The sequence below is a fragment of the Vitis vinifera genome, chromosome 9 (genome assembly GCF_030704535.1).
Source record: "Vitis vinifera cultivar Pinot Noir 40024 chromosome 9, ASM3070453v1".
In the NCBI taxonomy this organism is placed as follows: Eukaryota; Viridiplantae; Streptophyta; class Magnoliopsida; order Vitales; family Vitaceae; genus Vitis; species Vitis vinifera.
The window spans coordinates 10832174-10904262 of record NC_081813.1 but is presented as its reverse complement, the minus strand read 5'-3'; the positions used below and the strand labels follow the sequence as shown (position 1 = coordinate 10904262).

Below are 72089 nucleotides of genomic sequence, written 5' to 3'. Positions count from 1 at the left end.
GCCATGCACCATTTGCCAATCATGTGATCATGTGGTAGATGAGTGCCCAACCATCCCAGCTGTGAGGGAGATGTTAGGTGATCAAGCCAATGTTGTGGGGCAATTTAGGCTCAACAACAATGCACCTTATGGAAACACCTATAATTCAAGCTGGAGAAACCATCCAAATTTTTCTTGGAAACCAAGACCACCTCCATACCAACCACAAGCCCAAACCCAAGCACCTCAACAAACCTCTATAGTGGAGCAAGCCATTTGTGAACCTAAGTAAAGTCATGGGTGACTTTGTGGGTGAACAAAAGGCAATCAACTCCCAATTGCACCAAAAGATTGAAAATGTTGAGAGTTCTCAAATTAAGAGAATGGATGGGATGCAAAATGATCTATCTCAGAAGATAGATAATATTCAATACTCCATCTCTAGACTTACCAACCTCAACACAGTGAATGAGAAAGGAAAGTTTCCCTCTCAACCAAGCCAAAATCCAAAGGGTGTTCATGAAGTTGAAACCCAAGATGGGAAGTCTTCAAAGTTGAGGGAGGTCAAAGTTGTGATCACCTTGAGGAATGGGAAGGAGGTTGATCAACCCTTGCCTAAGGTGAGGCAAGATGAAGAACTCATGTCAAGAAGAACCTTGGTTAAAGAGAGCAATAACCAAGAAGAGAAGAGTGGGAAGAAAAATGCATCTAATTCAAGCATTGAAGAGGAGCCAAGGATAGTGATTAAAGAGGATATGATGAAGAAACATATGTCTCCCCCTTTTCCTCAAGCTTTACATGGAAAGAAGGGAATCAAGAATTCATCAGAAATTCTTGAAGTTTTGAGACAAGTGAAGGTGAATATACCCTTACTTGATATGATCAAGCAAGTCTCCACATATGCAAAATTTTTAAAGGACTTGTGCATGGTCAAAAGAGGGTTAATTGTGACAAAGAAGGCATTCCTCACTAAGCAAGTAAGTGTCATCATTCAGTGTAAGTCTCCAGTTAAGTACAAAGATCCGAGATGTCCCACCATTTCAGTCAACATTGGAGAGACATATGTGGAGAAGGCTTTATTAGACTTGGGGGCAAGTGTGAATTTGCTCCCATACTCTGTGTATAAGCAACTGAGACTTAGAGAATTGAAGCCCACAGCCATCACTCTCTCCTTAGCTGATACGTCAGTCAAAATCCCAAGGGGGGTGATAGAGGATGTTCTAGTTCAAGTGGAAAAATTCTACTATCCCGTGGATTTTGTGATGCTTGATACTGATCCCACTGTTAAGGAAGCAAATTATGTGCCAATCATCCTTGGGAGACCTTTCCTAGCTACCTCCAATGCCATCATCAATTGTAGGAATGGGGTGATGCAGCTCACATTTGGAAACATGACCTTGGAACTAAACATATTCCACCTATGCAAGAGGCATCTTCACCCCGAAGAGGAGGAAGGATTGGAGGAGGTGTGCTTGATCAACACTTTGGTTGAAGAGCATTGTGACAAGAATTTAGAAAAGAGCTTGAATGAAAACCTTGGAGTGCTTGAAGAAGGGTTACCTGAACCCTCTGATGTGTTAGCCATCATGTCTCCTTGGAGGAGAAGGGAAGAGATCTTACCCTTGTTCAATAAGGAGGACTCACAAGGAGCAGTTGGGGAGGACCCTCCAAAGCTATTTTTGAAGCCACTTCCTGTTGATTTGAAGTATGAATATTTGGAGGAAGATGAGAAATGTCCAGTGGTGGTTTGATTACTACCAAAAAGTGTTATTTTGTAGACCTAATAATAATGGTTTTAAGCACCTTTGGTAGTAATCATATTCATTTAACCCAATTAATTCATTAAGGTCCTTAGTAATTGGTTTTAACCATTTTGTGGCAAGTTTACATGTTTTTATCAGCTTATGAACCAATTCAAGCATGCCAATTGATGGAGGAGCTATTTGGGCGAGTTAAGCAAGGATTTTGGATGATTACAGGCTTGAATTTCAAGTGGAAACACGAGCACAAGCAATGGAGAAGAGGAAAACAGAGTGAAGAAAACAGATGCAGTCTTCTTTCGCACTTTTGAAGCACTTTCTGAAGTCCATTTTTTGCATACTATATACCATTTGAAAGCTTAGGAAGTCAAGAATCCAACACTTCAAACCGTGTATGATTTGGAGCTGAAATGAGGAAGATATGGCCTTCGGAAGACAACTGCATCATGTCAAATGACCAATTTCGCAAGGTGAATTTCTCCTTGCGAAAATTTCGCAAGGAGATTTTCTTCATGGTGCGAAATTTGGCCACTTCGCACCATGAAGAACCCCCTTGCGAAAATTTCGCAAGGTGGATTTAGGCACATTGCGAAATTCCTTTGAATCCTCTGTTTCTCCACGCACGCACCACCGACTTCCCAAATATTTTTAGCTTGATATTTTCTCGTGTAAATTCCTTTTGTAACCTTGTATTCAGCCGACATAAAGCTTTATCTTGTAATTTTGCTATATATAGAGGTGCACAACACCTCCAAAACATGATGGGATGATTGGGGGATCGATCCTCTGTACATTAACTTAGGAATATATAAAGCTCTGTTTTTCTCTCTTCTCCTGTTCTTCCCCATTTCTATTTTCTTAGTAGCCAAACAGCCTCTGAGGGCTTTTCCTCAGAGGACGACATTTGATGCGACTCATGGTAGCTTAGCTTTAAAGGCGTATCAACAAAATTTATACCTTAAATACTATTACTAAAGTAGCCAAGCTACTATAGCATAGTGGTTCTAGGATCGTTCACTGGGAAGGGTTTTCGCAAATACAAGTGATATTCAAATTAGGAAAATATGTGATTTTCTTATGGATGTTAGCTTTAAAAGAATATGTAAATGTTTTAGAAAGATTTAAACTAATCTAAGCTAACATTAATGACTAAAATGAAAGGGTGTAAAAACAAGTTTCTCAAAGATAGGATAGCTATGCTCTGGCTCTTATGCAAATTGGAAATCTCAGGATAGGCTCCTCGCGTTGGGGTTGCAACTATGGTGATGCTTGCTTCCCGAACCGGTATGGATTTAGCAAATCAAGTTTTAATCCTTTAAAATGGCAAAACAGATGGTAGTGAATTTCATCAATGGTTATTCACCTTAGACTTCCTTTGAATGGCTCGTAAGAGATAACTAATGGTCTTAAGCCAAAAGCTTACCAAATATTGGCAACTCAAAGTCATTCCAGGTGATAAACTCACCTTTCAATGGCCATTGAAATTGGTTCTTAACGGATTAATGCAAAACTTGGAATTGAAAACCTCACCTTCCAATAGCTCGTAGGAGATAACTAATGGATAGAAATCCAAAAGCTTATCAAGTATTGGCCGTTGGAAGTTATCCAAAGGAAATAAAAACCGAACTTTGCATTAATGAACCATTAATGAAAAACGACTACCTTACCTTCCAGGTGCGAGAAATTTCCATGGGATTGCATCCAAGCCATCACATAACATCCATACTTTGAGAAACTAAAAGTTTTAGCCAATCATCCTCTGAGGAAAAGCCCTCAGAGGCTGTTTGGCTACTGAGAAAATAGAAATGGGGAAGAACAGGAGAAGAGAGAAAAACAGAGCTTTATATATTCCCAAGTTAATGTACAGAGGATCGATCCCCCAATCATCCCATCATGTTTTGGAGGTGTTGTGCACCTCTATATATAGCAAAATTACAAGATAAAGCTTTATGTCGGCTGAATACAAGGTTACAAAAGGAATTTACACGAGAAAATATCAAGCTAAAAATATTTGGGAAGTCGGTGGTGCGTGCGTGGAGAAACAGAGGATTCAAAGGAATTTCGCAATGTGCCTAAATCCACCTTGCGAAATTTTCGCAAGGGGGTTCTTCATGGTGCGAAGTGGCCAAATTTCGCACCATGAAGAAAATCTCCTTGCGAAATTTTCGCAAGGAGAAATTCACCTTGCGAAATTGGTCATTTGACATGATGCAGTTGTCTTCCGAAGGCCATATCTTCCTCATTTCAGCTCCAAATCATACACGGTTTGAAGCGTTGGATTTTTGACTTCCTAAGCTTTCAAATGGTATATAGTATGTAAAAAATGGACTTCAGGAAGTGCTTCAAAAGTGCGAAAGAAGACTGTAGCTGTTTTCTTCACTCTGTTTTCCTCTTCTCCATTGCTTGTGCTCGTGTTTCCACTTGAAATTCAAGCCTGTAATCATCCAAAATCCTTGCTTAACTCGCCCAAATAGCTCCTCCATCAATTGGCATGCTTGAATTGGTTCATAAGCTGATAAAAACATGTAAACTTGCCACAAAATGGTTAAAACCAATTACTAAGGACCTTAATGAATTAATTGGGTTAAATGAATATGATTACTACCAAAGGTGCTTAAAACCATTATTATTAGGTCTACAAAATAGCACTTTTTGGTAGTAATCACACCCCCCAACCGACTCATTGCTAGTCCCTTAGCAATGGAGGAGATAAAAACTAAGTAAACTATAATAATATACATAAAAGGGATCATGCAAATCACTCCAAAAAAATGATATGAGTGGCATGATGGACATCCATGGATCAATAAAGATGTGAAACTCAACCTATAATAAGAGTTGTCAAAGCATTCACTTGATCATAGAGTACAAAGAATGGATATTATGCAAGTTTAAGCATCAAAAGAATTTCCACTCTCAAAAGATCCAAATCAAATTATTCCACTAAAAGCTAAGTGTTAATGTGATTAGCTTCCGAGTATAGTATGGATAACTATCATCTCCCCCCAACCTAAGTCTTTCTTTAAGCTTAGCAAAATTAACCATCTCTTGATAGGCTAGGAACGCACCTCTTATTCACAATTCTTTTCACTTACTAAACTTAACCAATTCACCCATGTAACAAGCAGAGGATCGGTGACTCCCAACCAATAAAGGCTTAGGGCACCAGGCTTTAAAGGTTTTCGCCACCCCTTCGGACCATGCTCAGGTTTCAAGGCAAGCAAAGAAGTTTATTATATATATTTTTTTTTTCTTTTTCTTTTTCTTTTTTCTATTTTTTCAAAGACTCATTGGTCCTTATGAGGTGTCCCAACACTATTAAAGAGAGGTTAAAGGTGTCAAATTATGATTTCTCAAGCTTAGAGGGTGAGATAGTTTCACATCTTATAACCGGAATCTAATGTATGTGTGTGCGAATAGCTTAAGGTGGAAGAGATAAGTTTGCATGCAATGGGAGTTTCAACCATTCATCAACTTTTAGAAGAGCATAATACAAACTCTAAGACTCATGTAATCAAGTTGAAACTCGACTTCTCTCATTTAATTTTGAGAGTTAATCCTTAATATCCATGGAGTTTAAAGCAAAAATTTTAAAAATTTTAAAAAGTAGCTAATTTAACTAAGTATGATAAAAATTTAAGCTAATACTTACTTCCTCATCTCTCCCCCCAACCGAGATGAACATTGTCCTCAATGTTTGAATCGAAAATAAGGAGGAAGGAAGTGGTACCTCATGTGATGTGGACTTGGAGTTGAGAAGGTTGAACCACCTGTTTCAAAATTCAAAAATTGAATGAGAGAGGAATTTATACTAAATATTTACAAAAATGATGAGTGGGCCCCACTTTGAGCAGCTGAGGACAAGGCTCAAAGGGTCCATGCCATGATGGTATACTCATATAAGTTGCAATGACATTTGAATGTAGCTTGCAGGGGTGTTAAAATTGGAGATTTTTGGTTACAACAGGGGAAAACAAAGGAGGAGTGAACAGTGAGTGCCAAAATTGGCACAGTCACTATTCACCTCCTTTGAAGCCCGACTGTGTGTTTTCCAAGTTTTGGGAAAAAATTCAAAAATGGTTTTTTAAAAGGTATGGTTAGGCTCTAAACAAGATTCCTAAGGTGTTTGGGTAGTTTTTAAATGATGAAAAACAAAATTAAATGATGGAAAACGAAAATCAAAGTGGACGGCCATGCATGGAATGGTTTTGAAATTCGATTTTTAAAAAGTTTTGGATGGATGGGATTTCTAAAATTGGGTTCCTAAGGCTTAGAATGGTGTTTGTTTTTGGAAGAAATTGGGTTTGGATTTGAAAACAAAAGGTTTGGAAATGCATTCATGAATTTTTAAACTTGGAAAAACATGGAATTCAAGAAAAAGGCCTTCCCGAGAGCTTTGTTTTTAGAAATTAGCTTGAAAATCATTTCGCACCAAGATAAACAAGGTGCAAAAGTTTTCGCACTGGTAATTGAGGTGCGAAGATAGCATCCCGGGAGGCTTGGCTTTCCAAAATGTATAGAAATTCATTTTCGCACCATGCACTGTCACTGTGCTAAAAATTCGCACTGAGTGTGTTCATGGTGCGAAATTCCATTGAGAGCTTTGCTTATGCATTTTGGCTCCCCTGTTTCCTCTGTTTCACCTCCATTTCGATTTTTGCAAGCATCGTACCTGCATGAACACTTCAAAACTCATCTTAAAAACATATTAAAACTAAATTAAAGCTAAGAATTCAAACTAAAACATGCATAAATTTAAAGAAAGCATAGAATTTAAATGAAGCTGATAGCATGTACCTCAAAAAGAAGATGAACTATTTAGCTCATCCTCACTTACACACCCACTTCATGCTGAATTCCCCCTGGATCCCAAACAAAATTGGCATCCTTCCCATTTGGTCCAAGGGAATTCGTTTCTCTTCTCTTCCCTGGAGAAGTGGATGCTTTAAAGGGTTCAAGTAACCCTTTATCATCTTGAACCTTATGATTTTCAATGGAAGGTTGGTCCATAAAGTTGTCATAGCAATCCCCCACCAAAGTGTCGATCATCAACACTTTCCTTGATCTTTTTGCATTGGTTCCTTGAAGGTTATGGTGGGGTTGAGGAGGAAGCTTCCTTTTCCCCCTTGCTATGTCGAGATTGGTGAGCTTCTCAATGGAGTCTTGAACTTTTTCTATCCTTAGTGATAGATCATTGTAAACCCCCTCCATTTTTACATTTATTGAACTCTCCAAATTATCAATCTTTTCATTAAGATGAGAGTTGATCTTTTGTTACTCGCCTACAAAGTCCTCCATGACTTTGCTTATCTTCAAAATGGCTTGCTCCAATGAAGATGTACTCATTGATGGTTGAGGTTGAGGTTGGGTTGCAAGGTTGGGATGGTTTATATACTCAAATGAAGTTGGCATGGCTTGTGGTTGTGCTTCAGTATGCACATTCCTCAATTCAAACTCCTCTATCCTTCTAGCCATAGATGCTAGCTTTGCCTTCATGCTTATGTCTTCATTCAAGACATACTTACTACCTCATTGGCTTTGTTGAACTTGCCTTTTCCCTAACTCAATCCGATCCCTCATGGATAGGTATGCAAATTTGTCCTTATCATGATCATAATGAGAGTTTTGATCTTCATGTGGAATTTCCATTTCTAAAAAAAATGATATTCAACTAAGCCTCTTTTCTTCAACTTGTACCAGGGTTCCCTCTTGGTCTCGAATCCAACAAGGAATGCACAAATTGAAATTAAAACAAAAATAAAAGAAAAGAGAATAAAAAATTTAACTCAATAAAAACTAAACTAAAAAAAAAATTATAAGAAAACTCACCAAACTTGTGATGAAGATCACAAGTTACCCTTAATGGTTGCTTCACTGTGCTTGTGGCACCTTCCCCGGCAACGGCGCCATTTGATGCGACTCATGGTAGCTTAGCTTTAAAGGCGTATCAACAAAATTTATACCTTAAATACTATTACTAAAGTAGCCAAGCTACTATAGCATAGTGGTTCTAGGATCGTTCACTGGGAAGGGTTTTCGCAAATACAAGTGATATTGAAATTAGGAAAATAGGTGATTTTCTTATGGATGTTAGCTTTAAAAGAAGATGTAAATGTTTTAGAAAGATTTAAACTAATCTAAGCTAACATTAATGACTAAAATGAAAGGGTGTAAAAACAAGTTTCTCAAAGATAGGATAGCTATGCTCTGGCTCTTATGCAAATTGGAAATCTCAGGATAGGCTCCTCGCGTTGGGGTTGCAACTATGGTGATGCTTGCTTCCCGAACCGGTATGGATTTAGCAAATCAAGTTTTAATCCTTTAAAATGGCAAAACAGATGGTAGTGAATTTCATCAATGGTTATTCACCTTAGACTTCCTTTGAATGGCTCGTAAGAGATAACTAATGGTCTTAAGCCAAAAGCTTACCAAATATTGGCAACTCAAAGTCATTCCAGGTGATAAACTCACCTTTCAATGGCCATTGAAATTGGTTCTTAACGGATTAATGCAAAACTTGGAATTGAAAACCTCACCTTCCAATAGCTCGTAGGAGATAACTAATGGATAGAAATCCAAAAGCTTATCAAGTATTGGCCGTTGGAAGTTATCCAAAGGAAATAAAAACCGAACTTTGCATTAATGAACCATTAATGAAAAACGACTACCTTACCTTCCAGGTGCGAGAAATTTCCATGGGATTGCATCCAAGCCATCACATAACATCCATACTTTGAGAAACTAAAAGTTTTAGCCAATCATGGTTTCTTCAACTCTCACAAGTGATCAAGAGGATAGTCTTTTGGGAGTCCTCAGAAAATGTAAAAAGGTCATTGGATGGCACATTTCTGATCTGAAAGGGATTAGCCCTTTGGTATGCACCCACCATATCTACATGGAGGAAGATGCAAAACCAGTGAGGCAGCCCCAGAGGAGGTTGAATCCTCACATGCAAGAGGTGGTAAGGGGTGAAGTTCTGAAGCTACTTCAAGCAGGGATCATATATCCCATTTCAGATAGCTTGTGGGTGAGCCCAACCCAAGTAGTCCTAAAGAAATCTGGAATTACTGTGATCCAGATTGAGTAAGGGGGGGAAGTCTCTACACGTCTTACCTCAGGATGGAGGGTGTGTATAGACTACAGGAGGTTGAATTCAGTGACTAGGAAGGACCATTTCCCATTGCCTTTCATGGACCAAGTCCTTGAGAGAGTCTCCAGGCATCCTTTCTACTATTTTTTGGATGGTTACTCGGGGTACTTCCAAATAGAGATTGATTTGGAAGATAAAAAAAAGACAACCTTCACTTGCCCCTTTGGTACTTTTTCCTATAGGAGGATGTCATTTGGTCTATGTAATGCACCTACAACTTTCCAAATATGTATGTTAAGCATCTTCAGTGATATGGTGGAGCGCATCATGGAAGTCTTCATGGATGACATCATTGTTTATGGAGGTTCTTATAAGGAGTGTTTGTTGCATTTAGAAGCTGTTCTCCAAAGATGTATTGAGAAAGACCTAGTGCTAAATTGGGAGAAGTGTCATTTTATGGTACAACAAGGAATTGTCTTAGGACATATAATCTCCAAGAATGGCATTGAGGTAGATAAGGCAAAGATGGAGCTAATTGTTAAGTTGCCACCTCCCACAAATGTTAAAGGAATTAGGCAATTCCTAGGACATGCCGGGTTCTATAGGAGGTTCATTAAGGATTTCTCAAAAATCTCAAAACCTCTTTGTGAACTCTTGGTAAAGGATGCCAAGTTTGTGTGGGATGAGAAATGTTAGAAGAGTTTTGAGGAACTGAAGCAATTCCTCACAACTGCACCAATAGTGAGAGTCCCAAATTGGAAATTACCTATTGAGGTAATGTGTGATGCAAGTGATCTTGCTATGGGGGTTGTTTTGGGGCAAAGAGAAGATGGAAAGCCCTATGTGATTTATTATGCAAGCAAAACTTTGAATGAGGCTCAAAGGAACTACACAACTACTGAGAAGGAGTTGTTGGCAGTAGTTTTTGCCTTGGATAAGTTTCGTACCTATTTGGTAGGGTCCTTTATAATGGTGTTCACTGACCATTCTGCTTTGAAGTACTTGCTAACCAAGCAAGATGCCAAGGCAAGATTGATAAGATGGATCCTTTTGCTTCAAGAATTCAATCTCCAAATCCGGGATAAAAAGGGAGTAGAAAATGTGGTAGCTGACCACTTGTCAAGACTTGTGATAGCACATGACTCACAAGGCCTACCTATCAATGATGACTTCCCTGAGGAGTCTCTCATGTCAATAGAGGTAGCTCCATGGTATTCTCACATTGCAAATTACTTGGTTACTGGAGAAGTTCCAAGTGAGTGGAGTGCCCAAGACAAGAAGCATTTCTTTGCTAAGATCCATGCCTATTATTGGGAGAAGCCTTTTTTCTTCAAATATTGTGCGGATCAAATCATAAGGAAATGTGTTCCTGAACAAGAGCAATAAGGAATTATATCCCATTGTCATGATAGTGCATGTGGAGGTCATTTTGCTTCCCAGAAAACAGCCATGAGAGTGGTCCAATTAGGTTTTTGGTGGCCTCTCTTTTCAAGGATGCCCACTCTATGTGCAAGGGATGTGATCGGTGTCAAAGGCTTGGAAAGCTAACACGCCGGAATATGATGCCCTTGAACCCCATCTTGATAGTGGATGTCTTTGATGTTTGGGGGATAGACTTCATGGGACCATTTCCAATGTCATTTGGACACTCCTACATTTTGGTAGGAGTGGATTATGTCTCTAAGTGGGTAGAAACAATCCCATGTAGGAGCAATGATCATAAGGTGGTTCTCAAATTTCTCAAGGAGAACATCTTTTCAAGGTTTGGAGTGCCTAAGGCCATTATCAGTGATGGAGGAACCTACTTTTGCAACAAGCCTTTTGAGACTCTTCTAGCCAAATATGGGGTCAAGCACAAGGTAGCTACACCTTATCACCCTCAAACAAGTGGCCAAGTTGAGTTAGCCAACCGGGAAATCAAGAATATACTAATGAAGGTGGTGAATGTGAATAGGAAGGATTGGTCTATTAAGCTCCTGGATTCATTATGGGCTTATAGGACCGCTTATAAGACCATCCTTGGAATGTCTCCTTATCGCCTTGTTTATGGCAAAGCGTGCCATCTCCCAGTGGAGGTTGAATATAAAGCATGGTGGGCAATCAAGAAGCTCAACATGGATTTGACAAGAACCGGGTTAAAGAGATGTTTGGATTTGAACGAATTGGAGGAAATGAGGAATGATGCTTACCTCAATTCAAAAATTGTAAAAGAAAGGTTGAAGAAATGGCATGATCAGTTGGTAAATCAGAAAAATTTTACCAAGGGACAAAGAGTCTTGCTTTATGACTCTAAACTTCATATTTTTTCGGGAAAATTGAAATCAAGGTGGACGAGTCCTTTCATAATTCATGACGTTCAATCAAATGGGGTAGTGGAACTACTCAACTTTAAGAGCACTCGAACTTTCAAAGTGAATGGGCATCATCTCAAGCCTTATATGGAATCATTTTCCCGAGACAAGGAGGAATTCATCCTCCTTGATCCACCTCTGACATGAAAACATTCAGTTCATGGTTGAATTTAGTCTCTTCAAAGACTAAAAAGTTCATCTTCTTTTTGTTTCCTTTTGCGTTGATTTTATTTTAATCTAGTGTTTTTTTTTCTTGTGTATACGCATGTTTTGATTTTTATTTTCGACCTTAATTTCATTCTAATGTGGTTTGAAAGGTAGGAGAGCTTGAAGAATGAAGTCAAGAGGAAAACAGGGGAAAACAAGGGAGAAAAGCCAAGACACAAGGAATTTCGCACTACTCAATTCTCTAGTGCGAAATTCGCACCACCCTACCCCCTTGTGCGAGCTTCGGCAGGACCAACAAACTCTCATTCTCCGTGAGATTCAGCAGCACCTCGGTCTTTTGCCACTAGCTCCACCTATTTCTCTTGTGCCCTCAGAGCCTTTTGCTCCAGCTGATGATCTTGCTCCAGCTGATGATCTTGCTCCAACTGACGATCTTGATCTAGCTGATGATGCTACACCTGTAGCAGTACCTTCCACAGTTGCAGCTGAGGACCCCTCCTATCCACCAGAGGAGCCTACTACTTGATCATACGATCACTCCTTATCTATATTCTATGTTTTTGGATGTGATATATATTTTGGACCACTTTTATAATGGGATTGGATGTATTCCATGTTTATCTTGTATATTGTACTCTCTCAGTTTTTATAGACATCTTCCTTTTTGTGTATTTTAGCTATTCCTTTTTATTTCCTCTACTCATCACTCTTATGTTTTTTTCTTTTGCAACATGTGGTTTCTCCTGTCCATTCAGAATCCCTTACTATCAGGAGGTATCACTTCCTCCCTTTTATTATCACTTGCTTTTGGAACATTGGGGACAATGTTCATCCTGGTTGGGGGGGAGAGTTGAGGAAGTAATTTGTTGGATTTTCGGTTAGGTTATTTTGCTAACAAATTTTTGCAGACTCTCTTTGTTTCTCAAAGATAAATTCTCAAAAGTAAATGGGAGAAATTAAATTCTTATCTTATTGCCATAGTCTCAAAGTTTGTATTATGCTTATTAAAGTTGAAATTGGTGAAGCTCCTTTTGATTCCAATCTTAAGTCTTCCACTCTAATCTTTTCACACATGATTGGAGCCAAAATATGTGCTCTAATGGCACATATTTGATATGATTTGTGCACCAAAGGACATTCAAATCACCCAACTTGACCTAAATCAATGCTAAGGCCCTAGCCATGAGTTTAATCTATACTTTGGAGATTTATCTCAGGTTCAAGGGAAGAAAATTGTGCAAATTGAATGACTTTCGATTTTGAAAGATCAAGAAAGGACTAAATGAGGAAATAAGTGAGTCAAGACTCATTGAACGTAAGGAAAGGCAAAACAAGGATATCATGAGGTTGGAGGATGATTAATGACCATTATGGAGTAAGAAAGAAGGTAAGAAAGCATGGGAAATGAGGCATGAAGCAAGATTTAGCTGCATGGAAATTTAGAACTCAAAAATCTGATGGCATTATATACTCTGACTTTGAGGACAAATTTGGAGCACTTTCTGGAGTCCATTATATACATACTATATATCGTTTTGAAGCTTGGGAAGTCAGGAGTCCAACGCTTCAAACGGTTTGCAAATCGGAGCTGAAATGAAGAAGTTATGGCCATTTGAAGACAACCGCACCAAGCTGGAGGGTCATTTCGAAATGATTTCGAAATTCAACTTATGATTTCGAAATTCAACTTATGAATTCGAAATCCACTTCGAAAAGACACCAATTTCGAATTCACCCACTTCCACTTTGATGTTCCGCCTCCTCTACCCCGGGAATTGCATCTATTCAACTTATGAATTCGAAATCCACTTCGAAATGACACCAATTTCGAATTCACCCACTGCCACTTTGATGTTCCGCCTCCTTTACCTCGGGAATTGCATCTAAAGCACTCCATCCGCCCTAGGTGGACCCCACACGACTAGAAATCACCATTTTATTATTTTTAACCATTTTTAGGAAATTATTTTGTAATAAGTGGCCAATGAGAGTGTGCCACATGTTAGGTAATTAAGGATATTATATAAACTCTCTCAATTCTAGGTTTTAGGGATCTTGGATTTTTTTCTGGAGTTTTTGACATTGAAGGAGGAAGAAGACGAGAACTTTGGTTTGTTTTCTTTTTCTTCTTTATTGAATATATTGTTTTTAGTTTCTTTTGATTCAAATTATGGATTTTTACCCTACTATGGATTGTGAATGTGAAATCACCCCCATAAGAGGCTAAGATCCAACTTGGGGCTTCAAGCATGAAAACCTAAGGGTTAAGAAACCTATAGGGACAATGGGTGAATTATTATAACAATGAGATTAATTATTGGTTGAGTGACAATTTATCAATTTTTTTTTATCCTATCCTTGTGAGTTCGTTTAGGGAATGATATGGTAGGTTATTACTTGATACTAGTGATTCTTGGTAATTCTTGATCATTAGTTATCCTCATCTTACCTACCGTTATTTGCCCCTAAACAAAGCTATAAGGAGTAGGAATAGTTAAAAAGCCAAATCTTAAATTGATAATCAATCTCATTCATTTGATGATTTTAGGAATCTGTTTTAAAAAGGAAAAATTAGGTTTCGGATGCAATTGTGAGTTATAGAACTCAACTTGATCACGAGTAGCCAAGGATCCGAAAACCCTAAGATCATATTACTTAAAATATCCTTGTTTTCTATAATTTCTATACCCTAGGTTGGATTGTGGAAAACCCCAAACTTGAATCAATTGAATTTAAAATCAATATTCATTTTCTCTTATTAATTTAATTTCTTTTACTTAGTTTCACATTATTCACATATTGTTTTTCACTTAAGGATTTAAACAAAAACAATTCATTTATTCTAGTATTGACAATTTTTCATAAGCCAGTCCTTGAGAACGATACCCGGAATACTACAAAAACCGTAGTGACTCTTTCTCTAGTTTTTCTTGACCAGAGTTACTACATAAAAAGGTTGAGTATTTTGGTATAATAGAGAAATTCCGGTCAAGAAAATGGCGCCGCTGTCGGGGATTGGCAATCGTCATAACTAGGATATAGTGCATTGCTTTGTTTTAGTTCTTTTATTTTTTTATCTTTATACATATTTTTCTTCTATTTTATGCTTGGTTGGGAAAGAGATATTTCAGGTAGACTTCAAAGAACAACTGAGGAATCTCAACCAAATAAGGAGGACACTGAAGAATTCAACAGTAATAACAACAGGCCACGACCACCTATGCAGGGCCAAAGAACTATGAGAGAGCTTCTAAATCCTCCTAGGTTGAGCACACTATCGTGTTTTATGCTACCTCCAAATCATGATCATGTTACCATTCGGCCTCAAGTGGTGTCTCAACTACCCATTTTTAGGGGGACAAAAAATGAAAATCCATACTCTCACATCAAGGAATTTGAGGACATCGTTTCAATTTTTCGAGAAGCCAACACTCCTTTGGAGATCTTTCGCATGAAACTATTCCCCTTGTCATTGAAGGATAAAGCTAAGACTTGGTTAAATAGTCTTAGACCTTATAGTATCAGAAATTGGGGTGATCTACAATCAATGTTTTTGCAGAAATTCTTCCCAACACATAGAACCAGTGCATTGAAAAAGGAGATCTCAAATTTCAAGGCTATGGAGGATGAGAAGTTTTTTGCATGTTGGGAAAGATTCAGGGAGATTGTTGCAGCTTGCCCCCATCACGGATTTGACAACTGGATGCTAGTTTCGTATTTCTATGAAGGTATGGCACCACCAATGAAACAACTTCTCGAGACTATGTGTGGAGGAGATTTCATGAATAAAAACCCCGATGAAGCATTTCAATTCCTTGATTATGTTGCTGAGGTATCTAGAAGTTGGGATGAACCAATCGTCAAGGAACCATCTAGAGATAGAACAATGAATAGGGCAAGAGCTAGTGGAGTGTATACCTTACCAGAGGGTTTAAATGTCCAAGCAAAGTTAGCAACCGTTATGAGAAGGTTGGATGATTTGGAAGCCAAGGGAGTTCAAGAGGTACAAATAGTCAATGATGGGGTAACTCAATTGTGCTTGATATGTAAGTCTACGGAACATGGTGTGCAATCTTGTCCCACTCTACCTGCAGTGCAAGATATGTTTACGGAGCAAGCCAATGCCTTAGGGACATACAAGCAATATTCTAGCAATTCTCCATATTCCAACACTTATAATCCGGGTTGGAGGAATCATCCAAATCTATCATGGAGGGGAGGTAACAATGGCCAATTTCAATAGCAAGGAAACCGATTTCAGGGTAATCAGACTAATGTGCAGCAAGGTTTTCAACCACAAGGTATGCCATCTTAGAATTTTCAACAGCAACATCAAACCTCATCATCTAACTCAAGCTTGGAAGACATGATGAGAGAGTTTATACAGAAGCAAGACAAGTGTAATAAAGATCAAAATAGGATAAATGCTCAAACATCTCAAGAACTAGTAGATATTCGAACCACTTTGAGCCAACTTGATGTAAGTTTATCTCAAGAGAAAGGAAAATTCCCAGCTCAACCACAGAAAAATCCGAGATGAGTAAATGAAGTTTCTGAAGTGCAAAAAGAAGATTGCAATGTCGTTATCACACTCAGAAATGGGAAAGAATACGAAGGGCCCAAGTTACCTGTAAGTGAAGAAGATATTCCTGCTAGAGATGAACCAACTGTGGAGAAAAATGTTAGAAATGAGAAAGCGTCTGAAAAATATGAGGAAGTCATTGTGAGCAAAAATAAAATGAGTGTTTCCAATCATTTGCCTTTCCCTTCAGCTATGCAGAGACACAAAGTGGGGGATAAGACTTTAGAGATTTTGGAAGTTTTGAAGCAAGTGAAGATCAACATTCCACTCCTTGATATGATCAAGCAAGTTCCTGCTTATGCAAAGTTCCTCAAATATTTATGCACTGTGAAGAGAAGGATTAAATTAATCAAGAAAGCATTCCTCACCGAGCAAGTCAGTGCCATCATTGAGAATAAAGCAATGGTGAAGTACAAAGATCCAGGTTGTCCTACCATCTCAGTCCAGATGGAGATTCATTCGTGGAAAGGGCTTTGTTAGATTTGGGAGCTAGTGTGAATTTGTTTCCATATTCAATCTATAAGCAATTGGGATTGTTTCCATATTCAATCTATAAGCAATTGGGATTGGGAGAGCTTAAGGCTACTACCATTACACTCTCTTTAGCAGATCGTTCGATTAAAGTACCTAGAGGAGTAGTCGAAGATGTTTCGGTGCAAGTTGAAAAGTTCTACTACCCAATGGACTTTGTGGTGTTAGATACAGAACCATTGAAAAAGGGTATGAATTTTGTTCCAATTATTCTTGGGAGACCCTTCCTTGCTACAGCCAATGCTCTCATTAATTGTCGAAATGGATTGATGCAATTATCTTTTGGGAACATGACAGTGGAAATGAATGTCTTCAATTTATGCAAGCAACCAATGGACCATGATGATGTGGAAAATGAGGAAGCATGCCTTATAAAGGCCTTGGTGCAAGAACACACAGAAAAGTTAATGGAAGAAAATATAGATGAATTTTTCTCTACAATCGTTAAGGAAGAATGTGTTCAAGTTGCTGTAAAATGGAAAGAAAGATATACGATTCAATCTTTGAACAGTGTTGAGAATGATGAAGAAAGCAAAAAGGAAGAGGTTGAGATCAGCAAACCAGAGTTAAAGCCCCTACCACATGGTTTAAAGTATGTTTATTTAGAGGCAAATGAAGAAAAACCTGTGGTAATTTCTGCTACATTAACAGAAGAGCAAGAAATGAAACTTTTGAAGGTGCTTAAAGAGAATAAAAGAGCGATTGGTTGGTCCATTTCAGATTTGAAAAGGATAAATCCCTTGATTTGTACGCATCATATTTATTTGGAAGAGAATGCAAAACCAGTAAGGCAGCCACAAAGAAGGCTAAATCCCCTTATGCAAGATGTAGTCAGAAATAAGGTATTGAAGCTTTTAGATGCAGGTATTATTTATCCTATCTCTGACAGTAGTTGGGTGAGCCTCACTCAAGTAGTACCTAAGAAAAGTGGGATAACTGTGATGAAGAATGATGAAGGAGAGCTCATTCCTACAAGGTTGACTACAGGTTGGCGAGTATGCATTGATTTTAGAAAGTTGAATGCAGTCACTAAGAAAGATCATTTTCCATTACCTTTCTTAGATCAGGTTTTGGAGAGGGTAGCTGGTCATGACTATTATTGCTTCTTGGATGGCTATTTAGGCTATTTTCAAATTGCCATTGCATTGGAGGATCAGGAGAAAACCACATTCACATGCCCATTTGGCACTTATGCTTATAGGCGCATGCCTTTTGGTCTTTGTAATGCACCGGCCACATTTCAAAGGTGTATGCTTAGTATTTTCAGTGACATGGTAGAGAGAATCATGGAAGTTTTCATGGATGATCTAACTGTTTATGGGAAGACCTTTGATGAGTGTCTCTTAAATTTGAAAAAAGTTTTGAAAAGGTGCATTGCAAATGATTTGGTCCTAAATTGGGAGAAATGTCACTTCATGGCAACCTCAGGGGTAGTACTTGGTCATATCATCTCTAAAGAGGGCATTCAGGTAGATCCAACAAAAATTGAGCTCATCTCAAAGCTACCTTCGCCTACTACTGTTAAAGAGGTAAGACAATTTTTGGGACATGCAGGTTTTTATAGAAGGTTCATACAAGACTTCTCAAAAATCGCTCAACCTCTTTGTGCTTTACTACTTAAGGATGCAGAATTCATATGGACTAAAGCATGCCAAGAAGCTTTCAAGAGGCTAAAGTCACTCCTCACTACTGCACCAATTGTGAGATCTCCAAATTGGTCTCTCCCATTTGAGTTGATGTGCGATGCTAGTGACTATGCAGTGGGAGTTGTACTAGGTCAAAGGGAGGATGGAAAACCATATGTGGTGTACTATGCTAGTAAAACCCTCAATGATGCTCAGAAGAACTACACAACTACTAAAAAGGAGCTCCTTGCAGTGGTATTTGCACTTGATAAATTCAGGAACTACCTTTTGGGAACTTCAATAGTAATTTTTACTGATCATTCGGCCTTGAAATATCTACTCAACAAAAAGGATGCCAAAGCAAGAGTTATCAGATGGATCCTTCTCCTTCAAGAATTTAACATTTAAATCAAGGATAAGCAAGGGGTAGAGAATGTGGTTGCTGATCATCTTTCCCGAGTTAAAGTAGAGTCACATTTCGAGGAAACACAAATTAATGAGGAGTTTCCTAATGATGCACTTTGTGTAGTGGAGAAGTTGCCTTGGTTCGCAAATATAGTCAATTACTTAGCAATCGGAGAGCTTCCATCAGAATGGAACATGGAAACAAAGAAGTATTTTCTTTCACGGGCAAAACACTATGCTTGAGATGATCCATATTTGTATAAGTTTTGCCCAGATCAAATTATGCGGAGATGTGTTCCAGAGGATGAACAACAAGACATATTGCGAATGTGCCATGAAGGAGCTTGTGAAGGTCATTTTGCTTCAAGGAAGACTTCAGCAAAAATTCTACAGAGTGGATTCTATTGGCAAACTATGTTCAAGGATTGTAACACTCATTGCAAAAGTTGTCCACAATGTCAACAACTGGGGAAAATCAATACAAGGTATCAAATGCCACAAAATCATATTTGTGTTGTTGAGGTCTTTGATTGTTGGGGCCTGGACTTTATGGGACCATTCCCTCCTTCTTTTGGTAATCTCTATATTTTGGTGGGAGTGGATTATGTCTCTAAATGGGTAGAAGCAGTGGCATGCAAGAGCAATGATCACAAAGTGGTGCTCAAATTTTTAAAGGAGAATATTTTCTCTAGGTTTGGCATTCCGAGAGCAATCATTAGTGATGGAGGTTCACACTTTTGTAATAAGCCCTTTTCCACTCTTTTACAGAAATATGGAGTGAGGCATAAAGTGTCCACCCCATATCACCCTCAAACGAATGGGCAAGATGAGCTAGCAAATCAGGAAATTAAGAGAATCCTCACCAAAGTAGTCAATACCACAAGAAAAGATTGGTCTACCAAGTTGAGTGATGCACTTTGGGCATATAGGACAGCCTATAAGACTGTCCTTGGCATGTCACCGTATCGAATTGTTTATGGTAAAGCATGTCATTTGCCTGTAGAACTCGAACATCGTGCATATTGGGCTATAAAGAAGATGAACTTTGATTCGGATCAAGTTGGAGCTAAAAGGAAATATGATTTGAATGAACTTAAGGCATATCGAAATGAGAGTTATGAATGCCTACGTAATGCAAGGGAAAAACACAAATTCTACCATGACAAGCTTATTTTACAAAGGGAGTTCAAGCAAGGTGAAAAGGTGTTGTTGTACGACTCCAAGCTTCACATTTTTCCAGGAAAGCTTAGGTCAAGGTGGAATGACCCTTATGTGGTAAAGGAAGTCTTTCCTTATGGCACCGTGACCATTCAAAATCCGAGAACAGGTAATGAATTCAAAGTTAATGGTCAGCGCCTAAAGCATTTCATTGAAAGATTTGAGACACAAGAGGAGAATCTCCATTTTCTTGATGGGGATGTTCAAAAGGGTTGAAGCATTTTCTGAAAATCCAGTAGGTAAAACTTTTATTTTGTTTTATTTTATTTATTTATTTTTCTTTATTTAGTTTTGCATTTTCAATTAGTCATTAGCAATATGGTTAGCATTTTTTATTTTTTATTTTTATTTTTTTTTTAGTTGTTTTTAACTTACTAATGAGTTTATGAATTGTAGCAACTTAGCTTGCAAACATCCGAGTGATATAGGTAAATGCGAAGTTCAAGGGAGTGAAAAGGTAAGCCTCACATGTGTTCAAGGTGACAAAGCTCCTACAGTTTATATGAAGTCCTCATAACAAACTTCTGACTTGATGATCTTGATGTAACATATTCATTTTTCCTTTCTTTTGACCCATTATCCTACACATTGGGGACAATGTGTAATTTAGGTTGAGGGGGGAAGGCCTATTAGCCTATTAGCCCTAATTTTTTTCAAAAGTTTGCATGTCATCTTTGGTTAGCTAATGAGATTCTTGATTTGCCTTGGTAACTCATGGTTTATTTGGCATGAGAATGCTTTAAGTAGTATTATTTCTTTAGAATTTGAGAAAAAATGCAGTTAGAGCAAGAGTATTAGTTCACTTACCTTATCTTTATATACCTTTAAGTGCAAAAATAGTTAGGTTGAATCTTTGGAATACCTTCAATTTTTCTTTGATGGTTATTTTCTATTTAAGACTCAAAGCACACACAAAGCATGTGTACCCTTATGGTATCTTGATTAAGATAATTTCTTTAACTTAAAAAGAGTTGTTCTTAAGCAATAAAATGAGGAAATGAAAAAAAAAATTGAAAATGACTTATTTAAGCTTGAGCAATTATCTAAGGGGGTAATGGCCTTCTGTCTTCAAGCCCTGGTGCCCGAAACCAACTGGTTAGGATTCATCGGTATCTTGCTCGTTACATAAGCTAAACTCAGTTTTGAAAAAAAAAAAAAAAAAAAAGATAAATGAAAAAAGAAAAAAAAGAAAAAAAATGTTTGGGAAATTCGACCTTGTTCTACCTTGAGCTAGGGTGATACCTGAGGGGTAAGTGGCCTATAAAGGTCCTCAATACCTGGTACCTTGGGTGAAAACTCAGGAGTTGCCGGTGGATCCCTATTAAGCCATATAGAAGGAGATTTCCTAAACTAAGAAAGAAAAATCAAAATAAATTTTCCTCCTCTTTAACTTAAAGAATGATGAAATTTGAGTTTAAGAAAAATACTATGAGGGGACACCAAAATTAAGCACATGAGGTTTAGGTGGAAAGAACCAATCAAGGGAAAATCAAGAGACACTAAGGGGAATGCTAAACATGGATGCACATTTATGTATACGAAGATAAGGTGAGAAAACTAAGAAATTGAATATTTTGTGTCATCTTGCTCAATTCTAGGAAATTTGTCTACTTGGGTATCTTGTGTGGGAAACATGTTATGTTGAGTTAATATGGTTTCATGAATCTCATTACATATTTTTCATTCTTTTTTACTCTTTTCATTTGCTAGGGACTAGCAAAGTTTAGGTTGAGGGGGATGATTGGAGCCAAAATATGTGCTCTAATGGCACATATTCGATATGATTTGTGCACCAAAGGACATTCAAATCACCAAACTTGACCTAAATCAATGCTAAGGCCCTAGCCATGAGTTTAATCTATACTTTGGAGATTTATCTCAGGTTCAAGGGAAGAAAATTGTGCAAATTGAATGACTTTCGATTTTGAAAGATCAAGAAAGGGCTAAATGAGGAAATAAGTGAGTCAAGACTCATTGAACGTAAGGAAAGGCAAAACAAGGATATCATGAGGTTGGAGGATGATTAATGACCATTATGGAGTAAGAAAGAAGGCAAGAAAGCATGGGAAATAAGGCATGAAGCAAGATTTAGCTGCATGGAAATTTAGAACTCAAAAATCTGATGGCATTATATACTCTGACTTTGAGGATAAATTTGGAGCACTTTCTGGAGTTCATTATATACATACTATATATCGTTTTGAATCTTGGGAAGTCAGGAGTCCAACGCTTCAAACGGTTTGCAAATCAGAGCTAAAATGAAGAAGTTATGTCCATTTGAAGACAACTGCACCAAGCTGGAGGGTCATTTCGAAATGATTTCGAAATTCAACTTATGATTTCGAAATTCAACTTATGAATTCGAAATCCACTTCGAAATGACACCAATTTCGAATTCAACCATTGCCACTTTGATGTTCCGCCTCCTCTACCCCGGGAATTGCATCTATTCAACTTATGAATTCGAAATCCACTTCAAAATGACACCAATTTCGAATTCACCCACTGCCACTTTGATGTTCCGCCTCCTCTACCCCGGGAATTGCATCTATTCAACTTATGAATTCGAAATCCACTTCGAAATGACACCAATTTTGAATTCACCCACTTCCACTTTGATGTTCCGCCTCCTCTACCTCGGGAATTGCATCTAAAGCACTCCATCCGCCCTAGGTGGACCCCACATGACTAGAAATCACCATTTTATTATTTTTAATCATTTTTAGGAAATTATTTTGTAATAAGTGGCCAATGAGAGTGTGCCACATGTTAGGTAATTGAGGATATTATATAAACTCTCTCAATTCTAGGTTTCAGGGATCTTGGATTTTTTTCTGGAGTTTTTGACATTGAAGGAGGAAGAAGACGAGAACTTTGGTTTGTTTTCTTTTTCTTCTTTATTTAATATATTGTTTTTAGTTTCTTTTGATTCAAATTATGGATTTTTACCCTACTATGGATTGTGAATGTGAAATCACCCCCATGAGAGGCTAAGATCCAACTTGGGGCTTCAAGCATGAAAACCTAAGGGTTAAGAAACCTATAGGGACAATGGGTGAATTATTATAACAATGAGATTAATTATTGGTTGAGTGACAATTTATCAATTTTTTTTTATCCTATCCTTGTGAGTTCGTTTAGGGAATGATATGGTAGGTTATTACTTGATACTAGTGATTCTTGGTAATTCTTGATCATTAGTTATCCTCATCTTACCTACCGTTATTTGCCCCTAAACAAAGCTATAAGGAGTAGGAATAGTTAAAAAGCCAAATCTTAAATTGATAATCAATCTCATTCATTTGATGGTTTTAGGAATCTGTTTTAAAAAGGAAAAATTAGGTTTCGGATGCAATTGTGAGTTATAGAACTCAACTTGATCGCGAGTAGCCAAGGATCCCAAAACCCTAAGATCATATTACTTAAAATACCCTTGTTTTCTATAATTTCTATACCCTAGGTTGGATTGTGGAAAACCCCAAACTTGAATCAATTGAATTTAAAATCAATATTCATTTTCTCTTATTAATTTAATTTCTTTTACTTAGTTTCACATTATTCACATATTGTTTTTCACTTAAGGATTTAAACAAAATCAATTCATTTATTCTAGTATTGACAATTTTTCATAAGCCAGTCCTTGAGAACGATACCCGGAATACTACAAAAACCATAGTGACTCTTTCTCTAGTTTTTCTTGACCAGAGTTACTACGTAAAAAGGTTGAGTATTTTGGTACAATAGAGAAATTTCAGTCAACACACTAAACACATTAGATTCCAGTTATAAGATGGAAAACTTTCTCACCCCCCTAAACTTAGGAAATTTTTGACTTGGTGCCTTTGACCTCATTCTATTAGTGTTGTGACATCTTATAAAAGGCCAATGTGTCTTATGCAAAAAAAAAAAAAAAAAATTGTTTCACTTGCTTTGAAACCCGAGCAAGGTCCGAGGGGTATATGGTGAAAACCTTTGAAGCCTGGTGCCCTAAGCCTTTATTGGTTGGGAGTCTCCGACCTCACTGCTCGTTACATGGGTGGATGGGTGGAGTTTTGAAAAAAAAAAAAAAAAAGGTACGTTCTTAGCCTTTTATATGGGGGTTAGTGTTGCTAAAGTTAGAGAAAAACCTTAGTTGGGGGGAGAATATAGTTTGACATACTAACTAGAAACTAAGCACCTTAACACTTAGATTTTTGTGGAAAATTAAGAGTTGATCCTTTGGGAGTGGAAATTATTTTGATACTCAAATTTGCATAATGCCCACTCTTTGTATGTTGTGATAGGTAAGTTATTTGATGACTCTTGTTGATGATTAAGTTTTATACCCTTGACTTGCTGATTCGATGCCCAGCCGGGTCTTTTAATCAAAAAACATTTATAAAACCTATGTGTGGACCCCGTATTTTCGATTGCTCAAATGCGTTTCCCACTTGAATGGCGAAACTCGATTTTTATTTGGAAAAATTGATTTTTATTGATTAAGAAAAATGACTTGGAGTCGCCACTTATTTTTGTTTTATTTTTAAAGGGTAAACAAAATAAGAAAGAAAAACCCTAAGTGTGACTCCTTATTTTGGAAAAGGCGGTCTGTGAAAAACCGGATCGGGTTCGGGGGTCAGGTTACTTATCGGGAAGGTACGGTAAAGACCGTAACACCCCTCTAAGTCCCTAAAGTCGGGTCTCTACTAATAAACTGAAGCTGACATGGCAACCAATGGGAAAATCAATGAATACTCAACATGATTACACATCGAGAATTAAAGCATGCATGAAAGATGGACAAAGTGAGAGAAAATGCGTACCTTAGCAGCAAACAGTAACGCGCTATCATAAAAATGAGGTTAGTACAAAATAATGATCACAAGAGATAGCACACATGTCACTAACTTGAATACAAAATCATCAATAGCACATGTGTCATTTCACTCAATTTTATTTTAAAGAAAATTTATTTGATGTTGGGCCCCCACCAAAGCCCATTTATTTTTGCATGAATTAATTCCATAAATTCCATTATTCGGAATTACGGAATTTAATCCACACTTATTTCAAAACATTTTAAAATTAAGAGAAGTATATATAAAAAAAATGAAAAAGGCTTGCCAAAGAGGAAAATGGCAACCAAAATTTTATTAAAAATGGGACCTTGGAACCTAAAGAGGCTTTCGGGATGAAAAGCTTGGGTGATCTGAAATTATTTGAAAACCAGAATTTATCCAACTATTCACAAAGTAAGATTTAGGAAATTTATTTTCAAAATCAAAGAAGAGGGAAAGATAGGAGAAAGCACGTGGCCCAAAAATGAGCCATGCATAGGTGGCCAATATAGAGAGTATGGTCTCCTGTAGCTTTTCTTCCTTGTAGCCAACCCATTTTCACAGATCATCATTCCATATTCACAACCAATTCTCATTTCTAGTAGCTTTCATCTGGCTCAAACGCAGAGAGAATTGCCTGTCACTTAGACCAGCTCACCTCACTCTTGAACTTCTCCAGTCAGTTAAGAAACACACTCATTCAGCTTACTTGACCTGACATGACCCTGATCAGGCTCTTTCCCTCGGCATCATGCATATACACACATTCATTACATCAAATGTAGAGATGGTAACACCCATTAAGCCATAGACCAGTCGTCTCTCATCAAGACTTCATGCAAATGAGAGGACAAATTTCCCATCGTCACCTCTGTCGGTTGGCTTGTAGTGATTTGACTCTTCAACAGATTTCATGTTCACAATAATCTCAAGAAATCATTTGAGAGTTGTCGGGCAGAAGCAACAAAGCATTTCAGGCTAAGTTGCCATTCTTTTCATGTTCGTTGAATAAATCACGTGATGTACGATTCAGTACGTGAGAAAATCGATGCATGCATGGGATTTAATACAGACCATGATGCCTCCTTCACATAAAGCATCAAACAGTAGCGGACGCATGCTGATAAGCTGGTCTGCCATTGCTTTTAGCTCCACAATTCATTCGGTATACGTATCACTGTCCTTGAAAATTGCAGCCACACTAGATGCATCATGAATAGGAGGATTGAGATACATGTGCCTGATCACAAGTTTCCGCTGGCTCTCAACCCTACTCGCTACGTCTACTGCTTCATAGACAATGCTAAAGGCTCTGAGCTGCAGGGCTTATACCACCATCCCTTTTAAACTCATCAACTGTCTGATCTGCTCCCACTGCTTCCGCTCCAAATCAATGTGTGTTCCCTTGCGTTCTCCACGTGTCAGCCTCGAATGGAACCCATTGATATCCTATTTTCAGTCAAACCAAGCTGAATAACCCCCTTTGTAATGCTCAGTTCATCATAAGGACTTTCCGAAACCTCCTTCAATTCTCCACTTTGCCATATTTCTCATTACAATGTCTATCCCATCAATGAATACATTCCTTATATAAAGTTGCGAAGTAACCGAGCTATCAGGCTTGGGGGCCTCGGACCAGAGATGCCACCTCTGCCACTTTCAGGTCCAATTTATTTCGCCTCATTTCAATCAGAAGTTAAAATTTCATGATCTCTTACGTGACTTTCTTGTATCGTGTTCATCCTAGCTTCAGCCATCACGGCGAGAGTGCCAAAATCAGATTCTTCAACGTGCCAACCAAACAAGAGAAACTTCCAGTTGGCAATGCATGAAACAACCCAGATCTCTTAATTTTCTTTGACTGTGGGGTCCAAAAATAACAGGCTTTCCCTGCTTTAGACTTCCGTCGCATCGACCAACGAGACTAATTCATGAGATGGGCATGGTATGATGAAACATGGAGAGTGATGAATTTGAGTGGTTTTAGGTGGTGCTATAGAGAGAGTATGGTGATAGTAGAAATGGGTATGAAAGGGTTTGAAGAGAGAGAAAAGGTGGTAAAAAAAAATGGAATTAGGAACGTGGGTATGGAGTTTTGGGTGCGTGCATGGAGGTATGAGGCATGGCTACGAAGAGGATATGATGGAAGAGGCATGGGTGAATGGAGGTGTAGGGTTTGAAGGGTGATGAGCATATGTGGTGAAGGATGAGAGGAAGTTGATGGGTTCAAAGATTTGTTTAAGAGTTGGTGGTAATGGGGAGTGAACTGAGTAGAAAGTGGATCTCGAGGGACAGCGTTGAAAAAGGGGTTAGGAAGTCATACACATGAACTCCACGCAGATGAAAGAATAGGAAGGAAATAATTTGAGGATGGATGAAAGAGGTACGGGCAACTGGCAGTGAGTATGTGGGATGGGCTTGAAGGTCACTTATACAGGATGGATATGTGGTGTTGTGTAGGGTGAGAAGTATGGTAAGAAAATATGGGTAAGTGGGGTACTGGATTGGTTAGAAAAAGATGAAGACGGGAGTGGTGAGATGAAGGTGTAAGTGGGGATGCAAAGATGGGTATAACACTAGTTTAAATGAGCGGGTAAAGGTAGTGGGTCTAGGGGGCCTATATACGGGCAGAAATAGTGTAGACAGATATGGGTGGGGTGTTAAAGTTGAATAGGAACATGAGCAGGGAGCTTAATGGGTATTTGAAGGAGTAAGAGTGGCATGCATACGTGAATAGTGAACCCATCAATGTTGCGTTGCCCATAACAATGCATATTCTGTAAATTTCATCTGCTTCGCTCGACCCTGGAAAGAGAAGACGGAGAGTAAACCATTCATCCATGATAGCATTCACCATGAGTAGTAGTCATCAGGAAACTTCCCTGGCAGACCATTCAGTCCTCCAGATTGGACTTGTCGTTCACATAACCACCACCCAAAGAGGTCATCGTCAACATGGTGCAGAGGACCCGTCAAAGCAAGAACACCAACCTGACAGAATATCTGCCCTGCTTGGGATTCAGCACCAGCAACATATACTCGAGGCTAAACATTGCTCGAGGCTTTTTGAGAACGTTGAAAACTTCAAGGAAATAATTCAAAAAAATATCCCTGAGCAGTTTTGTAATCCTTTTCTCCTGCATGAAGCATCCCACCTTACAAATCTATAGAACCCTGTTGAGCAAGAGGTACATAAATAGCATTGGCTGCTGTTCTTCCCACTGTAAGGGCAGCCTTGGCTTCTGGGAGGTTTCTCAGAGGAAAGTGTAGTTTGCTTTCCAACGAAGCTAGGTCCATAAACAAAAACTTGTCATCCAGTCTACAAAACAGGTTCAGAGACTATGCCCATACGAAAATCAAGGGTAATACCGGCCATGACCCTTCTCCTTGGGGGTATGAATAGCTTCCGAGAACAGAGAGTGAAAAGCAAGGAAGCCAGCACAAAAACAGAGCATCCAGATGAACTTCTACTCACAGAATAGACAATGAGGCACAGTGAAAGAAAACAGAGTATATGAAATAGGTAACACGATTAAATCTGTCTTTCCTCCATGAAAAACCATGAGAGTTAAGAGCTGGTGGGGAGTTTTTGAGTCATTTTAACACAAATAAACAGTATACTCACAATGCAACTCATATAGAGAAATGAAAGAAAAACAAACAGAGATTAAACGACTGGAAGCTGAGAAACCGATTTTCATATTCGACAGCCAAAATACACATCCCAATATCCAGGAGAAAAATGGAACGACTGAAATAATGGAGAACTCAAAGTGTAAAAATCTCTAAACCTGAGTGATCCTCTCGATCAAAAGTCGTTTGATTCTCAGCTAGCCGCAACCTCTCTCCTCTGTTCCTGCCTCTTCTGTGAGAGCTCCCTACTCCTCTCTCTCAAGCTACTCACAATGCTCTCCTTGTTCTCTCCAGAAACTTCCTCTGTTTCTTTTCCTCCTTCTCTCTCCGCTCTCTGGGATCTCTCTCTCTACCCAAAATAACCAAACAAAAGCTCCTGCCTCCAAAAAAAATCTCTGCAGCCCCCCACCCAGCTAAGGTCCCCCCCAACAATATCTCCAGGCAGCCTGCTAAAAAAAAACACCACCTCCTGCCAAAGGTTCCTTTGCACCAATCAGCACCTACCTCCTCTAACAGAAAAAATACGTGCCTCACTACTGCCAGAATATCCCCATGCAACGTGTCAATCCCTGATTTCTTACTTCTAGGATCACTCCTCTCATGCCACCCTCTCATACCAGCTGCCAAAATGCTCCTCAAAGTGGTGAAAATATGCCCTGAAAATACCTTAAAAACTTATAGACCAAAATGAGGGTCTACACTATGACCTTATACTGGCGTAGCAAAGCTACTATAGTATAGCAGTTCTAGGGTCGAACTCAGGGATGGGTTTTCACTCTATCAGTGACAGACTCTAAATTAGAAATTGATTCTGATGATTTCCTTTAGCACAAACTTGAAATTTAAAAGAAAATAAAATTGTTTTGAAAGTGGTGATTTAAACTAAACTCACATAGAACTAAGTAAAAAGTGGAAGAAAGAAAGTCTCCCGGAGTTAAAGGTTGCTAGGTTCAAGTTCCAGATGCAAAGTGGAAAATTCCGGATTTTTCTCCTCGCATTGGGGATTTAACCTATAGTTATTTCCCGAACCGGTATAGGTTTGACAATGAAGTTTTAATCCATAAAAAGTCACTAGAGATGGTGGTCAAGGTCCATTAATGGCTTAAGACACTATAGGCTATCACCTTGAATCACTTTCCAATGGCTCGTACATGATAACTAATGGACTGATATGGATCTAGCAATAAGCATCCACAGAGACCTTAAGCTTACCATGTATTGGCCAGTCAAAGTGATTCAAAGGAATTTAAGGCAAAACCTTGGCTTTATAAACCATTTATGGACTCCAACTACCTGAATTTAATGCACGGAAACTTTCCATGTTTTAATCTGGACTTTTCACCTAGCTTCCTTTACTCCAAGAAACTAAATGTTTAGCCTCTCATCCTCTGGGAAAACATCCTCAGAGGGTGTTTGGCTTGCAAGAAAATAGAAAATAGAAGAGAGAAAAAGAAAGCAAAAGAGATCTCTGTATTTCACTAAGTATCAAATTTACATCAGTTGGTCTCCTGGAGAAAGCTCCGAAGATGATTTTCAGTGATTACAAGAGAATTTATATAGGAAGGTAATTTTACCCTTCCTTGGATACTTCCTAGCTAAGGAATTACATGAGTGGTTGAATACAAGGAGAAAATGGAAATTTAGACACAAAAATATCAGAAGAAAAAGAGTCGGCAAAAATATCCAATTTTCGCATGCTGGAGTTCCAATTTCGCACCTTGATTTGAGGTGTGCGAAATTCTCGCACAGTGGACTGAGGAATTCGCACCTTGCACAGTGGTGTGCGAAATTGTCCCTCAGCTTGATGCAGTTGTCTTCCGAAGGCCATATCTTTCTCATTTCAGCTCCAAATCGTACATGGTTTAAACCGCTGGATTGTTGACTTTCTGAGCTTTGAAATGGTATATAGAATGTAAAAAATGGACTTCGGAAAGTGCTCCAAAAGTGCGATGAAAGACTGCAACTGTGTCTCCTGTTTTCATCCCCTGTTTTCCTCTTCTCCATTGTTTCTTCCTTGTATACTTTGAACGAATAAGGCAAAGGGTTATGAGGCTCCATAGCTTGATTTCTTCATAAATTTAAGCTCTCAAAAGCTTTTCCATGAACTATAAATAGCTCTCCCTCATTCTTAAATTGCTTTGGTGAGCATAAAGCTATCAAAAAGCACCAAAACTTAACACAATTGTTAGAAACGATTGCAAGGGTCCCTAACATGTTAATTGGGTTAAAAGGTAATAATTACTACTCAAGGGTGTTTAAAAGAACTAATTACAAGCTACAAAATAGCATGTTTTGAGTAGTAATCACTTGCCATGTGAGAGTTTGATCCAATCATGCCACTTGATTATTTTTTGGAGTGATCAACATGATTTTGTAAATTATTATATTATCTATTTTTCTTTCTTTTTCTCCCCTTCATTTCTAAGGGACTAGCAATGTGTCAGTTGGGGGGAATGATTACTACCCAAAAAGTACTATTTTGCACCTTTAATTCATTATGTTTTAAGCACTTTTGAGTAGTAGTTATTACCTTTTAACCCAATTGGCATGTTAAGGACCCTTGCAATCAATTCTAATCAAACTGTGTAAGTTTTGGTGTTTTTTGTTAGTAATTTGATCACCAAAGCAATCCAAGATTGAGGAGAGTTCTTTGGAATCCATGGCAAAGCAATGGAAAGCTCAGAAACATGAAAAGTCGAAGCTTTGAAGTCCTTTGCCATAAGCAAATACGGAATGCAAGGAGTATGGGATCCTGCTCATCCTACCCGGTTAAGAATTCTGTCCGGCTGGAGCCGCCATTCCACCCGGATGTCTCACATCTGGAAATCTGCGCCGCCATTCCACTCGGATGTCTCACATCCAGAATTCTGTTGTCCGGCCGAAGTTCTACCTTACCCGGATGTTCGCAGCCGCCATTCTGTCCGGCTGACATTCCACCTTCTCCGGATATTTCACATCCGACAGAAATATCCGGATGGGAAAGGTGGGCGTTTCAACTTCCTTGGTCAGATATATTCGGATCCGATGATAGCGCTTACCTAGAGAATTTCGCAGCCATTTTTTGCACAGTGTCGCGGTGTTCTCCTGAAGCTTCCCGATATTTGCGACCGATATTTTGAGATATTTTGCTTTAGATATTTGTTGTCTAAATCCCCAAACTCTCCTTGTAACCCACCAATTACAGGATTCCTTAGTTATTAAGTTTGGAAAAATGGTGAATAGCCAAAAGATATTTTGTTTTGTAATTTTTTATAAATATCTCTTGGGAGCCTATTCTCAAGAGAGGGAGGACGACACATCTTTTGTATAGTTTTCAAAGGAAGAAAAATACAGAGTTTTGCTCTGCTTTCCTTTTCTATTTTTCTTTTTCTTGGAAGCCAAACAACCTCTGAGGGTGTTTTCCCAGAGGATGAGAGGTTAAACCTTTGGTTTCTTGGAGTGAAGGAAGCTAGGTGAAAAGTCCAGATGCAAAAGTGGAAAACTCTCGTGCTTTAAATATAGGTAGTTGGAGTTCATAAATGGCTTTTAAATATAAAGTTTTGCTTTAAATCCCTTTGAATCACTTTGAATGGCCAATACATGATAAGCTTTTAGGTCTCTGTGGATACTTATTGCTAGATCCACATAAGACCATTAGTTATCATGTACGAGCCATTGGAAAGTAGCTTAAGGTGAAGACCCATAGTGTCTAAAGCCATTAATGGAACTTGACTACCATTTCTATTGACTTTTTATGGATTAAATCTTCATTGTTAAACCTATACTGGTTCGGGAAACAACCATCCTTTATGTTGTTGTCCCCAATACGGGGAGAAAAATCCGGAATTTCCCACTTTGCATTCTGAACTTGATCCTAGCAACCTTTAGCTCCGGGAGACTTTCTTTCTTCCATTTTCACTTAGTTCTATGTTAGTTTAGTTTCAAACACCACTTTCAAAACAAATTTTATTTTCTTTTAAACTTTAAGTTTTTGACAAAGGAAATCATCAGATTCAATTTCTAATCTTGAGTCTATCACTGGTAGAGTGAAAACCCATCCCAGAGTTAGACCCTAGAGCTGCTATACTATAGTAGCTTTGCTACGCTAGTATGAGGTCATAGGATTTATAAACATTTTTTGATTAAAATACCCAACTGGGCACGAATCATTCAGCCACATAACTCATGAAGTTCATGGCTTCCTCTGCTATCTCGTATTCAATATGGCATGCACAACTAGCAATTTGTGAATTTAAAACAGAAAAAACAAAAGAAAACAATAGAAAAATAATTGTAAGAAAAAAAATTAAGGTAAACTAAAAACTAAATAAAAGGTATACTAAAATATGAATAAAGAAAAAGAAACAAATAAAAAGAGTTAGTAAAAAGAAAAGAAAAGTCACCAAACTTGTGATGAAGATCACAAGTACTCTGAAAATGTGATATCATTGTAAAGTGGCACCATATCCGGAAACGGCACCATTTGATACGGGTTCGATCCCCGGCAACGGTGCCATTTGATACGTTCCCAATTGGTGTCTCAGCTGATTCATGTCCAGCTGGTGTCTTGATTTCAGTCCTCAGACGAGAGCAATCAACAAAATTTATAACCTTTTACACCATGTACTAGGATAGCCTTAGCTAGCATAGCATAGTGGCTCTAGGGTCATTCATTGGGATGGGTTTTCACTTCACAATTGATATTAATTCAAAGATGAATTGGTGCTTTTTCATTTCAAGGTTAGCTTTAAAAGAAAACATAAAGATATTTGAATGAAAAAGGTTTGGTTTTAAACTAACCAAAAATAGTAACTGATTTTACTTACAAAGAAAAGTGTTTCTTGGAGTTTAGATCACTAGGCTCAAGTTCCTTATACAAAAAGGGAGTTCCGGTCACTTGTTTCTTTTCCTCGCATTGGGGATTTAACATATAGTTATTTCCTGAACCAGTGTGGTACAGATGCTTCCATTTAATGGGTTCAAACACTAAATCCTTCTCACTGATGCACCTTGCAATGGCTCATGCCTCTCACCTAGCATTTGCCATTCAAGGTGATCCTTAACCTTGGATTACCCGTCAAAAGCTCGCAAGAGATAACTAATGGATGTCTTCGTAGAGTCCAAAAGCTTACCAAGTGTTAGCTATTCTAGAAAATCCTACCTTCAAACCACCTCCCAAAGGCTCGCAAGAGATAAACTAGTACATCTCAATGGATGGAGATCACTTGCCTTACCAAGTGTTGGCCCAAGTGATTTAAAGGCGTTTTAAGTTAACTAAAAAGATAAAAACCATTAACGGGTCACACTTTCTCTTCATTAAAAACTAAAACAACAAAACTTCCAATTTATGCATGAAAAAAGTTACCCAGCTTTCTTCACTCCAAGAGACGAAGAGTCTAGCCTCTCATCCTCTGAGGAAAAATCCTCAGAGTTTAATTAGCTAGAAATAAAAATAACGAGAAAACAAAAATATATATGAAAAACAGAGCAAGTGCTCTGTAAAATATATTTCTTACTTATATAAAAGTTGTCTCTGAGAACAAGTTCCCGAGAGTATTTTGAGAACAGGCTCCCAAGTGTTTTCGAGTTCTCTTATGTAAAGAAAATTACAACTATATATAAGAGGTTATTCACCCTTTGTTCTTACTTAAAGACTAAGGAATCCTATGATAGGTGGGTTACAAGGATAGTTTGGGGATTTAGACATCAAATATCTAAAGCAAAATATCTCAAAATGTCGGTCGCAAATATAAGGAAGCTTCAGGAGAAAACCGCGGCACTATGCAAGATGGCTACAAAACTCTCCGGGTAAGCGCTATCAGAGGATCCGGATATGTTTGTCCAGGGAAGTTGAAACGCCCTCCTCTCCCATCCGGCGTCATGCACCAGATGTGAAATATTTGGAGAAAGTGGAATGTTAGCCAGATAGAATTCCGGATGTGAGATATCCGGAGAAGGTGGAACGTTAGCCAGACAGAATTCCGGATGTGAGATATCTAGAGAAAGTGGAACGTCGCAAGGGGGCCATCTGCGTGTGCACGGTGTAGCGACCCCTCCCCCTGATGACACGGAGCACGCATCGCTATCCGGAGCAACTCCATCCGAATTCCCCAAGAGGACACGTGGCACGTTCCCCTATCCGGACTCCCTCAGGGAGAAGCACACGGCACTCGCGATCATCACACCCGGACGATAGCATATCCTATCCGGATATGTTGTCCGGATCATGTACTAAAGTGCACAAGCCTTGCTACGACATTCCGACAAAAAGAAAGGATCCCATACTCCTTGTATTCCGGATTTGCTTATGGCAAAGGACTTCAAAGCTTCGGTTCTTCATGTTTCTGAGCTTTCCATGGCTTTACCATGGATTCCAAAGAACTCTCTTCAATCTCGGATTGCTTTGGTGATCAAAAAGCTATCAAAACACCAAAACTTAACACAATTTTATTAGAATTGATTGCAAGGGTCCTTAACATGCCAATTGAGTTAAAAGGTAATAACTACTACTCAAAAGTGTTTAAAAGAGTTAATTACAAGCTATGAAATAGCACTTTTTGAGTAGTAATCAGAACCTCATATGATCTCTATGCAAAATAGGTGCAATTAGGCATCGCATGATACGTCAATACCACTGCATATATGGATCATAAAAATCCATGGTAGTAATAGCTAGTAGTGTTGTCGCAATATGCTCAAAACGAGTAGCCCAAAGAGAAATATACTGAGCATGGAATGTTGTCCAATCATACTGATGTCGTCCTCGCCTATCCACTAAATGTAGCTCCATATCTATCAAACAAGGTAGAGGTATCCCTTGTTACATATGAAATTGACGTAAAACTCGCTCTGGTCTATGCCACTCGATAATATCAAAGCAAATTAAAGGTGACATAGTTCGCCAAATTTCTTCATCAACCTGACATATAACCGAAAGATGTGCAATCAAATCTGTTGTATATGGTTCCCATAATACCTGTAATTCAAAAAATAATAATTAGTCACATTGGTGGAAAATGTTGCAAAGGTAATCTTACACATCAACACTTTACCTGATCTTGTGTCTTGGCATCTAATTGATCTTGATAGAATGTCAACACATGTGATGATGGGTTATGAGACCAAGACAGAGGTACTCTCCACCTGTGGCCCAATGGATCGACTAGGAGTGCCTCATCTGGCAATAGATGATCATGTAATCCATCAACTACATCATCATGTACTATAGGACAACCGAAATCAGGTTGACCCACAGAAGTCTCTCACATGACCACAACTACAAAATCAGATAGCATTATCAAAATTAAACAACTTACAACAATAATGTGAGTCAATTAATTAGAATAGATAATTATGTTGAAAAACTTGTAATAGTGTGATAGGTCCAGAAATCTTTATGGCACTATCCAAACTCGCACGACATAGCTCTCTATATAGGTATGCCAACACTGCACTGCCCCAACTATAGTGAGAAATCTTAGTGAAGTCTCTCAATAGTGGAAGGTAATATAACTATACATGTGTGTCAGACTTGTCTGCGAACAATGCTCTACCCAATAGTGCTAATATGAAAGCACGAGCATAACATTGTAAAATAACATCATTGACCCCTGTTGGTGGATATGAGAACTGCTCATACAACCATTGTGCTGATATAGCCGACCCTCTAATATGAGATGGAGGTGGGACCACACCTAAAAGCTCTGAACATAGTAGTGATCAATCTATGTCACATGTGCTAGTAATAGGAGGCCCATGAATACATAATCCTAGAATCATGGGTACATCCTATAAAGTAACAGTCATCTCTCCAATAGGTAAATGAAATGTGTGTGTTTCAAGCCGTCATCGCTCAACAAGACTTATGATCAATGGTCAATCTAGTGAAATGTGTCCGACACGATATACACCATAAAAACCAAACTGCATCACATATCGCCAAATACGAGGGTCCACCTCCCACTCTCGCATGAATGTCCATAAACGTTGTCGACATGTCAATACCCAATTAAGCTACAAAAAATACCATTTTGATTAAATAAAAACTTAATTAAGGTTTATGATTATGTTTTTATATACATCTATATTTATATATACATATATACCTTACCAGAATCCACTAATTGAGACCTATGTCTGTCATGTAGCACTAAAATAGAGCGATCTAATGGATCTGGATCGGATCTGCCCTCTTTATACTTCATTACTATATTGTCATAATAAACTAATGTTAATATTATAATTTAAATAATTTCGACAGAGTCTCCCCTATAACTAGGGTATTTTCCAAAATACAAAGAACCTGATTAATCAAAATATCCATTTGCAACCAATATCAATATCCAAGTACAATAATGAAAAAAAAATGTCATAAACTAATGTTCACATCCAAATTTTAAAAATTTCGGCAGAGTCTCCCTTATAAATAGGGTATTCTCCAAAATACAAACAACTTAATTAATCAAAATATTCATCTGCAACCAATATCAATATCCAAGTATAATAATGAAAAAAATGTAATAAACTAATATTCACATCCAAATATTAAAAATTTCGCCAAAGTCTTCCCTATAAATAGGGTATTCTCCAAAATACAAACAACCTGATTAATCAAAATATTCGTATGCAAATGATATACTACTGTAAGACTAATAATTGTTAATATTACAATTTTGAAATTAACAACAAAGTTTCTCTTATAACATAGGTATTGTCCAAAATACAAATAACATAATGTCAACATTCAAAGCTAACCAAGGCCAATGAAAAGTTAAACACAACTAAATCATTCATGAACTTGTGTTTATGTTAAAAAAGAAATACAATGTCAATGACACATCATGAAGGCCTAGCACCCATGTTCTTATTTGGACAAGAATGACGATTGTGATCACTTTGTTTGCACAAACCACATGTAACCGAGGTTTTACCTTCTCTAACATCCATTTCATTATGCAAACAAGTAGATTTATGTCATCCACCTGACACACGTTTCACTGAATCAACAGGTACAATAATTGGACTAACATATGGCGACCACTCGTACTCATTGTGTATGGGGTTAAATAGTGGTGCCCAGGTGCTAAAGTACGATAACATAATATAAAAATGTTGAACAAATGATCTAAAATCAATTGAACGAAAATGACAAGCCGCTAGAATATGACTACATGGGAATCCATATATGAGTGTTTTGTCACATGTGCATTTATGCTCATATAGGTTAATACGATATGTTCGCCCACTAGATGATGTCTTTTTACTACCCGTACTAGCCTTCACATGAAACAATCCTTGGAAGTGGTCATACAAAACAACCTCATGAGAACCTGTCTTAACAACATTTGCATTGATCTTAGCATCAACATAAGGAGTGTATTATTCACCTAAAGCAAGTCGACCAGCACCATGTTCTCTTCTTACAGAAAAGTAACTATTAACTCGATAGAATGTCGATTGAACAAATGCAGTGATAAGAAAGCTTCGTGCCCCTTTAAGCACACTATTGAACATTTCTGACATGTTCGTAGTCATTATCCCATATAGTCGACCTCCATCATGTGATAATGCCCATTTTTCAAATGGAATAACCTCCAACTAGCTGAGTGCGTCCTGATTAATTCTCCCAATTGTGTCCATATGCATGTTGAACTTTTCTACCTTAACTTCTAAGACGGCTCTGCATAAAAGTTGTTTCAAGCATTTATCCTTAAAGCGAGTCATAAAGTTGCTAGCAAAATGGCTCATACAAATCTGATGATATGCATTTGGCTTAAACCAACCAACATAAACATCAGTAAACATAACCATAATGCTCCAATGACGATCAGAGATAACACAAAGACCCTTCCTTTGAGTTACTCAATTTCTAGTACATGCCAAAAACCATCCCCACTTATCAACATTTTCACCCTCAGTTAATGCAAAAACTAGAGGAAACAATTGATTATTTTCGTCACACCCCATGATAATCATTACAATGCCCTTATACTTCCCATACAAGTGTGTACCATCAATAGTTAGCACAAGATGATAATGTTTGAAGCCCTCTATGGAATGATGAAATGCTTAAAAGACTCGTTGAAATACCTCTTCATTTCACATATTACCTGGGAATGTTTTAGAAATTACAACACAACCTGGATTTCCTTGCTCTAAGGCACCAAAAAAATGTTGCAATTTAGCATATGATTTATAGAAATCACCAAACAAATTAGTTAATGTTTTACGCTTACCTTTCGAAGCCTTAGTGTATGAGATTCGGTACCCGAATCTTTCTACAGCACTTGCTTGAATGGTAGCCACTGAAAGTGTGAATTGTGTCTTAATCATTCCCTCTATATGGGCAGCTATTAGGTTCAAGTATAATTGATGATGATCTTGGTTCATGCAAGGATTGACACATGTGTACGGGCCACTATATTTGTTGCTTTCAAATAAAGATGTCTCTTTAACAATCGTAGCACGAAGTGTCCAAGGACATTGAGACTGTCCAACTTTCTTGCATCTTAGCACCAACAATTTCTTTGTGGATGACAAACCAATATACTCTTGGTGCAAATTAATAGAGTACATCCTTACAGCATGTTTCAAATCTCCTTTGGAATTAAATATTTCGCCTAAGAGTGTTTCCCTATGGGGTCCAATCACTTGACACAACATGAACAATGTTTTCAACATTTTCAAACTGTAGTGATGGTGCCAAATGATATTGCATTGGAGATAATTCAATTAGGTCATCTAAATCCTTTGTATCTGGAATGTTTGACAAGTTACATCCTCCCACATCCACAACCACACATCTCATTTGCTCTCTTTCGATTGCCTCACAAACAGCTAAAAAATGCAAGCTACCTTCCCTATCCTGATTATCATCATTATGAACATCCTCGGCTCCTACACTGTCATCATCACATTGTCTTCCTTCTTCGTCTTCCTCATCCTCTTTTGATCTATGCTCAAAAGTAAATGGATTTTGAACATTACTAGTACCATCATTTTCACCAAGTAACAAAGGTATGCAATTACCAATTGGTGAATTCATTTGTAAGTCAATCGGTACTTGTTCAACAAATAACTCAACTTCCTCCATCCCAAATTTGTTATGCATTTCTAACATTCGAGCTACACCACTATCATTCTTTACTAGGCAAGGTTGTAATTTATTCCCTCTTTTCATAGGATACTTACAACTAAGAATTAATTGAAAATGTTCTCTATTGATGTCAATGACCGAGTATATCATTTCCAACAGTTGTCATATGTTGTCCCAAGAGGCACATCAATAGGTTCAACCACAACTCTATCCCCAACATAATCAACATCGGTTTATGTTCTAACCATTTTCCCATTACAAAAACAAACTATTGCCACCGATGAATTAGACATAGTTTACCTATAGAAGAAGCCAAAAAAATCAAATCAATTTCATTTTTTACCACAAAATTACACAATAGAAAACATTAGTAATAACATCAATTTGTAATGAAATAACAAATAACAATAATAGGGTATGCTATTAACAATAATCAAATAACAAATAACACCTTAATATCCAAATAATTCAATGTTTTTTTATTAATAATATTTTCTTATTATTTATCACCATTAAAATTGAATAAAATGTTGTTATTTTTCCATTAACAATTAAAATGTTGTTGTTTAAGCTACCCATATTAAGTGGAAATTTTTTTAAATTTGTTCAAAAATTGATGTAAAGTGTACATATTCAGCATAATTAATAGTTAAGACTAAAAATATTTTAATATTTTTCCATTAAAATAATTATAAAAAAAAAAAAGTGGAATAGACATATTAATACACTTTTGCTTATATCTGGTTAATTTTTAAAATTTTCTAATTTAATTCAATTTTTACAATTTATAATTTAATAAGTTAAATTTTAAGTAAAAACTAATATTTTCTATATATTAAATTTGTTTTTAGTGTTATTTCTTATTTTTTATTTTTTTGTTAATAATTTAACATTTTGGTAATGGTTTTACATGTAATTAATGAAAGTTTTATAAAATGTAACATTAATAATAACATTTTTAAAATATAATTTTGATTTGTTTAAAAGGGAGGACTAAGTGTTTTTTTAGATTTTTTTGCAAATATTTTACATTTTCATACAATATCATTCCAAAGTCCATTTTAAAGACTTATTACCAATTTAATAAATTTAAAATACTTGAAAAAATAAATTAAAATATACCCAATAAGGCCATTTTTATCATTTACATCCTTGACTCTCCCAACTTTTATACAATTTAATAAGTCCAAAAATAGTAATTAAAATATTAATTTCTTTCTTCTTCCTATTAAATATTATAAGATTTGTAGGATTTATGTATAAATATATTATCCATTTTTAAGTAGTAATTTAACCAATTTCACTTTTTAATTATCTAGTTGGCCACAATGAGGAATCTAAAATAAATATTAATGGAATATAGATAAATCTAAAATAAATATTAATGGAATATAAATATTAAATAATGGGTGTACTAAAAGAAAAAAAAAACAAAAATATGTCACATACTTAGCAATAACATTTATAGATTGAAAATAAATGACATTTATGGCCTGTTTGGTTGTTGTTTTTGAAAAATGTTTTGAAAAATAGTTTTTAAGAATAGTTTTTTGTTTTTTTAGAAATAAAATTGCATTTGAAAACCGGATTCCAGAAAACATTTTTTGTTCTTAGAAATAGAAAAAACATGTTTGGTTGAGTTAATAAAAAATGTTTTTCATGACAAAAAAAACAAAAAAAAATGTTTGAAAGTTCGTTTTTTTTTTTTAATTTAATGTTTTCTTCATAACTCTTCTCTATTTATAGAAAAAGATATAAATAAATAAATAAATCAACAAAAGATAATAATAAGAGGGTGATGGATTTGAATGGGAAATCAAATTATTTTTTTTAGTTTTTATTTTATTTTATTTTAAATTTTGATCATATATATTTTTTTTTAATTACAATAAATAAGAAGATGAAATATTTTAATAATAAAAAATTAAATATCATACTAAATGAGGATTAACAATAAGGTAATCATTTTCAATAAATGGTTAGATTTTTTGATAAAAAGAAAAAAAATAAAAGATTATAATTCAAATTTAAAACTTTTGTTAACACTCTAAATTGATTGTAGAAACATTGGATACAAATATTTGAAGGAAATATTGACAATTATGTAAAATCAGATATATTTTATTATTTTAAATATTGATAAGAAATATTATTAATTAAAGGATTTATGATTTATAATGATATATTTATTTTAAAATTTCTTAACTATTTGCCTTTTTTATTTCCTATTTTTTACTAAATCTTATCCCACCAACATCCTTTCGAATTATTCTAATTTTTAAAATAAAAAAATAATTTTTTTTTAAACATAAAAATAATTTGTTAATTAAATTAATCTATAATTATAAAGCCTTTTCAACATGTTTATTTATTTTTTTTTTAAATTATATTTTCTTTGATTAACTTAATATTTTAAAGATAAAAAAAATTATATCCATTTTTCAATTAATTTTTATAATTTTAAATTTTAAAAATTGTATGCATTTTTTAATATAAAAATTATTTGTTTAATCATTCTTTATTTTCCTTTTTTAATAAAAAAATTTAAAAATAATTTTAAAAAAAAAAAAAAAAAACTCTTATTAGACCTATCCCTTACCCTAATTTTTCATCAGCACCTTCTTCTTCCTCTTGAAATCTCTCTCATCTATCTCTCTTCTCACGATCTCTTCCTCTCATTCCACATAATTCATACTCTTCTCTTCCTCTTTCATCTCCGCACCTCTGTTTCCCTAGTCCTCTTATCTCTCTCACACACACATATATTCACCCACCTCCGTTGCCCAAGTGAAGTTCATATTACAGCATTGCCACCATTACTAACACTACAGCTGATCAATTTTCTCATTTGGAGAAGGAAATTGGAAAAGAAAATTTTGAGAGCACAATTTTAAGGGTTTGTGGGTTTGTTCTCTATGTGTGGATTTGGGATTTGATTGAATTTGTTGTAGGATACATTTTTTTAGGGTTTGTGATTTGTTCTCTATGAATGGTTTTTTTGTTATCCGCGAGTGTTTTTTTTTTTTTTTTTGTTCTCCATGATTTTTTTGTGTTTTTTTTTCTTTTGTTCACAATGTAGAAAACATGAAAAAAAAACTTGAGATTGTTCTCCAAAACCATCAAATTAAAAACACGGAGAACAAATTTAAAAACACGGGAAACAATTCTCAAATGTGTTTTTGAGTGTCTTTTGTTCTCAAGAACAAAAAACAATTTTCGGAAATAGAAACCAAACAAGCCCTTAATATTTTAAATTTTTCAAATAGTGTTTTTAATATTTCGTTTTCCTCCGTTTGGTTAGTGAGAAAGCTAAGGAAAATGAGGGCAAAAAAACTCATGAACCACTTTTTTGATTTGATTCTTTGTTTATTTTTGGTATTTCTAATGTTTCATTTCCCTCTATTTGGTTAGTGAGAAAGCTGAGGAAAATAAGAGGAAAAAACCCATTAACCACTTCTGTTCTCAAACCCACTTACCCAAATATTTGCCTATTATTTTACCCAAAATTAAATTGTTTCAAAAACTTACCTAACCACTACAAAACGTTGTTGATGGGAACTGTTGGTAGGAGCCGCAGATGGTAGGAGTCACAAATGATGAAGAGAAAAAATGGGAGCCGCAAATGGTGGGAGTTGTAGACGATGAGGAGAGAAAATAATAGTTAGGGTTTCAGATAAAAATAGCTTTGGGATAAAAATATGTTGAATGGTTTCGGATGAAAAAAAAATGGCCTTCAGAATAAAAGTGTACTAAATGGGAAAAAAAAAAAAGTCAAAGATAGCTTGCTAATGTGGATTCGAAAGAGTAGTTTGACAATTAGTTTGAAAAATGCACTACTTTGGTTTTTTCTTTTTTAAAAAAATAAAGACTACTTTGGCTACAAACTCTCCAAATGGTGTCCACACTGTAGATTGAAACAGGCTCCTTGATACAGTTTTCTATGGTTAGAGTCAAGTCACAATCGTATCAACACTATATTTATGTCATTCGCTACCAAAATAAATAAATAAATAAATAATATTATAATTAGAAAGAAAAAAGGTATCAAGAGGGACGAAAAGCAAAGTTGTACCCACTAGTTTGAATCTAAATACTGACTTAGAGTAGTGAGTCACACACAATCCACCATGGATAAACTTTCTTAGTTACTAGCAATTTTAGGAATTTTGGGGTTGGTTTCATTGCATTATATATGGAGAGTTATGACTCTTGCTGGGAAAGAGCAATATTTTAAGAATATGACCAAACATTGAATCGAAAAAGTTATCGGTTTACGGTTCACTGATCGGACCGATGGTCAAACAATGGTCGAGCGGTGATCTCATAAATATATAATTTATATTTTATTAGAATTAAAAATTATTATAAGAAATTAATGTATATAAAAATTTTAATAATATTTCCTTTTTTTATATTTGATATATCAAATTAAATGATAAAGATAAATATAAATGTATTAATATACTAAATTTTATTAAACGAAATAGGTATAATATTTAAATATGAAAGTGAAAAGAAAATTATAATTACATATCTATATATTTTGTTATTTTAAAATTTATTATATAAATTTCACATTTATTATTAATATTTATTATAAAATAAATGTAATTATAAATTTCAATTATTTTATATTTATTTGTTGCTTAGTGAGAGAAAGAAACCTTTTATACTCAGCAAAACGGTGTCATTTTGATGGAGTAGAAATTTTAAAAAAAAATTAAAATGGTTGAACCATTCAGTTTGGAGGGAATTGGGCAGTTTGTCTGGTTCATCTAGTTCGATCCCAGTTCAACTATCCACTGGCTCAATTAACTAGACTGAACCAGAATCGTAATCAGCTAACGGTCGGACTGGTTGGTTTTTAAAACCATGGGAAAAAGCAAGGGCAGGTCAAGCCCAGAGCCATTTGGTGCCTAGCCATTTCTTGGTCACCTTTCTCTACTACGAGGCCAAACCCTAATATTTTTTTTGTATCAACGAAAGTTTTAATGCAAACAATATTAATTCAAGAACTTAAAGATAAAACCATCAACATAAAGGTATACAAAGTTTTAACGTGGCTCAACCAACCATACCTACATCCTATATAAGAAAGAATATTATAGAGGGTGGAATTAAATACAATTATTGGGTTCCCAAAACATTTTATGTTTTTCTATTCTTTGTATTCACACCTTAAACCATAAGTCCCCTTGTTCTACTGAATATCTCTCGTTCTTCCTCACATCTCTATCTACCTCATATAATTTTTACGAATTCATCTCCATCTTATGACTTTTTCTCCTCATGACATAAAACATCTATAAAGATATTCATAATAATTTATTTTTTTTATTTTATAAGGAAATGTAATATTACAACAACATGAATATAGGAAATATTTCATACAATTATTCTCTACACAAAAGAAATCTTTACTAATTAAGAATTTAGGACACTTTTCAACAATTTTGAACCCTTAGAGCCATGGTTGATAAGCATAGCCCGTCTTCATGATCCGCCTTGGAGTGCACCATGCACTTGTGGTTAACATCCGTGAGGCTTTTAAAGAATGTTTCACCACTAATGATAAGACCTTTGCCTCACATCCAAGTTCCAGTGCAGGAAAGCTCTAAGGATATAACTACGCAAGATTTGGTTACGCCCTTTATGGAGCCCTTTGGCAAAAGATGTGCAAGTTGTCCATGATAAAAATCCTCTCAGCCCATTGCCTTGATGCATTAAAGCAATTGGAGGTTTCAGAATTGGATTTTTCCATTAAAGATTTGTACTCACTTGGAAAATCCAACAACTGGGTCCATCCAATAAAGATAGTGATGAGTGAATGGTTCCAACACCTCAGCTTCAATATAGTCCTAAAGATGATCGTAGGTGTGAAACCAATGTTTGGTTAATCTCAATTTTGATGATAACAAAATAAGGTTTAGAACTAATGATTATATTTCAAGTGTGATTAGACAAAACAATTTCCAAAGTGGCAATCACAAAGACAAATCAAGCCAAAGAGAAATCATGAAGAAGAAGACCACCTCAAATAAAAGTGTTTTTCAAGACCCAAGCTTCATAAGATCTCTTTGTAAGGTTGTTGGTGCACTAGGATTTTCATGCATTACATTCTTTACTTATGCACCGAAATCATCCAAGAGTTATTTTGTTTTAAATATTTTTAAAATTGGATGATTTCATGTTTTCAACTAAAACCTTATGTCAAATTTTTTTCAAACTTGTTTAAAAGGTTTTAAGTTAAAAAAATTGGTTTTTTGAGCCAAAAACGGCTCAACCGGTTGAACCGGATGAGGAATCAATCGACTACCAGCTCAATTGGTCGAGGTTCGAGTTGACCCCCAGCTCAACCTGTCGAGGGTGCAAAAAACTTTCTCTTTCTTCCAGAACGGTTGTTCAATCGATCAAGGTCCGGTCGAGGTCCGGTTAAGGTCCGATTAAGGTCCGGTTGAGGTCCAACTATCACCTGCCAAGTATTAAATGCTAACGGCTAGTCAACTGATCAAACCCCCAACGGCTAGTTTGACTTTTTTCTTCTATAAAAAGGCTTCAATCTTTATTATTTCATGAGCTTAACCTTCCCAAACCTTTCTTGAATATATTTGAGCCTTGGAATAGTGTTTTTGAGTGCATCATTGTTCTAAAACTTGCATATCTTTAGTGCACCATTCAATCCTAGTTTTCTTGTATCATTTAAGCTTAAAGTTTTTATACTAGGATTTTGTGAGATCAATTATTTGTATGTCTTTGAGAGTAAGATTCTCAAGTGTGGGGTATCACTTAAGAGATTGTTTAAGAGTGGGGTATCTCTTGAAGATTGTAAAGGGTGCTTGGAGCCAAAAATCCAAGATGGTGGATTGGAACCATAATCCACTTGTATTGCTTGAAGGCTTGGTTTGGAAGCCTTGAATTAGTGGAACCTCAAGCTTGGGATTGAACCTAGAGGAGAGTGGATGTAAGTCAGGTTGCGCCGAACCACTATAAAATATTATGTTTGCATTCTCTCTTCCCTACTCTTTTAACTTATATGCAATTGTCTTTATATTGTTTATTATATACTTGCATATAATTGTCTCTTACATTCACATAGTTTAAATTTGGAAAAAGAAACCATCACCGTATTCACCCCCCCTATAGGGTGATTACCATAGGTTGGATTAACCTAATTTTTCTAACAGTGGGGAATAGGTATTTTGATTATTCGGGCCATGGAAATGAGGAAGCAAGGTAGGCCATAGCAATGATTCAAAATTTGTTGTCTCTATAGGGGATGTTTGTTTTATTGAATGCCATTCCATGTGTAGAATGGATAGATTTGCAAGGGCATTTAGAGTCGATGAAGTGGGTGTCAAAGAAAGTGGACTCTCTTGTGGGATATGAGAGAAATAGAGAAAAGAAACAAAGGAAAAAGAATAGAGGACAAAATACAAGTAGAGAAGATTTTCTTGTTTTTGTCTCTTTATTTTATTAAAAACTGGTTATAAAGATTTTATACAAAAAGGAGAAACCAACCCTAACAACCCAACCTGTTATTCAACACCATGTGGTAGTTTAGAAGTTTCAGAATGCTTTTTAACACTTCCCCACAAGCTAAGTGTAGAGAGAGAGATGACGTTTAGCTTATCACGAAATCTGCAGAATGAGGATGCTGAGAAAGACTTTGTGAAGATATCTATTGTTTGATCATTGTAAAGATCACGAACAAAGTAAAGATCAAGTTCAATCTATTTCATCTGAGAGTTCTGAATTAGATTAGCACTTAATGATACAGTGTTGAGGTTATCACATAAAATGACTAGTGTTTGAGGTTGTGGAACTTGTAGTTCTTTTAGCAATCCTTGCAACCACACCATTTCAGCAGTAGCATTTTCTAAGCTCTAATACTCCACTTCAGTGCTAGAACAAGTGATGGTGTGTTGTTTCTTAGAACTCTAGGTGACTAGGTTTTGTTCAAGAAATATGTAGTAGCATGAAGTTAATTTCCTATCATCAGGATCAAATGCCCAATCTGCATAAGAAAAACCTTCAAGAAACAAATGTGATGGTTTGGAAAGATAAAGATAATGATGAAGAGTGTTGTTAAGATATCAAAGAGTGCATAAACTGAAACACTTTATTCACACTATAAGATATCATAGGTCTAGTAATAGTAGCATATTGTAAACCCCCTATAATACTCCGATAAAGCTTGGGATCTGGAATAGGTTCACGTTGATGTGCTGAGAGTCTCAAACCTCCAACTATGGGTGTTGAAAAGGCCTTTGTTGGAACCATCTTAGCCTTTCTTAAAATATCAATCAAATATTGCTCTTGTGAGAGTAAGATTCCTCCATTTTCAGTATGTTGAACCTCAACTCCTAAAAAATATTGGAAAATGTCAAGGCCCTTGAGTGAAAACTTCTTATTGATTAGGGAGATCAATGTGGAAATTGCAAGTGAATCATTTCTGGTGATAATGATATCATCAACATAGACCAAGAGATAAATACACGAAGTAGAAGTAAATCTAAGAAACAATGACTGATTAGTTTTAGAACTCACAAAACCAAGTTGCAAGACAGAATACTTAAGTTTATCAAACCAAACCCAAGGAGCTTGCCTTAATCCATAAAGGGCTTTGTGAAGCTTGTATACTAGTGGAACAGAAATTGTAGATTTCTCAAAACCTGGGAGTTGCTTTATAAGAACTGTTTCATGTAGAATACCATTAAGAAATGCATTGTTTACATCTAGTTGGATAATCTCCCAATTTTGAGCAAGAGCTACTATTAAAACTACCCAAACAATGCTTGTTTTAATTACTAGGCTAAATGTATCTATGAAGTCAAAACCAAGCCTTTGATAACACCCCTGTAGAGAAATCAAGTTCTTTCAAATAACAAGGAGAAATATGATTGGACTTAGTGTGAAGAGTATTAAGATGGATTGTAGGATGAACTATGGTCAACAACGAGAGCCATGATCTGGTGTTAACATGTTGATAAGATAAACAGTAGTTGCAAAAGCATCATCCCAAAATTTCAAAGGTAAAGAAGATTGAGCTAGGAAAACTAAACTAGTTTATACGATGTGCCTATGTTTCCTTTCTACAATACCATTTTGTTTTGAAGTATGTGGACTAGATAATCTATGAGTGACTCTAGTTGATTGCATAAATGAATTTAGTGATCTAAATTCACTACCCCAATCAATGTGAAGAATTTTGATCTTTCTATTCGGGAAAATGTCAACTTGAGCATTAAAACGTAGAAAGGTTTGAGTGACTTCAAATTTAGATTTTAAGAAGTAGATCCAAGTGTACCTTGAATACACATTAACAAAGCTAATGTAATATCTAAGCCCATTCCTAAATGTCACTGAAGCAGCACCCCAAAGATCAAATTCTATTTGATGTAATGGATAATATACACAATCAAGGAATTTGAGAAAGACAATTTGTGACTTTTCCAAGTTGATTGGCAAAACAAAAATGATCCCTCTATTTCATTGAAAACTTGAAATTACAATTTGACAAGACTTGTTTGACAATAGAAAGAGTTGGGTGTCCAAATTTCCTATGCCACAAACTCAAAATAGCTTATGACTTAACATTATCATTATTTTGATTAAAAGTAGAAAATATAGGAGAATTTAGATCACAACCTCCTATTCTACTATATTTAAGAGACAAGACTTGGTGATCCTTAGAAATAATAGGGGAAAACTAATGTGAACTAGTTAATGAAGATGATTGAGCCTTGAACAGGTTGAACAAATATAGCCCTTCATGTAGCCTCCCTTTAAGCAAAAGTGTTCATGTTGCTAGATCCTTCACAATGCAAATAAATATATGAAACTCAATGAATGCATTATTTTCTCTTGCAAATTGTCTAACACTGATGAGATTGAGACTAATATGGGGAACATGTAGCAAATTAGATAAAGAAAAAACTTTAGGTGAATTAGAAGAATCAAGTGATGGAAAACTAAAATGAGCAATCATCAAACCTGCACCATTACCCTTGTAGATCTTATTTCTGCTACAATACTCAAAACCAAAGTTCAAATTGCTAAGGTCATTTGTAATATGATTTGTTGCTCCTAAATCTAGAAACTAATTATCATCAATAAGTAATTCCAGAGTAGTTAACATTGTAGTCATCGAACCTGTGTTTTTACCAATATTGTTGTTTGTAGAAACTGACCTGTTTGTGAACCTAGAGAAATTTGGGTCAAAACAATGGTAACATTTTTGGAGCAATAATATCATAATATGTTTTCATTTTGAGAAGATCGTCTCTCATTGTCAAGCCTGATTTCTTCAGGCTTTGGATTTGTAACTTGTATTGCATAATCTTGGCTTTGCATTGTATTACAAAGACCTTGTTAAAGGTTCTCCAAATATCACTAATAGTGTTATAACCTACCATCTATGGTAGAATACTCTCACTCATTGAAGATGGAAGCCAAGAAACAAGTAATAGATCTTGTCTCTATCAAGTCACATACTCAAGGTTCATCAATTATGGACTTCCATACACTACATGTCATCTCAAATGGACAAATAGAGGTACCGTAAATAAAGCCCTCTAAACTGAAGGCTCGAATCACGGTGAGAGCTTGTTGTTTCCATATGAGAATTTTCATCCGTGAGTTTTACTACAACTAGCTAACTTGAAGAACTAATAACAAGATTGAGAGGAAATGAAGAATCAAAAGAGGTTTCCAATGAACATGTCATTGAAGAGCTCTGAGCTAAAAGCTTTGATACCATATGAGAGAAATGAAGAAGGGAAACAAAGAAAAAGGAATAGAGGACAAAATACAAGTAGAGTAGACTTTCTTTGTCTTTGTTTCTTTATTTTATTAAAAAAAGAAAAAAGTTACAAGGATTTTGTATAAAAAGAAGAAAACAACCCTAACAACCTGACCTACTATTCAACACCACATGGCAGTCTAGAAGTTTCAAAATGCTTTTTAACATGGAAGGTTGGGTGGAAGAACATGTAATGAGGTTCATCGGCGAGGGTAGCAACATACAGGATTTCATTGATATAATGTTCTTGGTGATTGAAGGCACTACCATGTTTGCTCATTCAAGGGAAACAATTATCAAAGCAATAGTAATGGTATATTATGCTTCTTTCTTTCTTGGAAAAGTGTGTTTTTTGTAACCAACTTTAAAAGTAAAATTATATATATATATATATAGATATAAACCCTTCACAAATAATTCAAATGTAATTTAATCTGCATGCTATACTAACCATTCAAATTAATACATAAAGCTCTTATAAGGATATTAATTTATCTATAAATAAATAATTTATTAATTTATTGATAAATGAATATTTATTAATTTATAAAGAGTATTATGTTTCTATCGTACAATACTTGTACAAAAGAATGAATGTGATAAAAAGTTCATACATGAAAGCTTGAGAAACACATGCTTATTAATAAAAAAGAAATGTGGTGTCAAAATTAAATATCTTAAAATACAATAGGTTTCAAGTATATGATGATTCAAATAAATTGAGAAAATTAGAAGTTATAAAATGTTATTCAATACTACATTATGAAATTTTATTTGCTATATTATGAATTTTTGTTTGATCTATATATATATATATATATATATATATATATATATATATATATATATTTCATTAGTTATTAATTTATATTTCTTTGGGACCTATGGATTTTTAGAAATATTATTATTTTATACATTTAATGAGATTATTTAGTATATTAGCATGAGTTGAGACTAAAAAATTTTATTATTTAAGAAGGTTACTGATTTTTCTAACACTCATTTGTCAAGGCTTTTAGTGTATATCATTATATTAGTAACATTTGGAGTTAAATATTTAAAATTATAATTATTTTGAGTCAAATATATTAAATTTAAATTTCTTTTTTCAATCTCTTTTTCTGAAACTACTTTCCCTTTATTTTTTACTCATTTCTGTTTAGCAATTACAATTGTTTATAAAAAAGTTAATTTCATTCACCTCCTCTTGAGGTTTTGATTAAATACACCTGACCCTTATTGGTTTGAAATTTTATCAAATACCTCATTTCTCATTCAAAAGAAGTGAAATATTTGATGAAATTTCAAATCTATAGAGACTAAGAGTGCGTTTGACAATAATTCTGAAAAATGTTTTTAGTTTTTTTAATACTTGAAATTTTTTATTTTGCAAATATTAGAAATATTATAAGTACTTTTTAAAATTACTATCAAACAAACTTTAAATGCATTTAGCCAAAATCTTAGGAAAGGTAAATGAAATTAATCCAATTAAAATATCTTAAATGAAGAGTAAAATCAAGAATTAAAAAGAGAGATAATATCATTGAAAGCAAATGTTGATAACCTTGAAGAAGGAGAGTGTAAGAGTCTTATGTAAATATAGATAAATCCTAAAATTTAGAGGACTTTGTTGTGACTAGAAAAGTCCCCTTTTTTATAATAGATTTATTATTATATAATATTACTTCTTGGCCATGTATCATCTCATCATTCAATCATGGGGTTCGTTTTCTCAAAGAACTCAGGGTTTGGCTCATATTCCTCTCCAAATGAACCGACATAATGCTCATGTTCAAGCTAACACAAACTACCTTTTCTAAATTTGACCCACCTTTTATATACTTCTCCATGACACGTGACACTAAGAGATTGATCCCAAAGTTTGTGTTCATGAGACCTCGAAGTAAAGAAGAAGAGTTTCCTCATCTCATGAGTCCATCAACACTCTAACAAAATCACAACTGTAATCATTGACAAAACAATAACACAAAAATGGTTTTTACGTATGTAATTATATATCCAAGTTTAAAAGGAAAACACACTTACTAAGCTAAAAACATCAATTTTCATAAATATATCAGAAGTTAGATTTTATGAATATATTAATAAATATCGATGAAAAAATTAACAAAAAAATATCCATAAAACAAAATTTGACAAAACTCGAAGAATATTGAGTAAAACTATAACAAATGATAAAAATAAGAAATAATGTAAATATATTTACGTGTACAAAATTCAAAAATGTATTAAATTTAAAATTATAATATATTTAGTTTACATATAGAAAGATATAAAAGAGATGATATAAAAATATTCAACCCATTTGACAGCATCCAGGTTTGATTGTCATTGACCAACAAGTTTTTATAATTTTTTCAAACTTTTTGAATAGAAACCTTAAACTAATTCAAATGGAGTTTGGATCTTAAATATGAATTATAAAAGTCAATTCAAACATTATAAGGTTTGACCGAATAAAAAAAAGCCCCATAAAATGTATAAATAAGTAATTTTGATAATATAAATTTTTTTATTAAATATAATTTTTTTTAATTAACTAAAAGTGCTTTCAAATAAATTTATTGCACTTTTAAATCTTTTTTTTTTTTTTAAAAGCTAAGTTGTTTTTTAAAATTATGAGAAAATTCAAATATGCTTTAGGTATCAATCATAGGTGTGATAAAAATGCTAACAAGAAAAAGTAATGGGCCTTTAAGCAAAAAATGTTAATAGAAAACAAAACGGAACTCATCAACTGGGCCCAAGAAACATATCAAAATGGAACAATAGGCATCAAAGAATAATGGGCCTTTAAGGATAAAATGTTAATAGGAAAAAAAAATGGAACACATCAACTGGGCCCAACAAACATATCAAAATGGAACATAGACATCAAAGTAAGCCCAACAAAAAGTGATTTCCGTTGCCGGGACTTGAACCCGGGTCTCTCGGGTGAGAGCCGAGTATCCTAACCAACTAGACTACAACGGATCATGCAGGTATGGGACAGAATATTTATTAAAAATATATATTCCAAGTATTATAATCATTCCAATGTCTTTAAGATTTTTAACAAATTTATTGATGGGCTCGAAATTCTAATTTTTTTTTTTTTACTATGGATTTATTGAAATATTAAAATTATTAGAGGTATTTTTTGTAATTAAAAGTTGAAAATAATTTTTAAAATTATGTTTGGTTATAGGTTTTCACTTTTTATGTTTAAAAATATTTGATAGCAAAAGAAAAAGGAAAAAAGAAATAGATGTTTCATAAACCCCTTCTCATATTCCAATTTTTTATGAAATAAATATTATTTATTTTTAGAAAATTTAGGGTGAGAAATTAAATATTATTTATTCTTTTTTATGAAACAAATGCTCCTGTCTCACGTTTAAATATTAAGAAATTATTGAAAATTATGAAAATTTTATTTGAAAATCACCAAAAATGGTTGTTTTTTTTCTACTCATTCTTATAACCACAAACATGTTTTTATTTTTTTAAAAAATAAAAAATAGAATTAAAATTACAAAAAAAATGTTGAATATTTATAAAAAAATTTAAAAATTTTAATGTTTAAAAATAATAAAAGTGTACTCAAATGACATCTGAAATAATATCCAAGTTAGGAACATAATTTCACAACAATTGAATCGGTTAAAATGATGTTATTACTTCTAATTATGGTATTGGATTGTATTTCTCATATAACATTAATGTTGATTTGGTAAACTTTTATATCACTTAGCAACTAAAATTAAGGGCTTCTTTTATTGTGATTTTAGAAAGTATTTTTAGTCATTTTAACACTTAAAAGATAAAAAAATTTCAAGTGTTAAAAAGACAAAAAGTGTTTCCTATAATTATTACCAAACATACTTTAAGAATAAGGTTTGATAGTGATTTTAAGAAACGTTTCTAATCTTTTTAATACTTAAAAGATAAAAAATTTCAAATGTTATAAATACTTTCTAAAAGCACTATTAAACATACTTTAATATTTCTCAAATATATATTACCTTGGAGTTTTAAATAATACATGTTTTCTATATGATCAACGAGTATCAAAGTTGGATTCCATGCATATATATATATTGGTATTTTTATTTGAAATGTTTGCATTGAAACTATTATCTTTGAAAGTGTTTTGGGAGAATTATTTATTAAATATATATTTTTTGAAAGTATTATTTAAAGTATTTTTGAGAGAATTATCCGTTATTAAATGTTTATGTAAGTGAGTTTTCAGTTTTTTGAAAATGTTTTTAAAACTTTGTCACACACTTAATTTATTTTAAAAAAAATATTAAAAATACTTCCAAAAAGTGTTTCTTGAACCTAGGTAAGCTTCAAAGCTCCCTCAACGAGTATCTCCAATACTTGCTCACACTAAACATCTACCTTGTTTAATATTTACAACTTCATTTTAATTTCATAGCTTCCGTACTTGCTTGTATATTCTTTACTAGTCTTTACAAGGTCACTTTAATGTCATAATTTTTTGTGAGAGAAATATACTTTAGGTGTAGGAAGCAGTGCAATTACGGTAAAAGTCACAAAACTTTGTAAATTGATAGAAAGTCCATAAAGAGTAAAAGGACAAAAATGTCAATTTCTTATTTTTCTTTATTATTTTTTTTATCTTACTTTATTATTATTATTTTATTTTATTTTTAATATTTTAAATACTTTTAAACACAATTATTTTTGTTAATATTTATTATTATTATAATCATTTAATGTTAGTATTTTTTATTTGATGGATTGTTGCAAATAATTACTTTTATATGTAGATATTACCATTATTTTTTATTACTTATTATTATTATTATTGAAAATAATTATTTATTACCAATGTAAACAATATTTATATTAATATTCTGATATTAATATTATAAATAATAAAGTGAATATTAATTATAGTAACAAAATAAAAGAAAAAGAAAAAGAAAGGAAGAATATTACCAAAAGGAAAGATGAAATGGTAGAAAAATAAAAAGGGGGTAACTTTAGCATTTGCTAATATTTAAATCGTTAAATATGCTTGACATGTAGTATGAAACGTGAACCTTTTACATCCTTTACTCTATCTACACCTCCTTCCATATCTTGAACCATAATTCTCCATTTTTAAATTATGAACTCTAAAATTGATAATGATATTTCTATTATCCTTTTTATTATCTTACATGCAAACCTATTTTCATAAGCAAATATTGCACAGGTATATGTAATGAGAATTTAGGATACTTTTCAAAAATTATTTTAAATTTCTAATCCGTTCAAAATAACAAGAATTCCTATTATACCCATAATTCCTTCTCTATCAAATTTTCTCTCATTTATGTTGGTATTTACATCTTATTTGATTATTGTTTCTTAAAATAATTTTTTTAAACTATTCTATAATATTTTATAAAATATTGATGTGTTTAAAAACTTAAAATATTTTTAACAATATTTTATTTTAAATTATTTTTTATACTTATATAATTATTTTTAAAATAACTTTAAAAAAATAAGTAAAAATAATTAAAATATATTCTTTAACAATTTCCTATTTTTAAAAATTGAAAAACAGTTTTCAGAATAGTCTAAGACCATATTGATTAGTTTAGGAACAGTAAGTAGAATATTTTCAGAAAATTTTTGGTGGAAATTTTACTTTGGTAGACTCCAATGTCCCAATGGACACATGACCATGCATTTTTGCATTGATTTTTGAACATTTCAGGCAAATACTTAAAGAAGAATGCAAATTAAAAGAGATGAAGAATCATGGTATTATATTTGTGAGTTATAATTTGTTGAACACAGATAGTCACAAATTTGTTATTGAGGAAGTGATTTGACAACTCAACATCTGACAAGCCAGTTGTGAGCCATAACATTTATGTGATAGTTCCTTGCACTAATGCCCAGATTTAATGTACTCTTTAAAATGTTGAATGTCGAGCATTGATTCAAGTGTAGAAAGATTTTTGATCCATTGTTTTTTTTTAAAAAAAAATATACTAAGTCGAGTTTTCCATCAAAAGTAAAAAGGAAAAACAAAGTATAATTAATTAAGTCTAGATTTAGTAAAATTTTAAATTAATTCTAAATTTTAAAATTTGTTAAAGTGATTTTTAAATTCATAAGATAAATTTATATTTTTAATATAAATTATATAAATGTTTTATTTTTATATAGAAGTTTCTAATTTTAAAAATAAAAAATGGAAAGTATATTATTATTATTATTTATAATTAGAATCAAATTAATTCCAAACTCTTGGGGTAAGAATCAAAATTTGCAATACATTTCCTTCTTGGTGGTGTTCATCTACCTTTAATTAGAACGTCATCTACCTTTAATTTTAAACGTTTTCTTATTGGTGGTGTTTATCTACCTTTAATTTTAAAGGTTTTTTTAATGGTCTTTATTTTTTATTAAATAGAAAAAATTAAAATATTTAACTTTTTTTATTCAACTAAAAATAGTATATTGATATCAGTCCACATAATTAAATTGAACATATTGATAATAAATTTATTTTAGTTGTGTTAATTGATATTAATATGTTATATTTAGTTAAATAAAAAAAGTCAAATATTTTATTTTATTTTTATTTAATTAAAAAACAAACACCACCTTCAACAAAACCAATAATGAAATGTTTTTTTTTCCTTAAAAGTTCTCGATTGAGAAAAGAAGGTCACAAGACTGAACTTGACACCAAGCCAATTGATAAGGAACTTAGCCAAAGCAAACCAAATTGAGAATTTCGTAGAGAAACAGAATCGGTGCTTGTAGCCGTGGTGGGTTTACCTTGATACCAAAAGACAAGTTTATTCTTGTTCCGAAGGTGTTGATACTGGATCAACTGGAGTTAGATCCTCCTTACGTTGTGCCACAGAGAGCTTCTACCCAGCAGCGAAAGGCTGAGTGAGCTTCCTCCCTACACAAAGGATGTTCGGATAAGGTGTCCGAGCACGCCCCTCCGAAGCTTAAGTTAAGCATAGATAGGTTAGAGCCTTTGGAGAGAAAGTGAACAGGCTAGCTTAGGTGCGTGTACCTGGGTTATACATTAGGATGGCTTTTTATAGTGTGCTGAGTAGACACTTTGACTTTCATGGTAATGATGGCTATCCTATAGGTGGCAGAACAATCATTATAATTTAGGGCGACTGACAGGTGTAGTCAGATGGTGTGTCATAATACAATTGCTCGTTGCTTCATCCTATTGGAGGTATAGGGCAGTAAGTGATAATCCATTGACATGGACGTAAGGATTGGGGAAAGTTCCATCAACCACATCTATGTCAGAAGGGAATGATTACATGCGGCAAAGGAGACTTGAGTGTTGTCCGGAAGACATTGCCTGCTTGGGGAGTCTAGTGCTATTTGCTGCGAGCCTATGTGGTTCGGATAGGAAGCTCCAAGTACTGTGGTGGCTATCCGGATAGTATTGAGGGGAGTGACATGTGGATAGACACATGGATTGAGACGTGGAGAGTGCCCACAAAAGGGACAGTTCTACTAATTAAGACTTTTGTCCTAAGCAGGGGAGTAGGGTTTTCTTCTATTTACTGCAACAATTCACTATGAAACCTACCATCCACTAAGGTCTACCCCCATGTGGAATAGCCTTCCTCTAAAGAAAGCAATTCTTCAAGGCTTTTTTTTTAGTTGTAAGGAGTGAGTTATTTCTCCTATTGAAACTCTGTTACAATATTCTTCATTAATCAACGAACGCTTAAATCATATTTGGATATTTGGATAACTCAAATTTACATCTTATTTATTTTCTTATATTTTTATATTTGGATAACTCAAATGACAATGAGAAAGAAATATAAAATGATTTGAACATAAATGAAATTCTACTATTCTACTCATAAATGAGATTTCAATTTATTTTGATTCCCCTATTATAAGTTATTTTGAAAAACATTTACTGAATAAATAACTGAACACTTGGTTGGATGAATTGTTTTCTAAAAATAAATTTTTATTTTGATTATTGTAAATTCAATTTATATAATATAAACTAAATTCAATTCAAGTTTTTATTAAAAATAAAAATAATTTTGTAATTATAAATAAAGTAAAAAATAATCATTTTTAATAAAATATGGATAGTAAGATTATAATAAAATCATAAATTATATTTTTTTATAAATACAAAAATGTGGATCTAAATCTATTTATGTACGAAATGTTTTTAAAAAATATTCTTATAATTTCTATTATATGCGCTTATATCCTATAATTACTATATATAATTAATATAGATAATGATTTTTGACAACCTATAAATTGATTTAAATAATGTTTCTATTTTAGAAAAATTATTATAATTTATTTTTTTATTTTTTTTTAAAAAAAACTTGATTTAGATAATGATTCTCTTTAAAAAAAAGCTTATCATAATTTAATTTTTCATTCTTAATTTATTTAATAAAAAAATATTTAAATTAAAATCAAGTAAATAAAAAATTGGTTTGAATTAATTTGTTTTTCTGAATCAAAATTTTATACGGAATTTTTCTTTAATGTGTATTTTCATATGATAATAATATATTATTGTTTTAACGGTTATTTCAACTTGATAAAAAATTAATATTTCAAGATGATATAATTTTTTCGTAGAAAAAAAATAATAAATTGTTCATATATCATGTATTTATTATTATATTAATTCAACATATCCATTATTATATCAATTCAAATTAATTCTTTATGAATACTTATTTACCAAAATACATATTAAGAATCATTATATATTTATTTTATATTTCTTATTAAAAAAACCTCTTATTAGAAATATGTCTTTTGCACATCATTCCGTTCTCCGTAATGACTTTTCCTATTCCTACGTATTCATTCATTTCCTTTATATGACTTTTTGTACACGCTTATTCATATCCATTTATTTTCTTTATATACATTCACTCATTCATGGACTTTTAGTTAAGACATTCATTTCTCATTCAATTCCTTTTCACTTCATCAAAATATTAATTTGTTTTGTATTTCTCATTTTAAAAAATAATCATTATCAATTTTTTTTATATCAATCAAAAAAATAAAAAAACCCAAAAAACCTTATTCATCCCCTTTTATGCGTGTTGACATTGGTTCATTCGTTATTCATAATGTTTTTTCAATTTATACTCATTCATTTTCTTTGTATGCTAATATCGATTCATTCCTCGTCCACAATGACCCTTCAGTTTCTTTCATCTGACAATGACAATTATTTATATTCCCTTCTCCAAACTCAACTATACTTATGACTATTATGTATTTTCCTTCTTCATGCAAGAGAAGCTACACTTCTATTTTTCATTTGTAAGTTTGAATATTTTATTTGTAAATATAATTTTTTTAACAATGCAGATGTTTTATTAGTATTTTGTTTTTTTTTCCCTTCCTCTATGGGGTCTTTGTCATAAGATATATTTTATATATGTATGTATATATATATATATATATATAAATTCTAATAAAAATCATTTTTTATTAAATATTGTTTTAGTAGTAGGTGATCTTCTATTTCATTTTGAGATTTTTTAAACATTTGGAATTACTAATTTATGAATAACTACACAATTATTTAAACCATATATGTTATTTCATTATTAATAAAACTAAAATTTATTTAAATATTTGATATTTTATCAAGTGATGGGTTTTGAAATTTTTGTGAAAGTTTCAATGATGACAATATATTTATATCATCATATTATGTAGATAACTTTAAATAAAAATTATCATTATTAAATGATTTATATTTAGTTATTTTAAAAAATTCTAAAAAGTTTATTAGTTAAATATTGAAATTTTCTAAAAGTTTAATAGAAAACAAATCTTATATATAGTGGTGGGTTATCGTTTATTTAATTTTAAGAGTTTTAGATTTAATCATATAGTTTCTAATAACCAAAATTATTTGGAAAATTCTACCGTACCACTTTGGTACCATACCGAAAAAGCATTCTTGCCCATTGGATGAAGGTGGTTCAATCCAGACCGTCCAACTGGTTTATGCATTAAAAAAAGAACAAAAAACAAAAAAACAAAACCAAAAAGAAATAGGGTGTACAAGTTGTCGGTCTGACCTTGTTTTCCCGTTCAATCCTATCTAAAAGTTTGTAATAAGCAAGAGGTGCTAAAGCTATTGAAGCCACGTTTTAGCATGAGAGCATCAATGTAAACTGAGGGCCTACTTATTTTTTGGCTTTTAGAGCCACATTTCATCATAGGAGAATGAATGAAAACTGAAGGGCCTACTGATTTTCTAGGTTTTAGAGAGGTGAGCTTCAGAAAAACGTTTGAGGGTCTGGAAAGGGAGTTTTTTGGTGAAAAAATAGTTTACAAAGAGAGTGAGCTGAGTGGAGATTTGAAGGAGAAATAAGAGAAAGCAAGAAAAGAAAGGAATAGACTAGGGGAAGGGGGAGCTTGTTAGTGGTTTTGCTGAAAATTCGAGAAAGAAATATGAGCTAAGAGCCCAGAAAATCCTATTGGGTTTACAGCATTTTCAGGTAAGGATACTTTGTTTTCCAAAAAGAAAGATTATCATTTCATGATTCTTAGCCTCTTGTAGGAAGAGATGAACATACCGTAATGAGAAAATAGAGAACTGTAAGTTGAGAGAATGAGAGAGAAATAATATAGCTAGCAGGGTAGGTTGAGAGATAGGGAGAGACTTACTCCTATGGAACATCTACTAGCATCCAATCCCCATCTTTGTCTTCATATAGAGAGGGAAAAAAAGGTCTAATGGAAAAGAAAAAAAAAACTCAAGAGGCAAAATCAGATAAGTAATTTTCTTAGCTTCTTTCATAACTTATTTTTTTAAGATATCAAATCAGTAATCATATTGGGGAGCATTTTCTGGTAAAAAGATCCTAATGGAAGTTAATATGGTTTAAGCAGATTTGATCCTATATGAGTTGGACTGATTATTTTATTGTCATCTTTCTGTTAATTATCAATATGAAATTCACATGCATCAAAGCACATTTAATCTAGAATGTGATTATTTTGCATTTCCTTGCTAAAAATTAAAACTAAAACAACTCATATGGAATAAGTAAGTTTGATACCATGGAATATATCTTAAGATTGATATTTTTTTATTATAAAATTTGTTGTTTTTTTTAACAATAAAATGATAAATGTCTCGTTGATTGAATAACATAGAAAGAAAATAATAGTTTGAGAAGGGACTTTCAAGGAAATTTTGTATTTCTATGAATAAATAGTATTTATCATCTGAATCAAGCATAAATTATCTGTTTGCCAAAATTCAGTTAATGATTCAATCAAACAGAAAAGCTTTGCTATATAATTTGAGCACTAAAGTTTTGAGTACATATCACTTTATTTGTTTCTAAAATACGTTCTTCATTTGTACTAAATACTAATTTTTTAGCATGCCATATTTTTATATCAGTGCATTATTCTCATAAAAAAGCTTCATTTTGTAGGCTGAAAGTGTTTATAATCAGTCCCTTCATTTCAAGAGAATTGCCAAACATGTTGGAGAGCCCATGTCTTATGTAGAATCTGTGGCTTCATCAGTAGTACTTGAGACAACCATCACTTATCATCAAAACTTTTTATCCTCTTTGAATCTTACTAAACAACAGGACTATGATGGTTTGTTTCTTTTCAAAGGTATGAACTAAACAGTAGGAGGAACACCAAGGTGATATTTACATGCTTACATTTAAAATCATGTTCTAAACAATAGGAGCCAAAAGATATATATATATATAACAAGAATATTAGCAAGACTTTTCCAAATATTAATAATATTATTTGTATAGTCTCACAGTAATCTACACTCCCAATATTGATATGCTCGATGAATGTGTCTTGACTTAGAAAATCAAATATGTATATTTTATATTTGTCACTTAATTATTTGAATGTAATACATAGTTTTAATTAGTTGTAAGTGAAACTCATAATGTTGTATCTTAAACAGGAGCAAACAATCATTTGAGGAGAATGATCCCCTTTCAAACCCAAAATGTTCTCTGGGTTCATTGCTTTATTATTTGTAAGAATATATATATATATATAGTTAATTCATTTTGGATATTTATTCATATGTTGAAAATATAATCATTTTCATATGATTTTTTATGTAGTCAAGAACAAGTAGTCACAAGAAAGGAAGATAACAAGGAGTTAATAATAAATCATGATGTAACAAAAGAAATGGATATTTGCATAATATGTTTTTTAGTCAACTTTTATATCCTATATGATGATTAACTAATTTAATAATACAATTGCAAAAAGAAATTGGAAAAAATGGCAATCCCTTTCAAATGGAGAAAAAAAAAAGAGTTCTTAGAGAAGTTGAAAAAATGCCCTAATGAATGTATAAAATAAAAGGGTAGAAGCTCAAAAAATGCATCAAATGTAAGAAATTTGAAATTTATCTTTTTAAATTTTGATAATATTTTCTTTCAATTTTAAATATATATGCATATGTATATGTATGACTTGCAGTCATATCTTCACACTCATTGTTCACCTAATCAAATGTATAAAGCACTTCAATACTTGCAACCTAATTAGAAGACGACTATACAAGAAAGAGGCTTTGGAGGTATTTTAGGATTGCAATGTACTAAATTTGATCATAGTTTATGTCTTTGGTTGGTAGAGAATTTTGACACTCTTTCATGCACATTAAGTGTGCATAACACTTCCATTAAATTATCCCCAATAGATATCGAGTTAATTTTGGGCTTGAAGGCTAAGGAAGTGAAAGTAGATATAGATAGTTGCACAAGTAAATGGATTGATTTATTTAACATGTATTGTGATGGGAAGGGAAAATTGTCATTGTTGATGTTAGAAAACCCAATATGACAAGAAAATGATTGTGAAGATGAATTTAAAATTCATTTTGTATTATTTGTTTTGGGTGCCTTGTTATATCCAACGATGAAAGTTAGTGTCAAGCATTCCTTCTTTTATCTCCTTGAAGACACCGCATCAATAAAGAAGATAAATTAGGCCCAAATAGTATTCTTCTTCCTTGTACAAGGCATAAATGAGTTTAAATCCAAGAAATGAAGCAGTGGGATTTCTGGATGTTTTTTTTCTAATGATAATACACGTTTAACAAATTTGAGATATTACGATATTTTTAACAATAATAGAGTTTGTGAAATATTCAACTCAAAAATTATTTTTCACATCATCCTTTCTAACACTAAATCCTATAACTTTAGCAAATAAATTATAAAATTATTTTGTCTCCTCTAGTAAGTTGAACTCCATTTTCCATACATCTTCAAGCGTTAAACCATTGAAAATCTTCTCTAAAATTAGCACGGCCTCATCATCAGACTCAGTTTTCATATTGCTATTATATGGTAATCAAAGGTTTCGTCGTTCAAATTGATGATGAATTCATTTCCTTTGCCTTTGTCCAACATATCCATGAAGGAACTGAAATCTAAAAGAAAGAGTGGTTAGAAAATTACATTATCTAGTTATTCTTTTCTCTCTCACACATTGTTCATACCCTTTACATAATGTTCGTACCCCATCTCACATTGTTCGTGTCCTCTCTCACAATGTTCGTACCACATCTCACAATGTTCATACCCTCTCACAATTTTTGTATACTCTCTCACAATATTTGTACTCTCTCTCACACAATTTTTGTACTTTCCCTCACAATGTTCATATCCTCTCTCACAATGTTCGTACCATCTCTCACAATGTTCGTACCCCATTTCACAATGTCCGTACTATCTCTTATAATATTTGTATCTTCTCTCACAATATTCGTACCCCATTTCACAATATTCATACCTCATCTCACAATGTTCGTACCCCATTTCACAATGTTCATACCTCATCTCACAATGTTCATACCCCATCTCACAATGTTCGTACCTTCTTTCACAATATTTGTACCATTTCTTACAATGTTTGTATCCCTTCTCACAATGTTTGTACCATCTCTCACAATGCTCGTACATTCTCTCACAATGTTCATACCCTCTCTCACAATGTTTGTACCCTATTTCATAATGTCTGTATCTTCTCTCACATTGTTTGTACCATCTCTCACAATGTTCGTACTCTCTCTCATAATGTTTGTATCTCATCTCACAATGTTCATACCCTCTATCACAATATTTGTACCCTATCTCATAATGTTCATACTTCATCACATTGTTTGTACCCCCATCACATTGGTCATACCCTCATTACAATGTTCGTATCCCATTTTAGAATGTTCGTACCCTCATTCACAATGTTCATACCCTTTCTCACAATATTTGTACCCCATCTCACAATGGTTGTGCCCTCTCTCACAATGCTTGTATCTCATCTCACAATGTTCGTACCCAATTTCACAATATTTCATACCATCTCTCACATTGTTCATACCCCCTCTCACATTTTTCGTACCCTATTTCATAATGTTCGTATCCCATCTTATAATGTTCCTACACTCTCTCACAATGTTTGTACCCTCTTTCACATTATTCATACCCTATCTTACAATGTTCATACCTTCTATCACAATGTTCATATCATCTCTCACAATGTTTGTATCCCTTATCACATTATTTTTTCTCACAATGTTCATACCCCATTTCACAATGTCCGTACCCTGTCTTACAATGTTCATACCATTTCTCACAATGTTCATACCATCTCTCACAATGTTCGTACACTCTCTCACAATGTTCGTACACTCTCTCACAATGTTCGTACCCTCTCTCACAATGTTCGTACCCTCTCTTACAATGTTTGTACCTCCTTTCACAATGTCTGCACCCCTTTTTACATTATTTGTACCCTCTTTTACATTATTTGTACTCCTCACATAGTTTATTGTGACCCCATATTTTCACATGCGTTCTCACTCAATGTCGAGACTCACTTTTTGTTTGTGAAAAACTAATTTTATAAATAACAAAGTCGTCACTTATTTTCATTTTATTTTTTTTAAAGAGAAAGCAAAATAAGAAAGAAAAACCCTAAAAAATGACTCTTGAAAGAAAAGACAAGTTTGTGAAAACCAAGTTGGGTTCGAGGGTCAGGTTACTTCTTAGGAAGGTATAACGAAGAACCGTAGCATTCCTCTAAGTCCTAAAAGTTAAGTCTCTATGAAATAAGTTGAGATCATTGTGAGGATTAATTGATTAATTCATGGATACAATGAACTGAATAGACACATAAACACAATTCATTAATTTAATGAAGAAAGGCATACCTGATTTGCATTCCGAGCGCTTTTAGAAATCACAAAAGTTAAATAACAAGCAATAGCATCACATTGCATTCTAAGCAGTCACATATTCCATAACGAGGCGAATTTAATGTCATACAATCTCAACACAACAAGTAAATACTAATAGACAATGTTCAATCACAAGCTTTAATTTAAATAAATGGTGAAGAAAAGGTTTGCGTACCTGGTTTAGCGTCTTAAAGCGCTTTTATAGAAATGACATTAATTCACAAATAATAATAATGAATTCAAAAAAGAATCAAAAACTAAACTTATATATAATCAATGTCAAATTTATTCACAATTGGGTTTCTTTACAAAAAAAAATCAGTAAATGATCAAAATAGGGGATTCTAAAAATAAATCTAAAACAAATATTTAGAAGTTAAGTTTTATCATGAAAATTTTTAGAGAATATCTCCTATATGTCTAGTTCATCATCTAAGTGATCAAATTAATAAACTAACTTTCATTTAGTACCAAATTTCGTAACGATGTTAATAGGTCCAGAATAGAGCATCTTTTTAAGGTATTCAACAATTGATTTTTTTAATTAACTTAAAGATGTCCTAAAATCATAAAAAATAAAAAAATAAAAAATAAAAAGTCATACAACTAGATTGATATGTCTAATTTAAATGAAAAATAATCACAGAGCAATATCACATTCATAATATATTTACAAATAGATAAAAATCTCTCAGTTCTACAAAAGTGCCTATGCATTGGGTGTAAGAAGAAAAAAATCATATCTTTCATTTTAGGAATTATTTATTAATATTTTGTGTGGAATTATTTATTAATATTTAATGTGTCAAAAGTTAAATTTGGGAAATCTAGATTGAGTTAAAAAATTTCAAAGAAATTAAATATTTATTTTAGTAATTTAATTTTGCAAAACAAGACTGAGTATAAAAAATAGAGTGAAAATTGAACCTTCTGAAACATTGATTTATATCTTCTAATGGAGAAATTATTTTTGACTAAAATCAAATTCAAAAGTTTACAGCACCATGGAATAATTAAAAAAAAATTAAAGAGTTTATAAGAGGTCATATTCCAATTTACAAGTTCAAATATACAATGAACTGTCAATAATGTCAATAGAGATCCATATTTTTGGGGGAAAAAAAATTTTGTAGGGATCTATTAAACCCCATTTTAATTTCCATAAATTTATCCATAAAGACTCCATTGATTGGAGCTATGGATTTTAATTAATGTGTATTTAAAACCAAAATTCATTTTAAAACCTTTTCAAAAGTTGCATACCGAATATAATAGGTAGCATTGTCTTTTTAAAAAAAATTAAAATTTTGTACTTAAGGGGATCTAAGATGAATTTTAAATATAGTTTTAAGGATTGATTTTGTTATAAAAGATATATAAAAACAATTTTTCTAAAAATATTAATACATATAGATTCTTAAACTTGGATCATCAAAAAATTATAAGTGTGCATGTGTGAATTAGTTTTTAAAAAAAAGAAAAAAAAAAGAAAAATTTAGATAAATCAAGTTTTCATGAATCAAAATCAAAAGAATTTATTCAAAGCCAATTGTCATGTAATTCTCCAATGGCTTACATTGATAAAATGGAAATTTCCGGGTTTTTAATTAAAGTTTCATAATTTTTTTTTCATTAATTTTCACAATTGTGATTGAGTTTAAAACATGATCACATTTTAGTTTTGGAACACATTTAGCAAAAGATTATTAACATACTTGAACAAAACTTATATCTTTGTATTATTCTATTTGTTTATATAACTTTTCAAATTAGACAAACATATTTGCCAAAACACTTCACAGAAATTTCCAAATTGTACACAACTTGTTGATATATTCTATTATATAATTACATTGTGTAACCATCTGCTCAACTTTTTATAAACTAATATTAATGTTTACAAGAACAAATAACCATACGTCCTTTTATACAATGGTATTCATCAAGAGTTATATCCTATTTTATTTAATTCACACATCATTTTTCCAATAGTTCATTTACAAATTAATCACATTGTATATATTTTATTTCGTTTTTCAATTAAATATCTAAAAAAGATTAAATTATCATATAGAATACATCCAATCGACAAGTTGATATATTATATAAAATGCATCTAAAATAGAGTTAAGTCATTGTTGTGGAACATGTCAAACTAAGTTATAATTAACATGACTTCTATTAAAAAACCATGAAGTGAAAGAAAGAAAATGAATTAATATAAACTACATATAATGTTAACTATGGGCAATATAATCTAATGGCATGTTATCTTTTTCTTTTTTTAAACAATTCAAAAGCTAAATTAGTGATGGGATGAATTACTAGAAAACGACTAAAAAAATACACTATCGGATTTTTAGATTATGAATCAAAACGTATTTTTAAGCATATATATGATTAAAACAACAAACACATGTGGCCTTTCTTACATCTGCACCAAGTTAATATTCTTATAATCTAATAAAATAAATATGAGAAAGTGATTTAAAATTGGAGAAAATAGTACTAACTTGTGCCTAATGGTGTTCTGAAGTTGATGGAATGGATGTATTATAGCTAATCCTCTCACATTGATGAAGATAACAAATAGTGATGAGGTGATTCTCTAGTGAAGACCTTGATATACGGAACAACAAACTTTGATGGTGATGTACTACTTGACAGTAGTGAAGATGTAGTTCCCTCATATGAAGAAGTACGATGATTAGAAGAAACTCCTCCGGAGATGAGTAAGTCAGCGGTGGTGAAGGTGTAAACGGAAATCTAAAATTTCCCAAGATGAAGATGCCGAAAAAAGCTTGAAATCTCATCTTTCATGAGGATTAATATGGCATTGTAGGTGTTTCTTTCTAGTGGTGAGTGAATGATTGAGATGAGTGAATTGGCAAGTGGTGAAGCTTTTGTGATTCACTAATGGAGAGTTTAGGTGCTTGAAACTATCAAGTTTCCTATGTTGAAACGATCTCCAATTCTTTAGAAGGAATGGAGATCCAGAATGATGGTGATCTTAGGGCCCCAGATAAAGATGAAGACCCGAAGCAATGCAACTGATGTTCCAACGATGAGATGTCGGGTTGATCCGAGAGAAGGTGTGTTGCCAATCGATATTGCTCTCAGATGACAACTAACTCTAATGATGGTGATGACTCTCTATAAATGAACCAGCGAGCTACAACAATGGTGAATTACTATAGTAGGGATGAACTCCATAGACGAACCAACAAACTTCATGTAATACCCTGGTTTTTAAGGACATGTCAGATTCTTGGAGCATAAAGTCTTTCATAAAATTGTGGATCAAATAGTCAAAAAGAGTGATAAAGATTTATGTGTTGGTATATTAATTGGGAATGATTTTGGAGAAGTTGGTCAAAAGTCAATAGTTTGAAAATTTTACCACATCAGATGTAAAGTGTGGGAATTTTAGAAATTAAATTTAGATTTGGAGAAATATTTAACCATCAAATAATTGAGATTAGGTTTTGAAATTTTGAATATTAAGTATGTTACATGAATTAATTTAATTATTATTGGATAATTATCAGAAAATCGTAGTAAGAAAAACTTGGTAAAAATTTATATTATATCAAATTGTTATAATGGATAATTAAAAAGAAATTGAATTTAATTTTATAACAAATCAACTTAATTCTTATAATTGGAATTAAACTTTATAGAATTACAAAACATTAAACGGAGTTAAATTGAAATTAAATTAAGATTAAATTATGATATGCGAATTTAGAAAAAAAAATATATACAAAATGGGTAAATTAATTAAATGTGAATTGTATGAATTTAACTTCTGAAAATTTGATGCAATTGAATAATTTGACAAATGGAGTAAATTAAATGAAAATTATACCAAAGGGTTGAGAATTTGATTTTTATAAATTGAATGACTAATTAATTTATGAAATTAAGTTTTAGAATATTACTTAAATTTTTGTTGGTAAATAAATATTGGTAAAATTAGTGGGTTAAGGGTTATTACAAATTTCAACTTCTTAGTTGCTGAAAAAAAAATTATTTTATGGAATTGAATTTTGTTGATAGTTAATTATATCATGTTTTAAGTGAATTTCAAAGTAAAAATGTTTCAGGTAATTAAAGTCAAATTATATATTTTTTTTAAGAGTAGGCTTGTAGTAAGTTTAATTACAAATACGGCAGTATTTTTCGTGAGACGGATAATCATAAGTTGAGTATAATTTATAATTGTGAAGTGTGAAGTAAATAATGGTAGTTTAATTTATTATGAGAAGAAATGGTGTGCATGGTATTTTAAAATTTGTTTAATAATAATAATAATAATATATAAGTTAATGGTTGGGCCATCAGGAAGCAAAAGAAAAGGAAAATAAAGAAATAAAGGAATGGGCAAGGCAGGCGTAGGGGAGATACAAGGAGTCGTCATCCGTGTGTTTCCGTTAATCCGACAATGAAATGACCTCGATTGTGACGAAATTTCAGACGATGATAGTCCTCAACGTGGTGAACACTTCTACTTAGTTGGATTTTCAATCCCACGGTTGGATTTTATTATACAGGTGGAGGTGTGTTTTTCCTAAATTTCTCTCTCAATATTTTTTGGGCCTTTCGTTTTGCTTTTGTTTACTTTCAAAAAACTCCATGAAAATGGGTAAGTTGATGGGTTGTAGTACATCATCATATAGTTTTTATTTAGTTTGTTTTTGGAAACCCTAAACGTGTAAAATGATTTGGTTCTATTTTGAAAATGTTAAATGGGAAGTGAATGAAAGTTTAATATAAGATAAAAATATTAGAATTGTTAGCATTTAATTGTCATTCCTGTGATAAGATTTGCCAGATTGTTGTGGTTGTGAAAATTCTTTTTATTGGAATATTGGTTGATATATTTTTATGATTGTTGTTATGTTAGAAATTATATAAATTTATTGGTGATATATTAGTGTAGAAAATAATGGAAATTATTTGTTGAAAATTTTGAGTATTGAGATATGTTTAAAATGATTGTTTTAAAATTATTAATGTTATTATAAATAAATAAATTGATGATATAAATTGGGTTTTTGTTAATATTTGAATTATTGGAAAAATATTTTCCAAATGTTGTGGTGGCGTAATTGTGGAAAATTGTTATATTGGAGGTCAATATTATTGAGATTATTGGAGATAAATAAATTATGACATAAATTGAATTTTTATTGATATTTGTATTAGTGAGAATTTTCTTGGATATGTGTAGTTATTTAATTGAAGAAAAAAAATGGTTATATTGGTTGTTGGAAATTATTAATCATGTTGGAAATAAATAGAATTTATGTGGTCAAGGTTTAAAACTATGTTTTGATGCTATACAATTAATTGTGAATTTTCTTTGATGTTTGTGGTGATTAAAGTGAAGAAAAATCGTTGTGGATTATTGGAAATTATGAAACATAATGGGAGTAAATAGAATTATGTGTTGGAAAATTATGAATGTTAAAATATGATTTGATTGCACTTTATATGCATCATGGTTGTGTGAAGAAAAAAAAAATTAAAGAAATGGTTGTGTGAAATAGAAATGAGAATGAAAATACTCCAAAGAGGACAAAAATGAAAAGAAAAGAAAATTAAGAAATGGAATGACCCTAGAGAGGACAAATTAAGAAGGGAGTGAGATCCCTATAGAGAAATACCCAAAAGTTTACCACGGGAAGACTCTAAATGGGGAGTGCATTTGGGTATGAACGCATATCCTTCGATGAAAGCCTGAGAATGACAATGTATTGTGTGATTGCATGTTAGCATTTGCATCATGGTTGCATTTGGAAGAATGATTTGTATTATTTATCAAGTGTATGTTTGAATATATTATTCAAGACTAAAATGACTTATTTATTTTGTAAATTTATAATTTTTGATATGCTAGACATATGATTGAATAAGGAAAATGATGATTTTAATTGGTTTAAATTTGTATGGCTGGTTTTTCTTTTAGTGTGTATAATGTAAAGGTAGTATTATATTTTGGCATATAGTTGTGTTTTATTAACCTAGAACTTCTAACCTTTTTGGGTGTAAAACACCCTACTGAGCAACATGGAAATGCTCATCACTTTATTTTCTAAAATTTTTAAATGCAGATATAGTTTCTGATGGACCACAGGAAGATCAGGAAGTGTTCCAAAAAGCAAAACAACCATAATAATGGTTGTTTTTAAATTTATATTACCCTTTTGACATGTACTAATTTGAGTTATATGGACTTTTGTAAGTTAAATTATATTTTGTTAGTTTGTAAAACATTTTTGGAAATATTCTTTTTTACTTAGAGTATTGTAAATATTTGAGCTTTTGGGTAGGAAGATGACTGATGGATTTATTATACTTGTGAACAGGAGATAGTGTGATGGTTGGTTTTGGAGAAATAAAATAATATTTTACAGTAAATCTTAGTTTAATAAATTTATTTAGGATTAGATGCTTTATTGAAAAAAAAAATTCAAGGTGTTTTGATTGATTGCTAACGTGGATAAGAGTAACTCTTAGGGTCAAACCCTTGACCTAGGGTCATGAGTCGAGTTCTAGGTTGCTCATAATCCGAGGTGTGACACTTCAACAGGTGTGAACTACTTCAACAACGACGATCTCCATGAATAGAATAGTAAGCTTCCGTAGTGGTGGTGACATGCAGTGACGTCAATCTCTAGTGACTGTGGTGGCAAACTCTAATGGTGGTAAACTACATCGACAGCGGCGATCTCCATGAATAGAACAACAAGCTTCCCATGGTGGT

General features: G+C 33.5%; 1 non-coding gene and 1 pseudogene across 1 annotated transcript; one reads left to right on the top strand and one right to left on the bottom strand.

The window, feature by feature from the left end:
- The first annotated feature begins 9285 nt into the window (after positions 1-9285).
- LOC132254272 (uncharacterized) lies at positions 9286-16410 on the top strand (annotated as a pseudogene).
- Positions 16411-52958: 36548 nt separating this feature from the next.
- On the bottom strand, positions 52959-53031 carry TRNAE-CUC (transfer RNA glutamic acid (anticodon CUC)). Its single transcript has one exon. It is a non-coding gene; the product is annotated as a tRNA-Glu (tRNA).
- Between the last annotated feature and the right edge of the window lie 19058 nt (positions 53032-72089).